The sequence below is a fragment of the Crocuta crocuta genome, unplaced genomic scaffold, assembly GCF_008692635.1.
Source record: "Crocuta crocuta isolate KB4526 unplaced genomic scaffold, BGI_CrCroc_1.0 scaffold462, whole genome shotgun sequence".
NCBI classification, from domain to species: Eukaryota; Metazoa; Chordata; class Mammalia; order Carnivora; family Hyaenidae; genus Crocuta; species Crocuta crocuta.
Window position 1 is genome coordinate 3,477,572 of NW_027527437.1, and position 72,089 is coordinate 3,549,660.

At 34.2% G+C, this 72,089-nt stretch overlaps 2 long non-coding RNA genes across 2 annotated transcripts; both read left to right on the forward strand.

Moving 5' to 3' along the window:
- Positions 1-18,429: 18,429 nt before the first annotated feature.
- On the forward strand, positions 18,430-24,911 carry LOC144228303 (uncharacterized). Its single transcript, XR_013334158.1, has 3 exons — positions 18,430-18,623; positions 19,882-19,940; positions 24,852-24,911. It is a non-coding gene; the product is annotated as an uncharacterized LOC144228303 (long non-coding RNA).
- A 4,968-nt stretch (positions 24,912-29,879) lies between these two features.
- On the forward strand, positions 29,880-38,688 carry LOC144228314 (uncharacterized). Its single transcript, XR_013334160.1, has 4 exons — positions 29,880-30,208; positions 30,863-30,993; positions 33,858-33,985; positions 38,630-38,688. It is a non-coding gene; the product is annotated as an uncharacterized LOC144228314 (long non-coding RNA).
- The last annotated feature ends 33,401 nt before the right edge of the window (positions 38,689-72,089 follow it).

Here is a 72,089-nt window from a genome sequence, read left to right on the forward strand (position 1 = left end):
TTTTTAAAAAAGAGAAAGACAAATAAATTAACCTCAAGCAGCTGAAATGATGAAAAAAAGTGAGTATTTTTTAGAGGGTAAAATGAAGGGGAAATCCTACATGGTAACACCACTTCTATGGACTTCTATATAGCACACTGTACAATTACTAAAATGAATCACACAATTGTTTAATATTTGGTAAGATAGCCTCCATGGTAACAGCTTATGTTCTTATTATTTACATTCTGTAAAGGACAGGAGGTTCAGTTTTATGTTACATCTCAAGAGCAGCTGATGAGTCTTAATTTTAATCAAAGTATCTCTTATGAAAAGAAATAAAAAGATTGGAGAGACTATCAAGAGAACAAATAATGGACAAAGAAAGCCCCAGGCAAACAATTTGCTATTGACAGAAGCATTTAACATATGATCTTTGGGTAGTATTTTCTTTAAGCGAATATTAATTCTACAGCACATTTTTTATTTTTATCTAAGTCAAGATTTAATGTTTTGAATCAAAACTTGAAGCCAATAAATACTGCTTGATGTCTTATTTTTTAAAAGCTAAAATGTTTGAGCCAGGTAATGTGCCATGCATGCTCTAGTCATTATGTATTGGATCCTCACATCAGCTCTATGAAGTTGTTATTATAATTATGTGTACCTTTTTGATGAAGATTGTGATGGCACAGAGAGGTTACTTAATGTACCCAAAGTAGCTTCCTGTTAAATTATAGGGTCAGATTATGAGTGTAGGCGGCCTCCAGAATCTCTTATTTCATCAAATATTCTATTATTGCTTAAAATATTAATTGATTCCCCAATCGTTTGAACTCAGGAATGGTCCTAAAACTTGCCTTGGTTAACAAACTTGATGAAAATGACATGTGCTATTTCCAATGAAAAGCTTTAAGAGCTAGTCCGTGGATAGTCATGGGTCTTCCTTCTTCCATGAAACTAGTAAAATGACAGATAAAGGACATTAGTCAGCCTGATCCCAACTTGAACACAGTGTGGAACACAATTAGTGCCAATCTGAGATTAACTCACAAGATAAAATTATTCATAGCTATAAGTAACTAAGAATTTGTACTGTTGATTACTACAGCATAACCTACTTATCTCAACTGATATAACTCATAACCATTATATAATCTGGCTTTCCAATACATAGAATGCATATACCTGGTGCCAAATCACATTCAATATTTTGTTAGTTGATATGTATACCAGATAAGGATGATGCTTGCTTACTTTCTGTATCTTAGAAAATAGCATAAATTGTTAGCCAATATGAATTAGGTAAACAGCCTTCTGCTTGAACTACTGATCAAAATTAGAGAAACTCAAATAAATATGCTAAGCCAAAAAAGAGAGAGAGAATTTCATGTTACATAATAAAACAAAGACTGTTTAAGTAACCCAAAGCAATCAGATCCTATTTTGTAGTTGAGTCTCAGAAATAAATAATTTATTCTTGGCTCTCATTATATATCAACCTGGTTCTCTCATGTCTGGACATATATTAATTGTATACATTAGGCTTTTATCATCAGAGAGACTGATTTGCTTTATCAGTGTTAATATGAAATATTCCTCAAAAATGTTCCTGCTTGATTTATATGCATAACTCTGGACCACTGAACTGCGCTACTGAGAATGAGGTGATCTAGGCAACCCATTTTAATAAAAGTCTTCCACCCTTCCAACACACATGGAAGAGCCCACTGTGCTCACTTAGGTGAGTCCACATGAAAATACTGCAGCCCTCACAGTAGTCATATAAATAGTGGTAAAGTTCCAGTTCCTGACTGAGGAGAAGGATTATTAAGCAAGTAATCTGCTAACATATAAACTCATCAAAGTAATTTAGAGATTTTTTCTCATTATAGTAAAGAATGATCATTTATAAGAGTATCTTGTCGGGGCGCCTGGGTGGCTCAGTCAGTTAAGCGTCTGACTTTGATTCAGGTCATGATCTCACACTTCGTGGATTTGAGCCCCGCGTCGGGCTCTGTGCTGACTGCCAGCTCAGAGCCTGGAGCCTGTCTCGGATTCTGTGTCTCCCTCTCTCTCTGACCCTCCCCTGTTCACGCTGTCTCTATCTCAGAAATAAATAACAAACACTTAAATAAAAAAAAGAGTATCTTGTCATTAATTATAACACTATGATTTTATTTTCTGCATAGAAAACCATGGCAGTTAAACTAGTCTTCGAGTAAATTGTAATTCTCCACTTCCCTCTTCCTGAAAAAAAAAAAAAAATTGTATTTCTGGCTTGTAATTTTTCTCCTTATTAATATTTTTCCAGATCCCACTGGCAACTAGAGGTGATATTGTGACACAGTTGTGGCCAAACTATGTAAGTATAACTAACTAGGAAGGACTTTGAAGAAAACATCTTAAATAGTATATTTCTGGCACAAATTCCTTGGGATTCTGGCAGTTTCATTTTATTGTTTTTCCTGGAATATGCATGCAAAACCTGGAGAAGTTGGGAGCCTCTTCATGCTTGAGAATGAGGATTTTGTAGTAGAATTCTAGTGAACACATAGACCATTCATGACAAACCTTAACTGAAGCACCAGTCTTGATTTGCTTACTCACCCACTTGGAAACTTCGAACAGCATGAGTCACATAAATGCCAGTATATTTAAGTCACTTTTAATTGGATTCTTTAACGTACAACCCAATGTAAATCCTAGCCAAAAGAGTAGTTTACAAATTATAATTGTGGCCATGGATCTTGCTTTTATATCTCAAACAAGCCTTATTTAAAATAGTTGGTTGTTTTATATGTGAAAATGCCATATTAAACTGAAAATGTGTTCATCTTTTTCACAAGATATTCTAAATTGAAGTCTATTTATTATATATAGATGATTATTTTTCTCACAATTCATATTTTCCAGATGACAGTTATATTTCCTTTAGTCTTATCATAATGCTAATTTAGGCTTTCCACACTACACGAAAAGAGGAATTACAGGACAGTCATAACAAACAACTCCATTTAAGGGAAAAAGGGCAATTTTTTTTCCAGAAAGTTGGCACTGAACATGGAGAAGGAAGCTCCTGTCCCTCCTGAAGCTGGAGCCAAAGCAAAGACTTTGAAGGCTAGGAAGGCAGTTCTTGAAGGCATCTACAACCAGAAGAAGGAGGAGGAGGAGGAGGAGAAGAAGGAGGAGGAAGAGGAGGAGATGTAAGGGAAGTAAAAGGGGAGGAGAAGAAAAGAATATTCACATTGCCCACCTTCTAGAAGCCCAAGACACTATTATTCTGAAGACAGCCCAAATATCGTTGGAAGAGCACCCCTAGAAAAAGTAAAGTTTGACCTCTTTATCATTGTCAAATTATTCCTGACCACTGAGTCACTATGAAGATAGAAGACAACAACACACTTGTGTTGTCAATACAGTGTGGATGTCAACACCAACAAGCACTAGTTCTAGGAGACTGTGAAGAAACTCTATGACATTGATGTGGCCAAGGTCAATACCCTGATCAGGCTGATGGATTGAAGAAAACACATGTTCCACTAGCTCCCGAGTATGATGTTTTAGATGTTACCAACAAAATTGGGATTATCTAAACTGAGGCTAATTCCAAATATAAACTTTTCATCATAAAAAAGAGAAAAAAGAAGAACAAAAAGGAAAGAACAGAGTGGCCAAAACTTCATAACATATACCACATTGTGCTAGAGTAAAATGCAGTCTTTCAGCTATGAAGTAAAGTGCTTTCACCAGAAATCTATCCACTCTTTATAATTCTCTCTGAGTATTTTTTTGTCATGCTCACAGCACCATGTTTTCTAAAAGGAGTATAGAGGAAGACTTCACTTCAGCTCTATACTATTAAGAGTGAGTCTTTTTTTTTTCCTAGTAACAAGAATTGGGTTGTATTCAAAGATGGATAAATCATAGATATCTGTTTGCCAGTATTCTCTGTCAATGATTTCTAAAGATCTTATTGGCTACACAGAATTCATTTCAAATAATTCAGAACTAGTAACTTCAATAACAATAGTTATCTAAGATGATATACATTGAGCCCTCAACATATTTTGAATATGGACCTTCTCACCCCCTTTGTTATCATCAGACATATCTTTTCCAAAGTGGTTAAAGAGTCAATAAGTGTTGTTTCCCTGATTCAGTCTGAGAACAAAACCTATAACATTTTAAAAAGAGGGCTATGTTATAGTAGAATGGACAGAGTATCAATTTACCATACAAAAATCAGGGAATTTTGACTCCCCTCTGTTTACTTTGATGCAGTCCATTCCTGACTTTATGGTTTGCCATTTGTAGTGACCCACTCTGAAATACAGTTTCTATATTATTAAAAACTTGGGTATTATGTATGTTATAAAAACATTTAAAGATAGTTTTGTCAATAATGGAATGTATGTCTATGTAACAGAATGTGATGAGAATGTCTACTCAGGTATGGCTAGATCTAGGAGCTCAAGTAATTTTATTAGAGTTCTACTTCCCCATTTTATGGTTGTCCTTGTTATTTCTTTCATTGAAAGATATATATATGTGCCTATATATTCTCTCCAATTTTAGCAAAAGATAGGTGCCATCAACTTTACATTCTTTTAAATACTGATTTTTTTTTTAAGAGAGAGAAAGAGATCAGTGATCAAGTATAAGCAAGGGAGGGGCAGAGGTAAAGAAAGTTAAGCAGGCTCCGTGCTCAGTATGGAGCCAGATGCAGGGCTTGATCACACAACTGTGAATACAACTGTTTGTATCTTTGTTTTATGTGGGGTTTTTTTCTGGTATTTTAACTATTTTTTCTTTTTTTTTTTTACTTTTACCAGCTTTGCTATGATATGAGTATATAAGAATACTAATTAGAGTGGGTGTAACAAATTTCCATAACCTAGTGTCTGAAAATGACACTAATTTATTGTGTTATAGGTCTTGAAGTCTTAAGTCTGAAATGAGTCTTATGGGGCTGAAATCAAGGTGTTGATGGGGCTGTGTTCCTTCTGGAGCATCTAGGGGAGAGTCTGTTTCCTTGCTTTTCCAATTTATAGTGGCCATCTGCATATCTTGGGTTTCTGGTTCTGCCTTTCATCTTAAAGGGACTCATTCCAGATCTACTTCTATTGTTATGTCTCCTTTTTCTTATTGGCCTTTCTATTTCCCTCTTATAAAGACCCTTAGGATTACATTGGACCCTTCTGGATAATATAATTTTCATATCTCAAAATTATTAATTCAAGTACTTCTGCAAAGTCCCTTCTGTCAAATAAGGTGATATAGTCATAGATTCTGGAAATTAGGACATGAAAATTGTAAGGGGTATTAGTCAGCCTACCAAATCTACTACATGGATGCATGAATCAGTGTTTTAAACAAATCTGAGAATTTTTAGCCATTATTATTTTGAGCAATGTTTCTACATCATTTTCCCCTCTCTTTTGCAACTATTTTCACAAATGTTGGAATAATTGAGATGTTTTAATAGATTTGTGAGGTTTAGTTCATTTTTTTCAATCTATATTTCTTTGTATTCCAGATTGAAAAATTAATCTATAGAAAAGTTAACTGCTGCTTTCTTTTGTAATCTCAGATTTCCTGTTGATTCTACCTGGTGAAATTTTCATTTCAATTATCATGCTTTTTACCTCTAGAATTTCCATTTTGTTGTTTCTGATAGTTTCCATTTTATGTTAACTTTATCTATTTGTTGACTTGATAATAGCATAATTTCCTATCCTTCTTTCAACACATTTATAAATATTTGAAGATTCTTCTCTGTTAAATTAACTGTCTGATCCCACTCACAATGAGCCTCTGATCACTGCTTTTATTCCTGAAAATTGGTTCCAATTCCTGTTTCTGTGCGTGTGTATGATTTTTTGTTGAAAACTGGAATTACAAATAAGTTGTTGTTTGGCTTGGATTGTAAAGTGTTCTTCTGAGGACTGTGAGTATTTATTTCAGTAGGCAATTATTTATGTCTTTGTTGCAATGTTCAGCCTTGGATACCTTTTTGTGGATTTTGTTTCTGTGGCTCCCTATGCTTCTCTTCTATATCTGCATAAAGTCACCCAATATCCATAAAGGAATTATATTTAAGTCTCAAAAATGTCCTCTTTATGCTACAGAAAGTGTTGCTTGAGAAATGCATTCAAAAGTACATCAAATTTGCAAACTCCCCACTTTTTCAGTTTTCATTTACATCCTCTGAGGTCCTTTGCCTATTTTTCTAGTTAAACAGTGACTGAGGGATGTGGGAAGAAGTAACACTTGCTGCGGCTGCTGTTCTTTTAAATCTAAGTCTTTCTATGGATCTCTCACTTCCAAAACCTCTCCATTAATAGTCCTTCTCTGTCACCTATTCTGGATCAAGACATCCACTCTTAGAAGTGTGGGAATAGTCTAAGACAAAAAGTCCTCAAATCAATCATTATTTGAAGCAATAGTTCTTCTTCATGAGGATACACTTCTCAAGCCTATCTTAGTCAGTTTCTAGTGTCATGTAATAGTTGTTTTTGATAATTTGTTCAGTTTTATACTTAGGTACTACTTACAGGAATCACCTACCATTATGTGAGTTCATGCCATCTTTACTGGAGGTATTGCCTGAGTTTCTTCCTTCCTTCCTTCTTTCATTCCTTCTTTCTTTTTCTTTCTTTCTTTCTTTCTTTCTTTCTTTCTTTCTTTCTTTCTTTCTCTCTCTCTCTTTCTTTCTCTTTCTTTTTTTCTTTTTCTTCATTTTGCTATATTAATGTTAGACATGAATTTTGACAAATTTAGTAATATTATAAGAATACAAAGTTGTAGCTTAAATATTTTTCATTTGTTTTTAGATGGAAATATATGACTTAATTAATTTGCAAAACTCGAGCTTCAGTCTATCAAAAAAACATAGTGTTTATGATTTTATATGTAATACCTCATATAATTTCTTACTTTTGATTAGGTGATCCCTTTTAGATTCCTGTTTATCCTTAACATCCCAGGAAATAGTATTCTGAACTATCAATATGCCTTAACATTGAAGTAAAACAAACAAATATTAGTTGATTTAGACTTTTTCATCTGAGAGAGAATTCCTATTCTTATGGGGGATAAAATGTTAATAGTCATAAAGCCTGCAATTATCAAGACCATAGTTAGAAGGTATAAAAATATGTAGGCAAAATCAAGATTACAGGATAATCATAGTAACTTGTATTATTCATTCACTATTATTTATTTCCTCTTATTCTTTGTCAGGCTTTTTTTTGCAGGCATAATATACTTTCCTAAACCATTGAATTGGTACTCCTGGACATTTGACATTCTTTGATTCACAAGGTACGAAACGATGTGATATTTGTTTTATCTGAGCAAAGGCCTTAATGTACTTTTCTTAAACTTCATTCTCCTGGTTTTCACCATAAAAACATGACCCAGATTGTCATTACCCCTTGAAACTGAGTTCCAGAAAGAGAAGATATGTACAGGTGAGTCCAGCGAAGCCCAGAGAAACCAGGAGAGACCAAAAGAGTTGAGTTGACCCATATTCCTCCATATTCCTTATGTAATATGAGCAAGGAAAAAATTTGCAGTTGTAATCCACTGAACTAGTTATCGGTGATTTGTGATGATAGCAAAAAATGGGGAAAAAAGACTAAAATAGCAATCTCCTGTAGCTCTTTGAATATTTAAAACAGAGTATATAATTCTTCCTACCCTAAGAGGTAAATAACAAGAATATTATTAGATTAAATGTCTAAGTAAGAATCTGGAATAGTGGCATATTTGAGTGCAGATATATCATCACTATAATGGAGGTAAAATTAGTAAAGATTTGTATCTTATTATTGGCTTATTATCCTCTTACATAATTTTGAGAAAAAGCATAATGATATTATCTAGATATTTATCCCATTTTTATGGCAGCTAATGATATAGCATATTTATATACTGTCATTAGGTATTTTATAATAAATCTAATAAAAATATGATAATTATCAGTCCCCTGCTCTTAGCAACAATAACTTATACTCAAGACATTTCTTAGTGGAATAGAACAAATAGTAAATTTGAAATAAGAATCATGGGGAAAATGACATCTGAAGTGAAATGTTTGCCTCAGAATATTTCAAACTAATCATTACTTAAACAGTATTAGCTCTAATTTTTGTTGTTGTTGTTGTAGTTCTTTGTTTATGATACTGAGAAATGCAGGCACAAACAATTGCATTATTTAAGAATGGGAAAAAAAAGCTGTACAATAGACATAACAGATTCTCAGGCAACATTCAGGGCAAATAATTTCTAACCATGGCTCTGTCACTGACAAGTTCACTTATCTGATTATGAACATATCTATTCTCCCCCATCTATTTTCTTTCAAAAATTACAAACCAACAGAAATGGTAAAATGTACACAATCACAACAAAAGATTATATATACTGTTCAACCTGATCCTATAATTGTTAACTAAATATTACTTTATTTGCACAATTTAAATTTACAACAATATTTGAATCACTGAGGAAAATGGTTACTATATATCATGTAAAATATAAAAAGTATATATTTTTGGCATTTGTGTAATAAGAAATGCCTATCTCATCTGATTCTCCGCGGATATTTTCCATACTAATAGAGGAAAGAAATCTTATGATCTATTTGTATGCAGTTCCACAGAAGATGTAATGTCGAATTCTCTAAACTGTGAGTACTTGGGGCGTTTTTCAGAGAGTCTCAGTCTTTGAGGGACTGTATCTGAGATAATTTTACTTGCACTGTATTATCTCTACAAATGAAGAGAAAGCAAGAAGCAACAGTATTGCACTTCCCTCTGTGGGGCGGCAAATACAATAGTAAGAAAATAAATTGCCTTCACTGTGCTCTGCTTTGATGTACTGCTTAACAGTAGGTGGCCCTCTTCTGATCATTGGTTGACTGCCTTTAGGAGCAGTTCATGCCAGCTCAGAGAGACACTTCTCAGAATTTTATAATTGGAGCAGAATACAAGGACTCTACAAAGCGTGATATCCCGAGGAAAATCTGAGAAGACTGGAATAGTCAGAGACTATTTATTATAGGCAAAAAAACAAAATGACAAAAAAACCCAAAAAACCTGAGAATTTAAGTAATCATCTTCTAGTGCATTTTTCCCCATACACTATATCATTATGGGTAAATGAACTTAACAGTTTTTTGTGCTCAAGCTATTATGATCTTCATTATGTACCTCAGTTATTGTATATGGAAAGCTACAAAAAAGTTTATTCATGGTTTATGCATACCTATTAGGCAATATTTGAATATTTTAATCTTTATTTACTTTACTCCAGGATAATTAATCAGAAATGATAAACATATATGTACATATTATATGTGTATATATATCATATATTATATACTTTTTACTCCTAAGTAGTAAAATATTTATATAATATATATATTTTGCTAGGCTCTTGCTAAGAAAATTAAATATGTTATTTTTCTCACTTTAAACCTCCTTTTCTAGTTTGAGAAAATTAGAGCAGAAGCAAGGTTGACCAGCATAACTGCCAAAGTCGGGATTTAAACCTTAATAAGTCTAACTATAAGATTCATACCATTGTCATAGTAAAGCAATTATTAACAGGATGCAATATTTTAAAACGCATCATTAAACTGGGAGTATGGATGGATATACATATGCAAACACACTTACTTGTAAATTATATTGTACCCATAGTAAAAATAATCTCAAATTTTCACTTTTTAAGAAAACAGATTTTGAATTGCTGATAATATAGTAAATATTAATAAATAACATAGATATTATCGACAGAAAATCTATATTAACTGATTGCTTTGCTCCTTGCTTTGTCTGAGAGGAAGCTCAGACCCATGATTATAACCTTAATTCAGCAATTTAAAAAGAATTATAGTGTGTTCCTTGTGTGGCCCTTTTTGGCGCAGAAAGCCTACAATTTAAAAAATTTTTCATACCTGTGTTTCTTTTCCTATATACTATTTCTGAATGTGATATAAGTTTATTTTGTTTGGGGCGCCGGGGTGGCTCAATCAGTTAAGTGTCCGACTTTGGCTCAGGTCATGATCTCACAGTCTGTGGGTTTGAGCCCCGCATCGGGCTCTGTGCTGACACCTCAGAACCTGGAGCCTGCTTCAGATTCTGTATCTCTGTCTCTCTCTGACCTTCCCCCGCTCACTTTCTGTCTGTCTCTCAAAAATAAAATAAAGACCTTAAAAAATTAAGTTTATTTTGTTTGATCTCATTTTAGAAAAAAACATATATATAGTACTATCTTTGGGATCTAGGGGTAGACTTAGAGTTGTTAGATGTGACACCAAAAGTATAATCTATAAAAGAAAGAACTGATATATTGTACTTCCAAACATTTACTCCATGAAAGACGGGGGAAGAGAACAAAAAGGAAAACAACACACTGGGAAAAAATATGTACAAACAACAGGTCCAACAAAAGACTAGTGTCAAAAATGAAAAATAAAAACAATCCACTTAGCAAATGGGTAAAGAATAAGGAGTGTTTCTCCAAAGATGGTATACCAATGGCAAATAAGCACAGGAAAAGATGCTCAACTTCATTAGCCAGTAAGAGAATGCAATTAAAAACACAATGAGATATCACTAACACACCTATTACAGTGGCTTAAAAAGTAGTGACAACACCAAACATTGATAAGAATGAACAGAAACCAGATTACTCATACAATGTAGGTAGCCATGTAAAACAGAGCCCTCTGGAAAACAGTTTAGCAGTTTCTTAAAAATAATTCATCATGGAACTACCATGTAATCTGGGAATTGCACTCTTGGCCATTTAGCCTAGAGAAATAAAAATACATGTCTACAGAAAAATTTGAACAGAAATGTTACTAGCTGTTTAATTTACAATAGTAAATAAACTGGACGTAACCCAGATGTCCTTCAATGGATGAAAAGTTAAACACATTGTCCTGTAAGACATGACTTCGGCAGCATAGCGGCATAAGGCCATCCTCCTTTGTGCTCCCTTCCTCACTCCTTCTTTAACAACTAAAGTTTGACCCTCAGCCACAAACAAAAGTACCTCTGTAGCAGTTGGGATCCAGCACCATCCACCAAAGGATGCAGGAGGTTTCTCACCTACCTGTGCGTTGAATAATAGGCAGACAGACCACGGTGTGAGTTGTGAAAGCTGCAAACCAGCCCGGCCTCTCTTAGCTGAAGTCAGGGAACACTGAGAGAGTGCTGACTTAGCCAGACACCCACAGATGATAGAGCCTTTGTAGAAGTCCAGGTTTCCTGAGGGGAGATTTCAGCACTTTATTAGAGGTGAGGAAATACAAGTTTGGATTTGCTAGAGAGAGTACAAGAAGCTGACAGCATCACCCCTTCCATAAACAGCTGATCATATATAGGATTAGGAGTTAATATCCAAAATATTTATAGAACTCATATAATGAAATAACAAGGAAAAACAATCTGTCTTAAAAATAGACAGGGGCGGGGCGCCTGGGTGGCTTAGTCGGTTGAGCGTCCGACTTTCGCTTAGGTCATGATCTCGCGGTTCGTGGGTTCGAGCCCCGCGTCGGGCTCTGTGCTGACTGCCAGCTCAGAGCCTGGAGCCTGTTTCAGTCTGTGACTCCCTCTCTCTCTGACCCTCCCCTGCTCACGCTGTCTCTCTCTCTCCTAGAAATAAATAAAAATATTTAAAAAAAAAAATAGACAGGGGCACTGAACATTTTTTTTTTTCCAAAGAAAACTTCCAAGTGGCCAACAGGTACATGAGAAGATACTTAACATCACTAATCATCTGGGAAATGCAAATCAAAACCACAGTGAGATATCACTTCACATCTGTTAGAATGTCTACCATCATGAAGACAAGAGATAACTAATATTGACACAGATGTGGATAAAAGCAAATTCTTGTGCACTCTTAGTGGGAATTTAAATGGTATAGCCACTATAGAAAACTTTTACTGTTTTAATAAAATTTTTAGTGTCCTAATAAAAATTAGAACTAGCATATGATCCAGAAATTCAGATCTTTTAGAGGTTAGATCTTAAATATTTTCACCACAAATACAAAATTATAATTGCTTGATGTAATAGTGGTGTTAGCTAATGCTACAGTGGTAATCAGATTACAATATACCAAATGTATCAAATCAACATGTTGCACCCTTGAGCAAACAATGTCTCATGTCAATTACATCTTAAAGGAAATAAAAGAGTACATCTAAAGCCCAAAACAATCTAGTATAGAAGGTCTGGATTCTAAAGGCTTGAGTGTTCTTTGATAATCATTAGTTTTATTACCTGTAAAATAGGTTAATAATGGCACCTACTTCATAGAAGTTACTGTGAGCATTGTTATATGCATACGAAATACTTAGCACAAAAACTAATCATAATATGTACCCAGTGACTATTAATTGTTATGATTTGCTTTCATAATTTTAAATGTAGTTACTGAAGTATATAAAATAAGAAGGGAATAATAGCAAACACATTTATTTATTGATGAAAATAAAATATGTTGTACAAATACCATATACATGCCTAGGGAATATGATATTGAAGTGTTTATAGTGAGAGGAAGTTAATAGGGTTTAATTATCTACAGGAAAGAATTTGGAACCAAGTCTTGATAGAGATTATTTATATAAATTGAAAAAAAAGAGAGAATTATTTTTAAAAAAAGAAAAAGAAAAAAATCAGTCCCACAGTAAGGGAGTGCTAATACACACTAATCACTAATAGGTACAAAACATGGATATATGCAACAATCTGGATGAAACTCCAGAGAAAATTGCTGAGTAAGAAATTCAGTCCCCAAAAGTCACATCCTGTATTATTCCACTATATAGCATTTGAAATGACAAAATTATAGAAATAAACATATTAGTGGTTGGCAGGGTTTAAGGAGAGGATGGAGGTCAGGTAACAAGTTAGAAAATATAAAAACTCAATATGAACAATCCTTGTAGTAATGTAAATGTTCTGTATTTTAACCAGATCAATAACAATATCTTGGTTGTGATATTGTCCTATAGTTTTGTAAGAGGTTATCATGAGTACATAGGTTCTCTGTATTATTTCTTACAACTGCCTATAAATCTACAATTATCTCAAAAGTAAAAGATAATTAATCAAAAACATATGAGCAAACCAAAATGAAAAGCATTGAATTCTTATTGGAGCTTTATGTAAAACATAACGGCTCCTAGCAGTCATGAGTCCATACATGTCTCTATACCATATCACAGTTATATACCCTACATGAAGTAATATTGGGCTGTTCTCATTAATATGAATGCTGACTTTGCATCAATGAAAATTTTCTCTACCTTCTTTTCTAAATACATGCTATCACTTTGGAAATGATGGGACAAAGGGCTTGAAAATAATATAACATAGAATATGAGTGAGCATCCATACAGTATAATTGATTACCTTCTTTTACAAATATATATCTACCTCTTTTACTGATAGAAAACAAGGGAACAAGATGGCGACATCAATGGTAGAATTAAGAATAAAATTGCAGGTGTCAGACTTTCTCTAAATTTAACAAAGATATTATGAAGCACAGTATCTAATGTAAATAAAGGAAAAGCATCTCCAAATGAGAGCTAAAATGATTTAAGATGATATTTTAACAAACTTCAGATAACTAGGACAAAACAACATTCATAATTTTAAATACTAATTTGTGATCTATAAATGGAGACATTTGGATATATTTATCTTTGGAAAATAACTTCAATGACCCGACTTGTAGTTAAAGATATGCATTACCATTAAAAATGTCAAATATTTATATCTTCAAACCATCAGTGTCATATCTTAAAAAAATGAAATACACGATATTAATTTGAGACTTATACCAATCTATGGACATTCTTTCAAAAGCGGTTGTTTCAGATGGGAAAATGATTTTATATTTTCTCATAATGCACCATTCTTACATGTTTTTTGAGTGTTAAGAGGATAATTTTGCTATAAAATATGCCCAGAAGAATATTTAGAATCCACATACTTAACTCTTTAATCATCAATTTATAAACCAAGTAAAATTTCCTTTTTAGCATACAGAAAATGCAACCTCATCTTGAGAACAAATGTATTTCCTGTTCTATATGAGGTTGTAAGGCACAACTCCATACTAACAAGGAAAATGTCGAATGAACAGATGAAAACAAATCAATTTTCCTAAGATCCGTCATAAGAGCAGTGAGGACACAAGACAAACGGTAGCCCCCAGGATTGAAGAGACAGACAGAAGAATGCAGGGGTTGGCTTACCAGAGCAGAGACTCAGTAGCAGAAATTGCTTCAGGAACCAAAGGCAGGAAACCCTGTGCTATAACTGAGGAAACGTGGGAGGCTCACTGTGAACAACTCTTTCTGAGAGTTAAAATCTCCAAGGATCCAGTCATAGAAAACCCCACGAATCTGTAAGATTTATGTAAAGGAGATCCACCAGGTTCCCATGTCATTATCTAGGAAAAGTCCTCTCAAGATTACTAGCAGCAAGTGGGAAAGAGGACCATTTTGAAATATGTGGGATCACTCTGTTCTTAATAGGCCTGTCTTCAGGAGGATCCAATTAACCAGAGCCTAACTGGCTGGGGGATTATCAAAGCCTAATTGACTTGGAGGAAGGGATGTACCCAACTGCAGCCCACCCTAGCCTTTCAAATGGGAGAAGGAAAATACTCAATTCTACTTAGCTCTAGACATCCTCTCCCACCTAACAGAGAAGAAAAATAAAACTGAGAAAACACTTGTGAAAATCACAATCTGGAGATATAGACTCACTAAAAGCCTGAGATCTAATCATAGGACTATTAAAAGCTTCCCCTCTTCCCACACCTCATCATCACATTACCAAAGGTCTATCCACAGCAGTTCCATTTACATGATTGCCAGCTATCAAGAGAAAATTACAAGACACACCAAAAGGCAAAAAACACAATTTGAAGAGATAGAGTAAGCATCAGAACCTGACATGGCAAGGATGTTGGAATTATCAGACCAAAAATTTAAAACAACTGTCATTAATATTCTGAGGATTCTAATGGATAGAGTAGACAGCATGCAAGAACAGATGGCAATGTAAGCAGAGAGATGGAAATCCTAAGAAAAAATGAGAAATCTCTGTACTTTTGTATCAATTTTGCTGTGTACCTAAAAGTGATCCAAAAAAATGGAATTACATAAAGGAAACAATCTTTTCCTCTCTAAAGACAGTTCTCTGCTAAATGTGGGGGAGAAAAGAGATTATCTCCATCTTCCCTTCTACAGTGAATGTTTTATGACTCTGTTTAGAAACCTGGAATACGTATAAGAAAGTAATTAAATTTTACATTTTAAGAATTAAGTGGTATAAACAATGAAAACCTTTTGGAATGCTATGATGCTAATTACTTTCAATTCTTAAACTGCAATATAGCCATATAAAATTTAGTATTTAATCTTCCCCTAGTGAATATGCATCTAAATTTATATCACAAGTAAATATGATAAATCTAATAATAAAAATATCTGCAGAATTGTGATATCTTCTCTACTACATAAATATATTTTCCTGGTAGTATTCATCTTTACTTAAGAAAAAATGTAAAGTTGAAAAGAATTTAATGTATCAGTTTATGACAAAATATTATTCCTAAAAGATTATAAGCACTGTGTTAAGTATTTGGAATATAATATTAATATTATCTATTGTCTGATATCATTAAACAGACAAATTAATGAAGGAAATAGACATATCAAAAACAACCATTATACAATCAGATGTGTATAATATAATAAAACTTACACATCTGATTCTACTTCTGTGAGTCATAGGAAAAGACACTCTAAGATGTTTACCAAGACTAAGTAGAATTTCAGTCAAAAAACAAGAGGAGACAGTTAAGGCCAAGAAAATATTTAAGCAGAGGTATCAGTATAAAGGAGCACTACATGTGTAAGAAATAATCTAAGTTCCTCGTGCAGCCAGAAAATATGTTCCATTAATTTAGTGATAGAACTAAAACAGTTGTCTACATTTTGAATTCTGAGATGTCCAAAATGAGCTGCATGTCCACAAAACAGTGCTCCTGAAAATCCATTATGGCTCGGGGAGAAAGCTCATATTTATTTTTATTCAAAAATAAAACAAATATTACTGGCAAGTTATACATGATTCTATACAAAAATATCAAGTTGTCTTGCACAAATACAGTATTCCAGAGGAGCCTGGGTATTCCACACTATCCAGAGGATTGGAAACTTAAGCCTCTCTTCATCTGTTAACTTTTCACACATTTCCTCAGTCTGCCTGTGCTGAATTAAGTGGACTTATATCTTAAATTATTAATTCTCAGTAAGAGTAAATGTCATTTCATTTTGGAGAGAATTTCAAAGATTTATTTAAAGAAATTAGAGAAATCCAAGGTAAATGTTTATAGATTAGAATGCCTGGTATAATTGAAAAGTTAATTTTTCCCATATACATATATGTAATAATTTTCAATTAAATGAATTATATTGGGATGTTTTGGCATAAACTAATTTTAATATACTTATAATTAAACCAAAGAGTAAAACTGGCCAAATGATAATTCAAAAGAACAAAAGTAGGCATAGGGATGTGCCTTATCATTTTTGAAAATATAATGAAAATCATATTTGTATAAATATTAAAAAATAATTAACAGGACAGACTGTAGAACAAATTGATTAATCATAAAGATTCATTGCCAATAAGTGTGAAAAAGATGGAGTGTCTGGGTGGCACAGTCGATCGATTCAGTGTCTGAATCTTGGATTTAGCTCGGGTCATTATCTCATGGTTTGAGAGATTGAGCTCCACATTGAGCTCAAGGAATGCCTGCTTGGAATTCTCTCACTTCTCTCTCTGCCCTTTTCCCACTCATTTTCTCTCTCTCTTAAAATAAATAAACTTTTAAAATGTGGAAAAAAATGAACATTACAACAAATTCTCTCGAACCCACCAATTTTCCATAAAAAGAAAAACTGAACCTTTATCAAACATAATGCATAAAAAATAATTTTAGGAAAGAATATAGAAAAATATGATCTCATGATAGGAGAATATTTCTTAAGTGACAGATAAAACACAGATATCATAAAGGAAATACTTGATTCTATAAAATACACTGATAGTGCAAAACTTCCTTGGGATTCTCTCTCTCCCTCTGTCTCTGCCCCTCTCTTGCTTGTGCATTCTCTCTCTCTCTCTCTCTAAATAAAATAAATAAATAAATAAATAAGCTTTAAAAAATGTTTTTAAAACATTCATACCCATGAATATTAATCTGTTGAGCCACATTTTCACAGGCTAATAAGTTGTTTGCAGGCTTCCATTCAATAAAGCACTGCCCATGACATTAGAGTGGTCAAACATTTTTGGTACTATCCCTGCTCAAACTGTACTTACCATACTGAAAGTCCATTCTCAGATGAATATCTGATAGAGTCCTGCACTCTTCTGAGACTATGAGCTGTTATAACAAAAAATCCATAGACTGGACAGCTTATAAACAACAGAAATTTCTTTCCTACAGCTCTAGAGGCTGGAAGTCCAATATCGGGGTGCCAATGTGCTCAGGTTCTGGTGAGTTTATGCTTTTTGGGTCATAGACAACACCTCCTGGTTATAACTTCACATGGTGCAAATCATGAGGGAATTCTTTCAGGACTCTTTTATAAGAGCACTAATCCCATTCATGACTCCCACATCATGACCCAATAAACCACATCTTAAAGATTCTGTTTCCTAATATTATTTCCTTAGGGGTTAGGATGTTTGGGTTGACACAAATATTCAGACTATAGCAAGTAGACATGTCCAAAAAAATAGCTGGGTATTTTTCTTTAATAAAAATATTGGAAACAAACAAAAGGATTGTCTAGAAAAGAACAAAAAATAAATTATTATATGCTTATATATTGCAATACTGTACAAAACAAACAAGTCACAGAAAACATATAAACAGTATGATATTTGTTATGAGCTATTATAGCATGGGACATAGCTTGACTCGTCTGTCATTTTACTATAAGTGATAGTGTTATCCATGATGTGATCTTTTTTACTACATTACAAACAACTTTTGGTAAAGATCCAAATCAAACAACATACAAACTTATTTCCAGGTGCCTTCCTGGAAAACTCAGTGACATTAAAACTGTGCAAAAAAAAACTTTGTTTTCATGAATTAAATGAAGTTAGGATTTAGATCAGATTTTTTTACCTACATGGAATATGAATTTCTATGACTCTCCTGAGCACTTCAGGAGAAGTGAATTCCTGGCCCTTGCAAACACATTATCAATAATGCTAATGACATCACAATAATGGGAGCCACAAAAGGTCACCTAAATCTTCCAACACGATCACAAGTGGTATTAACATCCTCACGGAGAGCCTCTGCACTAGTTACCAAATAAAATCTAGGTGATTTGGGATTTTTAATGAACCGAATATGGCAACTAGTGATGCAGCTAGAGACAAATATCAACAGACAAGAAAAGACCTATGGACACTCTAAACATTAGAGATCTTTCCTCAGGAAATTTTTATTTTGGGGTTGCCATGGAAATAAGACTGAAGAAGATATTTTAAAGTTTACAAAAAATATGTGTAAGTTTGCCCCTCTGAGACTAATTTATACTGGGCATTGGTTGATATCTCTAGTTTGGCAGGTGGAATTTAGGCAGTAATACATTCTGAGACTGTTTGAGCTGAATCATGTCTGTCTACCCTGTACTATCCTGAGCCCTTAAGTTGTCAGGGCTAATGACAGAATGAGTGCTACTTCTCGAAACACCCGGATTTTCCACCGAGATCCAGAAACACTGACCTAATTATTTATAGGAAATTATATATACTTTACTTAATAATATTAAAAATTAATAAGAATATATAGGCATGAAAATTATAAAAATGAAGACTTAAAAAAAAAAAAAACCTGTTATACCCTAGGGATGCCAGAATGGAAGGCTGGCAAGAGCATAAGTCTCTGGTGACTTATGTTCTACCAGCCCTGGATAGGTGACTTCTGAGTTTTTAAAATTTTTTAAAATGTATTTTTACTTATTTTTGAGAGATAGAGACAGCATGAGCAGGGGAGGGTCAGAGAGAGAGGGAGACACAGAATCCAAAGACAGGTTCCAGGCTCTGAGCTGTCAGCAGAGAACCCTGACACGGAGCATGAACCCACAAACCGTGAGATCATGACCTGAGCCGAAGACGGACGCTCAACCGACTGATCCACCCAGGTGCCCTGACTTCTGAGTTTTTAACTGAGAGACTTACACCTCACCAGTTTAAGCTTCTGTTATTTAGTTTTTTCATTCATAGTCACATTTAATTTTAATTAATATAGAATTCCATACCTAGACATGGGTTATTATGAATGACTGTATTCTACATATAAAATGCTGCACTTCAAAAAATATTGATGGCATTCACGAAGTAGGTAATAAGGACTTAAATATCATAAACTGAAAAATGATGTTTATTTTTACTTTAGAAAAATATTTGATCAATCAGGCACTGTGGTCTGAATGTTGGGAGCTTCTACTCCATTTTTATAAAAGTCTAGAACTAGTCAGTTTGTAAACAGAGATGAAAGGAACATATCTATGCAGGATAGGATGGTCACTGGTCTATGATCTGAGTGTTGGTGTTTTAAAATCATCTATATTCCAATTAGAAACAATAATAATCAATAGCTCAGAGGCACCCTTAGAAACTTTCTAAGCACCTTCATAAGAGTTCTACACTTGATCTTAGTCAAAAGGCTGAGAAGCGATGCACCTTCATAAGAGTTCTATACCAGACAGCAGGAGCGAGCATAGAAGCAAAGATCATTTTACTTTTTACTTTTTTACTTTAGATGGTCTCAAAAGAGCTACCAATCAGGTGGCAGTGGTAGTGGGCATGACACAGAGCGCAGTAAGTAAAAGACCATGTCTCAGTCTTTATGTCTGTCAGCCATTTGTGTTGGTTGCTTATTTATAAAACTGACTACAAGCAAATAAGTTGAAACCTATTAATTTTGTGGGAATTTATTGCCATTGAGACAACAAATCTAACCTAAAATATTCTGTAATTGTTCCATCCCTGATTTTTGAGATCTCAAAAATATACCAGGAAGATAAGTCATAAAAGTTCCATAGCCACAAAGGCAGATCACTCAATGCCCACCTCAAACTCAGACATGGAGTTACTGAGCAATAGAGACTTTCCCATAAATCAGAGTCATGGTCCCTGGAAGATATTTGTGAAGGGATTTCTTCTCAGCAAAAAAGCAGGCTGTGCCAGATGGGCTAAACAAATAACTTCTTCCATTGAGATAGAAAGGGATCTTTACTATTTCAGTTCAATGAGATTTGATAAGGTCCATGGACAACTAACTGCTCTGTGTTTCTTATATTCCTCTCTTCCAAACTGATCTTTGCAAATGCAGTTATTCTGTTTCTCTGTGTTAGGGACAAATGACATGTCTTTTATTATATATATCACAAGACCATACAGGAGTTATACCTTATGACAGTAAGCCAAATATAATCCTCAGATCATGAACTTTAAGTTGGACGTGGTAACTGGATGGGTATCTTCCTTGGGAAATTAAGAGCAGGGATTGATGGGTATCTAAATAGGCTGTGGCAGAGATAGCTAACTGTTCCATAATCTCTGTTCTCTTCTAAAATCCCAGAATTCTATCTGAGTACTGGCTGTCCCAAATCAAATCCATTCCTTAGCATTCTTAGAAGCTGGATGTAGTCCTGTGACAATGTTCTGACCAATTATTGGTAAGTAGAATTGATGTGAATAACTTGCAGGAAGCATTTTTTAAAGGAAGGGGTGTGCCTGACCTTCCTAAGGACTTGACTATGGACATGAAGCCTGGAGTTGCCACAGTCATTTGAAGTAGGAGAATAATTGCCAGAGCTTAACTATCACAAAGCAGAAAGGTAGACAGTTCTTGGTTCTTTGACACCCTGTATAACTGCAATAGGCAGCCACAGAAAAGTCATCTCTGGATACGAGAGAACTAAGATTTTAAAAAGGAAAAAGAAGAAGGAGAAGGAGGAGGAAGAAGAAAAGGAAGAAGAACAAGAACAAGAAGAAGAGAAAGAGGAGGAAGAGGAAGAGGAAGAGGAAGAAGAAGAAGAAGAAGAAGAAGAAGAAGAAGAAGAAGAAGAAAGATGGTTTTTTGCAATTTCCAACCAAACAGGGGATTTTATTTCTAGTTTCTCATGATTCAAATAGGCAAATAGACTGAGGAGAAAAACAAAACAAAACAAAACAACAAACAAACAAAAACAAACCAAACTCTTCTTTTAGAAATAGCAGCAGGAGACAGCTACTTAAGCAATTTTACATCAGTATAAATTTCAGTGTCATTTGCTTGGAGCATTAATTCAGGATATATAAATGAGGTGTGACAGAAACCCTATGGCTATTATTGATAAACAGTTTTGAAAGCTCATATTTTTATTCTGTTGTGCTAAATTACCAAAAACAGTGACAATCGCTAAGGTAATGTGTCATCCAAAATGGAAGCACAGTATTGAGCTTAAGAGGATTTGAATGTATATTTATCATATTCTCATTTTTAAAATAGTATAGTTGAATGTCTATTAATTTTATATGATAAATTCTCAAAACAGAATAGAAACATATACTAAGCAATGGTATTTTCATTAAAATATTTATCTACTTTCAGGGGTAAATAAATAAAGCTCAGAATAGTCTTTACTTTCTCCACTGTGCTTTTCAACTGTACCACATTTCTTCTTTTAGCCTGTTTATTATTTTTTATTTTTCTGATTGAGATTCTTACCCTAGCTTCAAGATCATAATGAATCTATGGCTCTATGAATAGTTCAAAAGGAACTGCCAATAGCAGTTATTATATTTAAAACCACTAGATGCAGTGAAATATAAAGTTTCATAAAAAACTCAAATGCTTCTCAACTTTTGATTTAGATAGCTCAACTTCAAATAGGATAGGGCAGAGCAGTTTAATGAGCAGCCTTTGGAACAAATATACTATATAATTCACTCTTTGGCTCACCAGAAAATTCATAGTGCTGGTATTAAAAGTTCTTCTGGTTTCCAAATTAAATTATTTTTTAAAGTTCAAGTAAGTCTTTTCACAACTCAGAGGGTTTACAATAATGATGAGAGAGTGAAGAGTGGGACAAGAAAAATATAGGTATACTATGGTCTTATTTCATTTAAATCTGCAAATACTGATTGGGTACATACACCTAGTTTATAAAAAAGGTCCTTCCCTGGAAATTTTTGGTAGCCGAATATGGGTGTGATTTATAATTTCTGAGATTTTCCTTGATATCATTTGTAAGGGGTACAGTAATGGGGTATGGAAGAAATTATGAAGTTACAGTTTTTAAAATGTTTAATGTTTATTTCTTTTTGAGAGGGGGGCACAGAGAGAGAGGTAGACGCCAAATCCAAAGCAAGCTCAGGGCTCCAACTGTTAGACAGAGACTGACTTGAGACCCAAACCCACCACTGGGAGATATGATCTAAGTCAAAGTTGGACGCCTAACCAACGGAGCCACCCAAGTGCCCCTGAAGCTACAGTTTTTAATTCAGATACACTTAATATTAAAATTGAAGCCAATAGTCACACAATTTTCAGTAGCAAATACCTTGAGAAAATGGGGACCTTAATTTTTTAAATTTAATTTAATTTATCATTATTATTAATTTAGACTGAGAGAACACATTACGGGGAGGAGGGGGGGGAGGATGGGGAGAGACAGAGACAGACAGAGAATCTAAAGCAGGCTCCATGCTCAGTGTAGAGCCTGATGTAAGGCTCAGTCCAATAACTGTGGTATTATGACCAGAGCAGAAATCAAGAGTCAAACACTCAGCTGACTGAGCCACTCAGGCACTATGGGGATCTTAGTGTTTTTAATACAAGTGATTTGATATATATAAATAAGAATAAAAGCTATTAAAGTAATTTACTTTAGAGACACTCTGATATGGACATTAGCCAAGGAGGGACAAAAATACTTCATTAGATTATTTGTACTTATTTTGGATCTTTATGCCACAATATTTAGTCCTGGCTACTTTTGTTAGTAATAATTTGTTCTCCAAGTCTCCATGTTGATTTTGTTGATTTTGTTGTTATGCCACACTTGTTCTTGAGACCATGACGCTTGTATGTGTACATCCTTGTAGGATCTTATATTTATTGTTTTAAATAGGAAATTTAATTTCTAAGTTTATTTATTTATTTTGAGAGAGAAAGAGAGAGCACAGGAGGAGCAGAGAGAGAAGAAGAGAGAGATTCTCAAGCAATCTCAGCACTCAGCACAGGGCCCAACACAGGGCTTTATCCCATGACCCTGGGATCATGACCTGAACCAAAATCAAGAGTGGGATGCTTAGCCGACTGAGCCAACCAGGCACCCCTGGAAATTTAATTTGAGTTTACTCATTAATGTTGTAATTTTTAACCCCTGATAATTCTCATATCTTATGATAATTAAATCAGCCAATAAAATATTGTTTCTATTATCCTGGTGTTGGGAAAAATGCCCACTGCTCTTCCATCTAGTATCAACTGCAGTGAACATTTTTTAAAATTATGGTTATTGAAGATATGTTTAAAAAATACTGTACGACCTTCCATGTTTGCTTGTTGATAAGGAGGGGGATGGAGTTCTCTGCAATTGCAGGCTCTCCTTAAAGGTACAGAGTACTATTTCCTAAACTTTAGATTAACCTGGAGAACATAACAGAATGAAGATTCTCAGGCAGCAACCATATTAACTGATTGAAACTTTTAATTCATGGGCCTGAAATCTGCATTTGTACAAACTCTGTTTCATCAAGTCTACTGAATTTGAAAACTAATTATTAAAATGCAAACATCTTTTGATGTTGCTTTTTTTTCCATCTTCTTGTAATTTTATCCTTACACTTACACTTCAGCACTGTAATTTCCTCCAGAACAGATCACCCCATGCAATTTACTACTCATATGCCATGTGTTTATGCCTCATGTTTGTTTTTCCTATTCTTCATTCCCTCCCCTTACCTAATTATGCATTTATTAACAATGCACCCAAATGGGATCTAACTTGACTGTGGCTGGTGGAAATGTCTTCTGGTTTTAGGGGAATGAGTAGACTCTCAAAGGAAAGGTTTATTTGGAAGGGAAAGCTCCATAAGTATATATAGTGTTTCATAACTTACTTACCTATTCTTATTATATTACCTGTACATATAGTCATCAAATTTATTTTTATAAAATAATCACAAGTTGGCATAAAACTCTTAAACTTATGTCTTTGTTTTTAAGTTTACTTTATTTTGAGAGAGAGACAGAGAAACAGAGAGCACAAACAGGGGAGGGAAAGAGAGAATATCCTAAGCAAGGTCCTCATTGTCAGCGCAAAGCGCAATGTGGTGCTCTAACTCATGAACTGCAAGATCATGACCTGAGTTGAAACTAAGAGTCAGACACTTAACCGACTGAGCCACCCAAGTGCCCCTAAACTTATGTCTTTTAACATGAATTTTTCAATACTGATATTTCATGTTTTATCTGATTGTTAAGTTCTTTAAGTTCTTAAATTAATCTTAAATCTCATACTGATATTCCTATTTTTTAATTAAACTTTAATTCTTATCAGAAGACTAACGCTTTTATAATAAATGCCATTTTAATTTTTAAAGATTTTTTCTTTCTACTTTTTTCTATAATTTTGTCAACTTTCTAAGCCTCATTTATAATATAAAAATAATTTCCCATCTCTTATTTTTCCTTTTATTTTTACACACTGATTTTTCTGTTCTTGTTTTGTATTTTAGTTTTGTTTTTAACAAAAGATGACAAGAAGCAAGACCAGGGTGCTAGTAGCAGAGGAAGTGGCTGACATCATGAATTAGAAAGCCTTCATTCTCTCAGGTTCTCTCAGCACACAGCTCCTTTACTTTTTCTTAACGGTTTTGCAAGAACATAATAATTGTTTTTTTAAATCATTATGGCTCTAGAGACTCATCATTTATCACCTCCCCGACTGTATTCTTGTTGGGATTGAGAAAACTGTTAATAAAGTGACTTTTTCCAAACCCTTCAGCCTGTCTAATCATTGCAAATACAGCATGAGAGTCAAATTCCTTTCTCTTTAACAAGTGCAGTTAAGATTATAAAAGGTGACAAAATATCTCCAAAAAAGGTCTTACATGCAAAGTATTTTAAGGACATGTTTTATCATTTAATCAATGACATTGTGATGTTATTTAAATTATTCGACATCTTGAGAGGGAGGAGAGACAATCAAGATAATTTTGGTTGTTCATTTTTAGTAGCTTATTAGAGAAATGGTTCAGCAGATTTGAGGAGAATCAAGAGAAGATGAGGCTGTTTCCAGTTTCTGAGCTCAGGAGAATGCTTGTTACTCATGAGGTTACTCCTTGGAACAAGAACTTCCATTACTATGATTTCAAATATTTTCTTCTCCCCTCAGTACATTCATGTAGATTATTATGGAGCAGAGTCTCTCTCAGTTGGAATACTTCCGAGACCTTGTCTCTACAGGTCACCTATAGCATTATGAAAATGTGGGAGTTTGTGTGCTCTACCAATTTATTACTAGTAACATTTTCTTCAAATAAACCCATTTTATATATGCATTGTGTAGTGCTAGTGGTGCATTTAAGCACTGACTCATGTGTAAAGGAGATAAAAAGATGAACTTTTCTGAGACTGATCTGCTAAGCTAGCCTCTCAGAGCACAGTTTATTACCCTCCCTCATGAGATCAGTCAGGACCTGAAACCCACAACATTTAGGCTCTATTGACTGTCAAGCATTTTTATAGACTATTGGGTGGTCTAGCAGGATTGGAGACTGAGGGTCTAACATACCATAGAGTGGCAGTTCCTAGCCAAGGACCCTAGCCCCTGATATATTAAAGCCCCTGAGTAACTGGAGCTGCCTTAATCAAGTGGATTGAAAACCTGACAACCTGAGGTTACTCAGAACGCAAGGGCATATGTGTTACCACTGCTGCTCCTGACCCTATAAAAGCTTCTCCCAATAAAAGCTACATGTGGAATATATGCCACATGATAACTTACTGTAGTGTGTTTGACAAGATGTCTAAAATTTATATACCAACATAGTGGTTCAATCAGTGTTTGTAGCCGTCAAAAACTGAAATCAATGTCTGACAATAAAAGGCTAATAAAATAAATAACTATACATTCATTCTCTAAGATGCTATGAAGCCATTAAGATAATGTTAGTGACACATACCTAATTGTATTTTAAGTATGATCAAATTCTACAGGTAAAAGTATTAGATGGAAAACTAGATTGTGTTTCATGAATCCATATATGCAGAGTGACTATGCAATTATGTGCCAAAACATTAACAGTTCGCTACATGCAGATTTCCATTTTATCTACATCATCTAACATTTTACAGTAAAAGCATGAATACTAGCAGAAATTGGTGGTATCTGTCTTTAATGATAATTTAACTAATATTTGTTTTTTAGAACATTCACCTTCTTGGTTGGCCTATGATCATTTCTATTTTAGCACTGAAAGTCTCAAGAAATCTCATCAGTGTCAAGCAAACCAGGTGGCTCATTACTCTATATTCACAGGAGAGTTGATAAGCATCCCGAGTACTAGAAGTCACTTAATAAGTATTTGTTGAGTTACTTATGTCAAATTAATGAATTAATCATTCCTGGAAACTGATGTAACAAGATAGGAAGTAGATTCAGTAAACTCTATTTAAGATCAGAAATTACTGGGGCGCCTGGGTGGCTCAGTCAGTTAAGCATCCGACTTTGGCTCAGGTCATGATCTCACAGTTCGTGGGTTCCAGCCCCGTGTCGGCTCTGTGCTGACAGCTAGCTCAGAGCCTAGATCCTGCTTCAGAATTGTATCTCCCTCTCTCTCTGACCCTCCCCTGCTCATGCTGTCTCTCTCTCTCAGAAATAAATAAAAAACATTTTAAAAAAATAAAAGAAAGAAATTACTGTAATATGTCACCTAGACTACTAAGTGCTCACAAGATCTCTTTCCACTTTCTTTTCCAGACACATAGACACTTTGCTATTACATTTGCAAGCCTACTTTGCTAAGTTTTGGGCTATAAAATGTGAATGTACCCTTTGCTGGAGCATGGCACATACAAACCGTCTGTAATTTCTGACATGTTCCATTGCCTTATCTTTTGGCCAATGCAGTGTGTCTAGCCTTAGCAGAGGGCTCTGAAATTCCAGGTGATAGCAAAGCCCCAGTTGGAGGGAATAGCAAAGCCCCAGGGTCACTGATTGACCGTGTAAAATGCCACAAGCAAATCAAGAACAACACATTATACTTTTGCATGAGGAAAAATGAACTTTAATTATATTAGTCACTGACTTTTAGGCTTGGTTAGTTAAGAAACTAAAGTTATGTAAGTTATGTACTTACAGAATCATTGGAATTTGCCATCTTAAGAACAAACAAGCCTTCCTAATTATGATGGATAATTTATTTTTAATTGAAATATTTATGATTATGTGATCTAGAAGAATAGTTTACAAGTAATAAGAGTCAACATTTCTCTTTTCTGCTTTCACTTTTCACAACGTGTAAAAATAATTGGTCCTGCATTCTTATTTCTATATGTCTATGAAACTGACCTTTGTAAACATATTTTTATTAAACAATGAGAAAATTAATTCAGTTTATCTTCAGAGATGCTCTGTCTACAGGGTATTAGTAGAACTGTTTACACCTGATCTGTCCCAATTAGATGAAAGTAGACAGACTGGATAATTTGTGCAATTTTTATCTAATAATAAATGGAAATCCATGGACTCTCAGCTCTTGAAATGTTTATAACATGGCCCATTTGAAAAGAGCAGTGATAGCATTAAGGTCATGACGAATTAAATGAGACAATTTAAAATGTTTTGAGTGCCCCACCTTGCTATTCATATATCTGAATATTGGTGCCGAATGACTCTTCTTTTTCTGTGTTGTTTGAATTTAATTTTAAGACTTGATTTCCATAAAGCCTAGCCATTTTGCCCTTTGTCAAGCTCTCTAGTCAAAAGGTTGTCTGCCTCATTTCCATTAATAAAAAGAACGTGTCTTTAAAGTTTAACTAGATTATCTTAAGGGCAAAAAATGAATGTAACTGTACTGTGTTTTTCAAGTAGCTAGGTTTCCAACTCAAAATGATTGATTGTTCAACAAATATAAGTGTTTTTATATTATTTTTGGTTTTTAAGTATTGAAATCAAAAAAATGTGTAAGTAGTGATTCCAAAATCCGGGTTCTAATCAAATATTTAAATAATCAAAATCTATCACAATGATAACATGAATAACTTTATAAGTAATTATTTTTATGGTTAATGTTATGTAAATATACGTATTTTCGTTTGCCAGTAGGAAAAGTGAGTTGAATTGTATTCTATAATAATAAAATCTAATTTAGAGAAAACTTAAAAATTCTAGACCAAGAGGGTAATTCCCATAGAGGGTAACTTCATAAAATATATGAGTTCTTAACCATTTCTTTATTACAAATAGATTTAATCTTATAACATGTTTTTATTTGTAGGTATATATTATAAATGCATATTTTTAAATGATTAACAAGTATATCACCTATATTGGTTGTCCTGGTGCTTACAATATACTTCTTTAACATCGTATTTACCATATTACATTTGGGACCCCAGTTTAGGTACATAATCTTTATACATGGATATGAGTGTTCCTATCAGGTTGTTTTGGTGATGGTTGAGTCAATATAATCAGACGCTGAGCTTTTTTTTTTTTAATGCTTATTTATTTTGAGAGAGAGCGCAAGTGGGGGAAGGAGCAGAGAGGAGAGAGAGAGAATCCCAAGCAGATTTTGTATGGTCGGTACAGAGCCTGATGTGGGACTTGATCCCACAAACTGTGAGATCATGACCTGAGCCGAAATCAAGAGTTGGATGCTTAACAAACTGAACCACCCAGGTGCCTCTGAGTTGGGTTTATATTGTGTTGTTGCTATCGTTACCTTCAGTGCAGCACATATTCCAATGCCATCTATTAGCTATTTATTTCCTTGTCTTTAGAGTGGGGACTGGGGTCCTGAGGTTAACTCTCCGTTTAGTTTGGCTGCTTTGGCTTTCAGCTGTTACTGCTCACTGATTCCATACATGGAGTTGCTCTTCATGCAGTTGGCCCTCCTCCAGGTGTAGATAACTGTTGTTGATTACTTGACGCAAAACTTGTGGTAAGGGCCGGAGCATTCTCTGTTGTCATGGTACAGCTACAATCTTAGGTAGAGTCCAAATTCCTTCCTGGCAATATTTATACTCCTCCCCTTCCTCCAGTCCATGGTAGTCAAACTATTGTGTTTCTATTTGATCCTGGGCAAGAGATTCCTGTTCCTCTTATAGTAATAGAAGACCCCTGTCTGGTTTAGGTATAGGATGTTTTGCCTAAGATCCTTTGCTGTCTCTTCCCCAGAATAAACATTTTATTTTCTTTCTTCCTCCAAGCTTCAAAAGAAGTTTGATTTTACCCTGGGTGCCAGAGAGTTGCCCTTCTATAAAAAATTGACCACCTTTGTTTTACCCATCTTCTAGGATAAATTGATTTTTTCCCCTCTCTTCCGAGTTCTGAAAGACAATTTGCAGCTTCTTCCACAACAGTTTAAGAATTTTACTTCTTAGGAGAAAAGGTCACAATGATATGTGTGAGGCTTTGTGCTCATTTCCTAGCAACAGCCAATCACCTACTGAGGTGAACATTTGTGTCATTGAGGGAGGGTCTCCATGGACTCCTGCACTAACTACTTTGTTTTTCATGAATCCCAAGAAAAGAGCTTGTGTGACTGTTTGGGATCCTCATCTTGTACTTGGTACCCAAGGTTTTTGCTGATTCTCATGGCAACTGAACCTTGGCATTAACATGGCCTTTAATATTTTTATTGATATTTTCCAATTTGCTTGTAAGATGGCTGCTTGCTACTTTCTCCCTTACCTTGGCAAATGTGAAGAGTACATCTCCTTCTCTGGAAGTCAGGGATTTTGGTTGTCTTCTGATCCACTGTCAGCTGAATATATATATTAGTTCTGGGTTTTTTTCCCCTCTGATTTTATTAATTTGATTATGGTGTACCTTCATGTGGTTTTCTTCATGTTCCTTCTGCCTGAGGTATGTTAAATGTATTGAATCTATACCTGTGATTGGTTGAATAATGGGCTCCCGAGATGTCCAAGTCCAAATCCACAGAAAATATTAATATGTTATGTTACATGCAAAAGGGGAGTTAAGGTTGAAGATGGAATTAAGTTTGCTAATAATCTAACTTTAACAGAGGGAGATCACCAGAGATAATCCAGGAGGGCCCAATGCAATGTTAAATTAACTATGAAATGGAGTTTGGACTTGAGAATTCTCCAGGCAGACAAAATGATTTAAGCAAAAGTAAATCTAGCTTATTTTATAAACACAAGCTTATTTTGTGAAACTTTACTTAGTTTCATAAGGTTATTTCTTATAAATACCTCTGATAATCGTAAAAGAAACTTGTCATTTTCCTACAAATGGTATAAAATAATCACTTTTGACCAATCCCCTGGCATCTGGGAATCCCCACTGGAATAATCAACCATGTAGTGATCAAACAACTTTCTCATTTTCACTTTTTAAGCCATCCTGTAAATTCATGTCTCTGAGCTTCATAACAGTTTTTATCTTTTGAAAGCTGCCATTTTGAAGAATGTTCTTATATGCAAAATAAATTCTTACTAAGTGGTATTTATTAATTTGGTGGTTTAACATTTGCTACTTCTGGATTTTTGACAGTACTTAGAATGGTTCTTAAAAGTGGAAGCTGGAAACAGAAAAGTCAGTGTCAGGGTGATGCAGGGTAGAAAAGACTGGACTGAACATCGCTGGCTTTCAAGCTGAAAGGGACCACCAGCCAAGGAATGCAGGTAACTTTTAGAAGGTGGAAAAGACCAGAAAAGTGATTTTCCCCTACAGCCTCCAGAAAGGAGTGTGATACTTCTGACACCATGATATTAGGCACAGCCCCACATCAGATTTCAGATCCCTGAAAATTGTAGATAACAAATTTATATCATTTTAAGCCACTGGGTTCATGATACTTTGTTACAGTAGCAATGTGAAACTAACTAAGTGGGTTAACTAAGTGGGTTTTTACCAGAAATATATCAATTTTTCTTCAAGCAATATAGCCATTATCAATTCAAATAGCTTTTCCTCTCTCCTCTCCCCTCATCTTCTGGGATTATAATTATGGTGATGCTAACACACAGCTCATTGCTGTTCTGCTCACTTTTCCCTTTTCTTGTTTGTAGTTTATTACATCCCTGTGATTTATTTGGCCGGGTTATTTTCTACTATCCTTTAATCTTTTCTTCTGTGTGTTTAATCTGCTGCTATTCCCATTCAGTGTATTTTTCATTTGAGATATTGTATTTTTCACTACTATAGTACTTTTCTTCTGTTCATATATGTTTTCTTTTATTTTTTTTAAACATCTGGGCCATACTTACAATAGGTTTATTGTATCTGTGTCTGTCATTTCTACTATCTGGGCTTTTTCTATGTCAGTTTCTGCTGATTGATTTTAATCATGGTTATGGGTCTATTTTGTTGCTTCTTTGGATGACTGGTTACTTTTTATTAGATGCCATACATTGTAAATTTTACTTTGGTTGATGCTAAATTTTGTTATATTTCTGAAAACATCATTGGATCTTATTAACTATAGTTAGTTTACTTTTAATCCATTTGATTCTTTACAGATCTCTTTTTAAGCTTTGTTAGGGAAGTTCCAGAGCAGTATTTAGTTGGAGCCTGATTCTATACCAGTAGTAAAACCAAACCACTTTGTACATTCTTTGAGGCATCATGTGTTTTAGGTTTTTCCATCTGGCTGACTGTAGCATGAACTAGTCACCAAGTTGTGTGAGTTTTCAGGGTTATCCTGCTTATTTATCTTCTGTGGTTTCTTCCCTGGCTGAGGTTAAATTTTTCCCATCCATGCATAGTTCAGAAGTCTGCTCAGGACTCAGGGGACAGTTACACAGATCTCCTGAGTTTTCTCTCTTGTGGTAGCCTCTTACTCTCCACTATTGTGCCCTCTAAATCCTGAGCTCCTGAGCTTCTCATCATAAAATAATTTCCCATCTAAGCTTCAATGACTTCCATCTCCTTAACTCAGCTAGCCTGCCAAACTCTGTTTGAGATTCCCCATTCATTGTTTTTCATAATATGGAAATTTTCTCCATGCATCACCTGTACCAGTTGAGAGCTCACCTACTTCATTTCTCTTCTTTCATGTAACAGTTTCCTGTGCTTCTTGTTCAGTTCTAGTATTTAAAACCATTTGTTGTGTATTTTATTGACTATTTAAAGGAGAAGGGATATGCCAATCCCAATTATCATATGGTGGTCAGCAGCACAAGCTCTCAAATGTGAAATAGTTTTATTTTCTTTCCTTAGAAAGAAAAAAAAAGAAACTCTTTTCCTCTGTTTATCCAGGGAATATAAAGTAGTTTAAACAGCCTAAATAGAATGAAATTAAATTAACAAATCTCTAAATGTTACCAAAAATCTTAATATATTTCAAAAGCACATAATGATTCCATTTATTTTTATAAAAGTCTCGATTAGAAACTGGAGAAATGTGCTATGTAGTGTAACATATATATGTTAATTTATTTCACAGAATATACTATATTAATAACCCCAAGAGTGCCTCTCTCCCTCGAAGAACAGAAATGATGCACAGTGACACTAAACAAAACTTATTGATGAATGTCAAAAAGTTCACTAATTTTCCTAATAGTTTGAACCATGTATATGTAAATTGAGAAATCTTGTTAATATTGCTTATCATCTAAAATATTATCTGAACCTAGTGAGATATATTAGCAAAAGTATTATACAGTTTTAATAGGCATAATGTGTGAAATAAAGCTATTGTATCATAATAGCTTTATTACATTATAATAATAGCTATATTGAGTAAAATAAACACTGATCATAAAAACACTGTGTTCAAAAATATTCTCATTTATAAGGCCATTTCTCTTACAAGAAAATGGGGCAAAATAACTACTTAGGTGATATCATTGACAAAGTTAATGATTATTAAGACAAAAACTAAGTTTTACTTTTCCTAAGTTGTATTAGATTCAATCATTACACAATATTGACATAGGTAATGATCTCACTGAGGAAATGTTACAAAAATTACATACAAGTTTTGTAAAGATAACGTCTATTTTTATCTGACTTGAATAATTAAAAGGTTTATCAAAAATTACTAAATTCAGAAATTAGCAGTGCAGACAGAAAATACAATTGTCTATGAGACATTCCTGTATGAATATTAATAAATAAATTGTTTATAAAGGAAAACCTCCTTAATTTGAATTTTTCTGAACCTGCAATTTCAGTATGACTATATATGAACCAAAACACAGATATATCAAATTAACCCACTGGAATTTTGAAAGGAATACTACTTTCTAGTCATTGGACCTAAACTATAGCTAGCTGATTGACTCTTTTTCTATTAAGGGAACATAGAGTCATGATATCTAATGGTAATAGCCAAATAACATAAATACTTTGCTCTCTCTGGAAAGTCTTCTACTGTTTTAGCAATGTCTAAACCTTTGTAAAATATTTATTGGTGCTATAAATCTAAACACTTATCTGAACAAGAAGAGGGAATAATTTATTCTTACCATAGATCCTAATGATGGGTATGCCTTTTTTTCCCTTTCCTGTTCCTTTTTTCATGAAAATATATATTTTCTAGTGAATTCTGAATGTATTTGCTGAATGCAAATTTTGTGTCTTCAGTCAATTTAAAATGAAATTAGTATACGTATTTTGGAAATCCTGGGGGAGAAGATGGGAGAGAGTAAGGAGAAACACATCCAAATGGTAAGTAATGTTTTCAAGCCCGAATATTCTGTCAAGGATCAGATATGTCAATTCTTTGCAGACACATAATTTGTGAGAGATTCTTTTATGAATACTTTCGCTTCAGGAAAATGTTATCTTCAGCTCCAGATAAAATTTGCATTTTTATGGCATTATTTGAAGGAAGTTGGTAAAGCTTTCATGAATAAAATATATATCATTCTTGGTGGGTCTTCATGGTAAGAACTTGACATCTCCAGTTGACACCAGAAAGGATGTAAGCCCTGCTGAAAACCACATCAATCAGCTGAGGAGAGTCTCCAGTTGACAGCAGTTAGCTCATGGCATGGATAGATTTCCACCTCATGAGACTCTGAACCACCATCACCATATGACTTTCAGAAACTGTGAGAATCTGGATGTTTATTGTTTTAAGCTACTGAATTTTGGGATACCTTTCATGTGTCAACAGATAATTAATACAACTCATAATTAATTTGTAAATTGAGACAGAGAAGAATTAAGTGACTTCTAAAAGTTATTCAAGCATTCAACGACTATGTTATGCACTCTTATGTAGCTAAAAATATCCATTTCCCCTACCATATCCCTTAGTGATATAAATCCGATTAAGCTGTGATTCAGAGAAACATGAGCAAACCAAGGCAGTGAATCTTGATTTACCTAAATCAATCATGGTAATTTCTCTAGCTACACTGGTTGAAAGTTTACAGAAAAAGATGTGGCAAAATACTGGCTAACAAGGGAAATTATATGAAGGACATCTGAGTAAGGGTTTCTCTGATAAAAAGAGATGCTAAGGGGAGCCTGAGTGGCTGAGTGGTTAAGTGTCCAGCACTTGATTTCCACTCAGGTCATTTTCTCACATTTCATGAGTTTAAGCCCTGCTTCGAACCCGGTTTGGGATTCTCTCTCTTTCTCTCCCTTTCTATCTGTCCCTTCTTCTGCTTGTGTACTCTCTCTCTCTTTCAAAATAAATAAGCATTGAAAAAGGGAGAGAGATGCTAATGTAGAAAAGTTTCTTTTACTTCTACTTGACAATGTTATATATGCTCTTAAAGCCAGAAATTAATGGCAGACATTGAGAAGTAGTAGTTTTATTATGGACAGAATGTTATCTCCCAACACTTGTTGAAGCCCTACTCATGAGTGTGATGGTATTTGGATGTAGGCACTTTGGGAGATTAATTCAGTTTAAATGTGAAAGGTGGGGCTCCTTAATGAGATTTGTATCCTCATAAGAAAAGGAAGAACCCAGCACTAGTTCTCTCTCTCTCCACTGTCTTACACTGAGGAAAAGTTGTGTGTGGACATATTGAGGAGGTAGACATTTGCTGGCCAGGAAGAGAACTCTCATCAGGAACTGAATCAGCTGGCATTTTGGACTTCCCAGTTTCTGGTGCTTTGAAAAATAAAAAATTTTAATTCGTTTTTAATGTTTATTTATTTTTTGAGAGAGAGAGACAGAGCACAAGTGGGGGAAGGGCATAGAGAGAGGGAGACACAGAATTCACAGCAGGCTCCAGGTTCCAAGCTATCAGAGCCTGACACAGGGCTTGAGCCCACATACGGTGAAATCATGAACTAAGCTGAAGTAGGTAACTAAGCCGACTGAGAACCCCAGAGACGCCAGAAATAAGTGTTGTTTTTTTTAAGCCACATAGCCTATGGTATTTTATTATGGTAGCCTGAGCTAAGACAGAGCTTAATAAAGTCAGAGTGAAAAAAAAAGAATTTAGGATTTGCTGATATTGGAGATGTGAAATGATCTAATAGTGGAATGACTCAAAATCTATCAGATAATAACTTGGCACGTTGGTTAAGCCATTTCTGTTTGTGTCTTTTGTTACTCAACTAAACATATCTTCATGGATAAAGATGTTAGAGTCAAGACAAAAAATAACTACTAATTTGACTACGTTTTTCTTATTCAACCACTTTTCCTATAGTCCAGCATTCTGTTGTAGCAAACAAATGACAATTTTCCACAAAATGCAGACATTACAAGCAAAAACAAATATATACAGGCATATTAAGTGTTATAGACTCATCAGCTAGCTTTGTAAAAATTGCCCAGGATAACTGGCATACCCTTCTACTATCCTGCTTGTGAGACCCAGGCATCCCTGAGCAAGCCAAAGTACTCATGCTGACCCAAGGGAGAGCCAGAGTCCCTCCGAGGAGTCCATGAGCAGTGGCCACAGCCCCCAGCCCTTCTCCAGCGCATCTGTGAATGCTCAAGTACAAGCACAAACACTAGAGGATGCAAGATGACCAGAGACAGGGGGAATCACAGGCACCCTTTCATGACCATGCAGAATGGAACAGTGTGGTCGTCATAAAGCCTTGGTGCTAAGAGCTATGGCCGACCCCCCACCCCCACCCCGTGACCTGTGCTTTCACTCCCTTCCTCACCTGCAAGGAATCAAATTTGTCATCGAAAATGACGACCTCTATATTTTCTTTTGTATTTTGATAAACACTGAAGAATCTGGAGCTGTTGAACTTTGTCTTGGGGAAATCTTCAGAACTGGTTTATTTCCTGTCAGGAACCTGTTAACTGCTTTCTGCACACATTTAGTCATCAACTGTTTTGTATACCTGTTTTCAGTTTTCATTTCAGCAAACAAGCACTGTAACTGTAGCTACTAGAATAAACTCTCTAGGGGCACCTGGGTGGCTCAGTCCGCTGAGCCTCTGATTTCGGCTCTGGTCATGATCTTGCCATCGTGAGTCTGAGCCCCATGTTGGGCTCTGTGCTGACACCTCAGAGCCTGGAGCCTGCTTTGGATTCTGTTTCTTCCCCTCCCCTGCTCACGCTCTGTCTCTGTCTCTCAAAAAATAAATAAATGTTAAGAAAAAATTTAGAATAAAAACTCAACTATTTAAAAAATAAAATAAATTTAAAAAACTCAACTATTTAAAAAATAAAATAAATTAAAGATAATCTATTATCTTTCCAACAGTTAATATCTTGCATATATGTTTACCCTTGTCTTTTTGTGGTTTTGTTCTTACCTACTGAGTCTATTTTCTTTGTGTTTGGCTATATACTAGTCATTGAGTTAGACATTATATATTTAAGTTTGGTTTTCTTTACTGCTGTTGTTGTTTTTAACCTTACTAGAAATTAAATACTTGGATGTGTAAGCCAATGTTTTCAACAAATTTGAGGGAAAAAAATGCCTTTGTTTTTCTTTTTCACAAGAAGTCAAGATCTTTTATCCACTTTCCTGAAATGTCAACTGTAATTCTGATATGAATTTAAATTCTGCTATTTTTTCTGTTTGATTTTTTATGATCAAACACATACCTCATTACCTAGATGTACATCCAAAAGGAGCCACAGAAACAGAAGACAGTTAAATGAGATAGAAAAAATGTTTGATGTATTAATAGCTAAAACTATCCTCTGGGCATATATCTCAATGTATCATCTTTACATGTTTTTCAAAAATGTCTGCTCCTGTTAAATAAATATACTGATGAATTTTAATCCTGACAGAGTGATCTCAACTTTTTCTTATTAATTCTGATAGTAAATCTTATCTCAAAACTAGAAAAGTACTCATCATCTTCAATACACAGCTTTCTTTCTCTTCTATTTTGTAATCCATTGTTCATTTCAGTAAATGTTATTCTATTTTAATTTTACCTCAGTATTTGGAATAGGACATCTCTACTCAAGGTCAGTTTTGATATGAAACATGGTATTTTTTCCTTGAACTAATGGCATAATTCACTGCCATGCTAGGAAAATCCTTTCTTTCTGAAATAAACATTAGTGATGGTTTCAGCAAAAAACATATATGTGTATATATAAGTACATATATGTATACATATATATAGAATGTCACAATTACTGACTAGCATTGCTCTGTACAAATTGAAAGGTACAGTTAAGGTGTGTTAGAAGATATATCCTTTAAGTGAAGCAGTGATTAGATCCTCCTCGAAGACCAGATGTACAAGTAACCACCCCTGCTATACCCCATTCCTGCAACACCTCTTCCCCTAACCATTCTCAATGTAATATTTCAGCATATATTTGTTTAATATCAGCCCATTTTAACTCAGTATAAATTATAATATGGAGAATGTTTGTTTCTAGTATTACTGAATTGGAAGGTGCTGTTTAACTTTCATGGGTGCCCTATTCAATTTAAGATGCTATAGCAGAAGACCATAGTCTGGGTGGTTTATAAATAATAGAAATGTTTTCTCAAATTCTGGAAGTCTGAGATCAAGGTGCCAGCAGATTCCATTACTGGTGAGGTCTGAGTCTTTATTGCACTCTGCCAACCTCCCGTTCTATCTTCATATGGTGGAAAGAGAAAGGAGGGGTCCTTTTATAAGGATCCATTCATTAGAGCTCAGCCCCCAAGACCTTATCACCCACCGAAAGCCACACTTCCTAATTCCACTACGTTGCAGGGTGGGATCTCAACACAGTAATTTTGAGGGGACACAAATATTCAATCCATTGCATTGGGTATTTTTCTGAGATACAAAGGGAGGAAATTGGGATAGTAAACTATTATCTAAACACATACATTTTCTGCTGATTATTTTCAGCAGCATTTCAACAGACACTTCTATGTGGCCATAAATGACCATAAATAATTGTTATTGTTTTTTTTACAGTGCTGAAGTGAAACCTCTGAGAGAAAAGGCAATTCTTAATAAAAGATGAGAAAACTGTTTCTGGAGTCTTCTGCAAGGACTCCTTGTATGCAAGTCTCAGGTCCATCGTGTTATTAATCGGATGATATGGTGCAAGATAACAATCCTGAAATTCAGATTTCTTGTCTGTAGCGTTGGAATCATACTTGAATTTTAAATCTGGGGCTGCCGTGAGGCAACTTGTATTCTATGATCATGAAAACAAGGTTGGCCTTTAATATCAGTAGCTATTATTTTTTATTATTTAGTAAGTCTTATCAGCCTCCAGGGAAGGATGGTCTTTTGGTGAGAAATAGATTTCTCATTCCATGGCTAAGCAAAAGCAAACATCTCTTCAGATCTTATTAGCCGATCAGGGTCAGTAATTGATCCTGAGTTATATGTAACAAGGCCGTAGAAATAGCAAAAGGAAGAGTCAATTCAAACCCTGGTCTTGTCACTCTAAAGTTCACTGTATTTCCTCTGGATCATTGCATCTTTTTTTTTTCTTAATGTTTACTGTTTTGAGAGACAGACGGGGGGCAGAAAGAGAAAAACTGACAGTTTTTCAGTCAGTTTAAAACTTAACTGCTTAACCATTTAATTTTTTAAGTTGTGTGTGTGTGTGTGTGTGTGTGTGTGTGTATTACAGGGGAGTTTTAGGAAGCCTAGAGATCCACAGTAGAAATAATTGTACAACATCATGTTGCCTTCCTACCAGAAAAGTATTAAATTTTATAAAATATTTAAGATATACTTAAGTGAATGTTACAAAGGTGTCTTTAAGCTTTCACTAGTATGTCTCAACATAAACATTCTAAACCTCTGCATAATAATATAATTAACTGAATAGTTCTTCAAATTTGATATAATATTTTAATAAATGATACTATTAGAAGAAATAGGCCATATTGATTTAGAAATAGATGGGGAGTTATTTCAAATTATGCAGGCATATCTTTCCTAAGTGGCATATTCTGTCACTATAATGATAGGATACAATTATGTATGTGGTCCATACACACCCATAATTAGACATACTAGTAGCAAAAGAAAGAAATGAAAAACAGGACTTAAATTTACTTTATCCATAGTATCATGTAAAACTTATAAACTAAAGCATAATATATACCTTGGAATTGGTAAAGGATTGTTATTTTTCTAAGAAAATAACATTATTTTTTCACTGTTTTTTGTTCTACCTGTAAAAATTTTTATCACAAAAATGACATAAAAATTAATATACCAATCCACATTTTTTAGAAAATTGCCTTTGTATGGAGAAACAGCTTTTTAATTATTTAAACTGTTTGCTTTATAATCATAAATTCAATTCACCTATATAGAATTTCAGAATACCATATTAATAGTTGATTCTTTTAGTTGGTTAAAACAGAATTAAAACCATTATTCTCTTAACTCATAAGAAATACTTTTTATGAATCTGTTGTCAAGTGGTGATATAAACAAATCTTTCCAACTGGGCAAGTATTTTCTTATTAGGAATATAAACTCATACAATAATGACCCACTATATTATTCAATAAATGGATGAAATTTGCTGCAAAAAATACCAAGGCAAGGTTTAGATTTTTTCCCCTGAAACCAACAAAGTAGAAAGTAGAATTAGTTAAGTTAATGCATAAAATATTTCTAGTTACATTTAAATATTTTGCTGATGGTAAGCATTTTTGAACTCACTGTAGCTAACAAAAAGCCATCTTTCATAGAAACTCGAGAGGGATATTTTTCTGTTGCCTCCAAGAATTTATCCATTCTTTGCTTCATCTCACAAATAACTACCATTACTTTGTCCGACGAATATTTGTTGAATGCATACTGCTCATGGCAAGCACTGTTACAGACAGTGGGTATACTGTAATAATATGCTTTAATCTTTGAACTCCTGGAGTTTCCAATTTAATGGAGGAGAAATAAAATATACAAATAAGCATATAAATTTCAAGTTCCAAGTGCAACGAAGTAAAATGAAAAAGGGTAAGATGATAATGAATGCCAGAGAAGGAAATTACTATTTATATCAGGTGATGAGAACAAGTTTTTCATAAGTGACTATTAATCATAGGGCTAAAAGAAGAAAAGAAAGGTATATTAAGGAGTTTTTTGGGAGAAGAGTATTCCAAATGAAGTAACAGAAGGTGAAAATAATGCTACAGTATTCTAGGTCAAAGGGTAAACCTTAGCAACTCAAGTGTAAAATATTACCAGATGTTACTTTTAGTATCTGGGGTACCTCTTGGAAAGGACTGGTATTGTGAAACTGATACATTCATAGGAGATCATTCATAGGAGTGGTACAATGAGAATGTGCAGGCATGGAAAATGTCATGGGATCAGGGCCTGATAGCATGATCAAGCGAAGAAAAATTACCTGCTTGGTCATCAAGCATGGTAAGTAAAGCAAGTTGATAACTAAAAATGGTCCACAATACTTGGGTTCCTCATGCAACTTTCAGACTCAAAGCTTGCTATGTGAAATAAGATTGTTTAATAATTAAAATTCTAAATTCCATTCCATACCAGAACTGCAAAGCTCTCTGTTCTAGATATAGCCAAGTATCAAAAGTGCACTGGCAAAAGTCACTATCTGGAGCCTTCATAGCATACCTGTTAAATATTCTTTATAGGGGATGGTCCCAAAGCTGAGTATTTGAACTACTAAAAATTTTTAACTATCATATTTATACATATTTTAATTATTTTATGCTATCAAAGTAAATGTACAAGTACCCAGTCGCTTGCAAAGCAAACATATTCTCTTTAACCATTAGATTGATTTTAATGCCTTCAACTTGAGAATATGAATGAAAATAACTCATGAAAATGTGGACAATTTTCTCTCATGGCTTTATTTGTCATATTCCTGTCACTGCAGCACAACCTGTCTTGAAGTAATTGCCTCTTTAATGAATAAAAAGCTAACTTAATTCCCTGTGATTAAAGGATTTTAGCAGGACTGCAAAAACTTTATTAGGCAGAAAGTCACCAGACTGTTCTAGCTAAACCTTTTATGAAATTTTATGGTTTTTAGAATCTAGATTAACATTTGGGGTTTGACCTTTCTGTTTTGGGTTATTTGGTGCTATTTTTATTGACATTAAAATTTAAAGCCAATATACCTTAGTTATAAATTATCAGGCACTCTTCTCTTATTTGTTCACCATTTACTATGTGGGCATTCCTAAATTTTGGCAAGAATACTATATAGTATTATGTCCTGTGGCATCTATTTAAAAGAAGATATTCAACCTCTCCTTGCCAATGAACATATTATGAAAACAGGCTCAGTACATTTTCAGTGTTCTTCCATAATTTTCTAATATTTAAAAATATCCATGGTATGTAATTATATAATCTGAAATCAACTTTACACAAACATTGTAATCAGCCCAACACTTTTTTTTAAAGGTGAGCTATTACTTACTTACTTATTAGTTATTAACTAAGCTCTAAGCCCAACATGGGGCTTGAACTCACAACCCTAAGATCAAGAGTCACATACTCCATTGACTGAGCCAGCCAGGCAAGACTAGATCAATACTTTTTTTTAGTCTGTGTCTTCCACATTCTGTAACTGTGATTATCCCACAAATAATATTGGCCTAAGATCAGAGAAATTGCTTTCTAGTCTCAAGTCCACCATTTATTAGCATTATTAGCTTAGATTTCTCCAAGTCTCTTCTATACAATGAGCTGATAATAACTAACATGTAGAAACAAATGAGAGGTGCCTTGGTGCCTTAGTTGGTTTAGAGTCCGACTTTAGCTCAGGTCATGATCTCACAATTCGTGTTTTCGAGCCCTGTGTTGAGCTCTTTGCTGACAGCTGGGAGCCTGGAGCCTGCTTTGGATTCTGTGTCTCCCTCTCTCTCTCTGCCCCTTCCTGATCACACTCTGTCTCTCTCAAAAAATAAACGAACATTAAAAAATGTAAAATCAAAAAAGAAACAAATGAGATATCATTCATTAGAAATCATTACATAGTAGATGATAAACAAATGGTACTTTTCTTTTCACCTTCAACATTGAATAATTATTCTGTGAAATGTTTTCCTTTACTAATTTCAATTTCTGTACCTGTACAATATATCTTACTAAATGTCTCTTATAAATACTCAAGAAAGATAAATCCCTCTGCTCTTTACACATTGCTTTCAGAACTTTGATCACCTCTTCCTAAAGTTATTTTTTTAGTAATCTACTGACTTTGAAGATATTGGTCTTTGGAAAGTAAACTGGGTTATTACAGATTGGATCCTGAATTAGAGCAAATCACTTCACTTTTATGAAATTTCAATTTATCACTTGTTAGTCTTGCTAACAATGTTTACCCATTTATGGCTTGATTCCATTTTAAAACTGAGCCTCTTTCTTAGAGTTGAAGGTTTCTTTAAAGTCTAGTTGATACCAGGTACTAGAGATGTTTGCAAAACAATCATTGTTCTTCCAATGTTGGGAGTATTGGGAGGAATCGTATTTGAGAAAAGAAAAAGCAGAGCATAAATGTTTTAAATGATGATATTCTAATTATTAGCATTTTATATAATTAAAATAACAATTCACAGTAACATTTTATTGGCATTGTAAATCTTTACAGGTTAGCCAACATTATATTAAGTATTTATTATTAAACATGAAATATCTAAGCAAAGTAACACTGAAAATTAAATATAAATCATAATTTCAGTAAAGACTTACTTTGCATAATTTGCATTCTTTCATTTAACACATGGCTAATGTGCTTCAAAAGCACATATAACTGTTTAAAGGAAGATGCTATTGAATTTGGTAAGCTTTTCTCCAAAATCAATGCTTTGCGAAGTTTTTAGTTATTTGATGAGCTTCACCTCATATATGATGATAAAATGAGGATATAATAAAATAATTATTGATACATTACTAAAAGTGTAGAAACTGTTGTTTCAAAAAAAAGTAAGAGAACTTATACAATAAAAATTCATTTCTCATTATGGAGGAATTCAGTGTAAGAATTAGTAGTCAAGCAGCTGTAAGAGAGGCTCTGCTACCACTTTGAATTCCTAAACCCCTGTGGGTTCTAGCTGATCAGACTATAGAAAAGAACAGCCTCATTAAACTGTTCTGGACAAGTAGTTTTTCCAAAACTCAGGCACTAAGCCTCAAATAATTGTGCAAAAAATATAAAAAAGGTAAGTTAATTGTATGTCCAGGATGAAGAGAAGAAGACAGATATCGACAGTAGAGCTACCTCTGCCATACAAATAAAAATATGTCTAAAAGTTCATTTGCTGCAATATTAATGACTATTTTCCCAGATGTTGGGCTGACAGGTGCTTTACATTTTATTTTTATGCATTTTGGTATTCTCCACATCTTCCACAGTTAATGCTTATAATATTATTACTAAGTACAAATGCATCTCTCTTTTCTTTCCTCCCTCTCCCCCTTTTCTACACCTAGTTTTTTCTCCTCCTTGCTGAATTCACCCTTCTTGTGCTTCTCTTCCTCCTCCCCTCCCCTTCTTCTCCAACCCTCTCACTCTTTCTCCTTCTCTGCAGAAGAGACAGATTTCTTTCATAATTCATTTTAAGTTAATAGCATTTTTATTTTGTGTTATTTTTGGAATCCTTTTCATCCTTACAGTTGAAACTGCAACATTTTTTGACATTTCAGGAAGTGATAGGGAAAAGAGACTCTTCATTCACAATTAGCTGATGAACTGAACCATCTTGCACTTGAAGTTGCTAATTGACACCCAGACATATTGGACTTACCATCATTGAACTTGTTCTCAATCCAGTTCTCTCTGTCAGCTCAATTTACTCCCTACTCTATAAATTTTCTGTTGGGACTTAACTTACTCAATACATGTACTACTAGATCATGAGTTCCTTCAAGATAAATAAATAAATATATATGTGTGTGTGTATATATATATATATATATATAATTTTTTAATTGGGTATATACTTAGTGCCTAAGTCAGGCACTGCTGTAAAACACACACGCACACGCACACACACACACACACAGTTATTGAACAGTAGGCTACATAGCAGCCATTTCATAAATATTTGAGAAGTGAATAAATAGGACACATACCTCTGTGACTTAAATCATCCCTACATATGAAAATAATCTCTATATTTTATTTTATTTTATTATTTTTAAATCACTGTATTTTAAATGATAAGCTAAACATTCCAAAAACCTTAGAAACAGCTAAAAGTTTTATATCGGTTTTTTGGTCACATCTGAGTTTCTTGCAAAATTGCTACAAATATGCCCTCGTATATTAATCATGAAAGCTTCATACATCACGGTGAGTTGTCCTCACAACTAAAGTCTTAAGAATTTATAGTTTTCTGTTTTTTATCTGACTGTAAAATTTACTCTCTTAAGAAATACTTTAATATAGTCGTTGAGACTCTATTATTTTTTTCCAACTAATTAAAGATGTGATGAGTCAAATAACAGCCTATGAGTCAAAAAGTGTCTCTGCTTTCTACACAGATGTAGTTAGTATTCTGGTGCTTTTAATATCCGTTTTTGTTTTTTTTTTTGACTNAAAATGCTGCTAATGAAGAAAAATGTTGAAAATACACAAGGTGTTAAACTTGATATCATTGATGATATTGATATTGATATTGATAATAGTTATTTTACTGAATTTTTATTTTCTAAAATAATAATTTTTTGTTTTTGTTTTTTGATGAGTTATGCAAAACTCTCAAATAAGAATTCTAATAAAAGTTGGGAGGTCTGAGTGGCTCAGTTGGTTAAGCAATGAACTCTTGGTTTCAGCTCAGGTCATGGTCTCATAGTTCATGAGTTTGAGCCCTGCATGGGACTCCAAGCTGACAGTGCAGAGCCCGCTTCGGATTCTCTCTCTCCCTCTCTCTCTTCTCCACCCCCACTCACTTTCTCTGTCTCTCTTGAATAAGCTTAAAAAATTTTTTTTGAAAGAATTCTGATAAAGGCATGATGAAAATAATATTTACTAGCAATAATGAATAAAAAGATGAAAGAACAAACATCTCTAATTTATTACTTGCCTTTTCATTTTGGATATTAATTCCAACTTTCATATTAAGATAAATAACTAATATGTGTCACTCATAATATATTTCAGTTATTATACAATTATCTATGTGCTTATGATCATTTCATTTTTTCCTGAATGGAAATAACATTTTATGTTTAATGTAGAAAATAAATTCAGCATTTTGTCACTATGCTGACACTGCCCCATCACTTTTGAATGCTGTTAATTATTTATCTAATTTTATTTGTCTATTAAATAAAAGTATTCTCTTTTGTGTTATAAAATACCCTATGGGTTGTATCTTTAGTATAAAGAAGTAACATATCATATCTATCATATGGACTCAAAATAAATAACATAGATACAAAAGTTCTCAATAAAATAGTAACAAATTGAATTTGACAGCACATCAAAAAGATTTTGCACCAAGACCAAGTGGGGTTTATCCCAGGGATGAAAGATTGTTTTAACATATGCAAACCATTCAATAGGATATACCACATTAACAGAATAAAAGATTAAAATGTCATCTTAACAAAAGCAGAAAAAGCATTTGAAAAGTCCAGTATACATATATATGTATGTATATGCATATATATGATAAAAACTCAAGAAAATAGCTATAAAAGGAAACCTCCTCAACACAATGAGATCATTTATTTTAAAAATCCTCAGCTAACATCATAATTAATGGAAAAACAGTGAAAGCTTTTCCTCTAAAATTTTGTATAAGGCAAGATGCTCACCCTCCCCACTTCAACGTAAAATGGTACTGAAAGTACTAAGATGAGCAAGCAGATGAGAAAAAAGAAAAAGAAATAGAAGGCATTCAAATCGGAAAGTGAGAAGTAAAAGTACCTGTTTGCAAATGACACAATCCAATATGTAGAAAACTCTAAACACTCCAAAAAAAAAAACCCCACTTAAAATTAATAAAGAAATTCAGCAAAGGTAGAGGAAACAGAATTAACATATAAAACTCAGTTGCATTTTTTTACACCAAGAAAAGAACATCAAGAAAACAATTCTAACTGATCCAAGTGCAGTGGTGTTTACAATTAATTAATCATAATCCATTACAGATATATTTCTTCTTGACTCTCAGTGCTTCATTTGACCAGCCTTAGAAAAATAAAAGCAATCCCATTTATGAACAAATGAAAAAAATAAAATAAGAATAAACTTATCCAAGAAGGTGAAAGATGTACACCGAAAACTGTAAGCTATTGATGAAAGAAATTGAAGAAGATACAAATAAATGGAAGGATATCCTGTGTTCACAGATTTGAAGAGTATTGTTAAAATGTCATACTACCCAAAGTGATCAATTCAACTTAATTCCTATCAAAATTCCAATGGCATTTTTCACAGAAATAGAAAAGCCAATTTTGAAATTTATATGGAACCACAAAAGATCCTAAATAGCCAAAGAATCTTGAGAAAGACTAAAGTTAAAGCCATCACACATCCACTTACTACTAATTTTATAACAATGTCCTGAATATTGATAATAGTGGGCATGCTAATTGCAAGAGGGTTGGCTTTGGTGTTAGAGCCACATTACTTCCCAAAGGAACCCTCTGCACATATCTCACCCCTCGCCACCACTGTCTTGACAGATCTTTTTATTCATTTTCTCTTTTGACTTCTGTTTTCTCAAACCTCTGTTTATTGGAGAAAATTAACTGTGGGCAATTACAATTTTTCTGCACTTTCTTGTGTTTTTTTCTGCCTATAGTGGATTTCAGAAAGGGTCCAACTATGTAGTTTATTTGGGCCACGTTTTTGTGTGATGGCTTTCCATATTTGGTGATATTCATAAGATTTTATGCAAAGTAAGATCCAAACATGCATACAATCTGTTCCTGGGAAGAATTTCTGCCATGATTACCTTTCTCTTTTTTCAATACTACAGCATTTACCGAAAGCCTTAGAAACTTGAATGTTCTTTTATTCCTATCACTTCAGTTTAGATTTCAAGGCAATCTTACAAGCTCTAATTTCTTTTTTCCATTGAAAAGGGCTAATCACTGCCTCAACCTCTCTTTCTCTATCATCTATCTGTCTATCTATCTATCTATCATCTATCATCTATCATCCATCTATCCAAATTGAGGTAGGTAACTTATTTGGTTAAAAATAAAAAATATACTTTATTAAATATTATTTTATTTTATTTTGTAAGCAATCTCCACACTCAATGTGGGGCCCAAACTCACCACCTTGACATCAAGAGTCACGTGCTTTCCCGACTGAGGCAGCTGGGCTCCCCAGTAATGCAATATTCTCATTCAGTTAAGCACTTCTTACATATATTCTATTTTTGAAGAAAAAATTTGAATGCACAAGCAGCTCAGAGAAGGGATCACAATACAGTGAAATTAATTAATGTTTCCGGGAGGCTTGTGAACTATTTCAATAAATTACTCATTTAATTTAAATAATGCCATAATAATCATAAGCTAGCCAATATCCAACTGAGTAGAAACCTGTAAATAACTGTTAGAATACCAAAAGGGTATTTTTAAGCCCTCAAACAAGAGAGAAATTTAACTTTGTTAAGTGTAAAAACCCACTTTGCCAATTTCAAAAGACACAGTTTTAATGCCCTGTGGACACTGTGAGGGCATTACCTACTAGAAAAGAAAACAAAACTTTCATTGAGAACAAATGTCAACAGAGAAACAATTTACTCATGTGCTTATCTCAGTGGGCAAATGTCAGCAAAGTTACTCACAATAAATATGCTTATCTCAAAACACTCTGGCTGCTTTCTCAGTGAATGTAATAAAAGCATTTTGGTTAAGAAAATGTTTTATTATACAGAAATATCCTGCACAGAATAGGACATTTAGTATCTGATTGAGTTGAAGAAACTAACACTTGCTATTATTACAATCAACCACCTCCCCAGCACTACCCTGATTCTAAACATTGTCAATTCTCTCCCTGTTTCTTGCATTTCTCGTCTGATTTTCTTCTCTTCACAAAATTTGTTAAAATCTGTGCTTCAACAGTGACAACCTAGACTCCCATCTTCTGATCTGTTTTGCAAACCATTATATTTTATTTCAGTGTTAAGAAACTAATATATGTTAAGTTCCTACTCTACTAGGTTCAATCAGAACTTTTTATAAAGGATGGACTTTAAAATCAATAAGGAGCAAGGGCCACCTGGGTGGTTCAATCAGTTGAGCATCGGACTTAGGCTCAAGTCAGGATCTCACAGCTCCTGAGTTTGAGCCCCATATTGGGCTAGTGGCTGTCAGCACAGAATCTGCTTGGGATCTTCTGTCCCGGCTCTGCTTCTTCCCCACTTCTCTCTCTCTCAAAAATAAATAAATCCTTTAAAAATTAATAAACACAACATTTATTACCATAATAACAATTTAATGTAATATTTTCTTCCTTATCCTTATTATATGTGTGTGAGTCTGCTTGGCAGAACATAGCTTTGCCAAGTATGAAAGCATCTTGCTTCCCCTCCATCTCCAGCAGTTAGACGTGTTTCTTAAAACTTTGTAAACAGTTATAATGAAGTATAACATGCATAGAAAAAAGTACATAATTTAGAAAAAAACTACATAGAAAAAAGCACAGTCAGTTAAGCATCCGACGTTGACTCAGGTCATGATCTCATGCTTTGTGAGTTTAAGACCCAAGTAAGACTTTTTCCTGACAGCTTGGAGCCTGCAGCTGCTTCAGATTTTGTCTCCCCTCTCTGCCCCTCCCTTTGTTTCTGTCTCTGTCTTAAAAATAAAAACATTTTTAAAAAGTGTTTAATTTATAATTTTACAGTTTGAAGAACTATTACAGAGTGAATATGACCAGGTAAATGCTACTACAAAAGGTATAACTGCAACATAACTGCAGAATTCTCTCTTACCCTCTCCTATTATAGGTATTCCATCTATCCTGCCCCAATTTAACTACTGCCTTGATATCAAACTCCATTCTTTAGTTCTGATTTTTTTAACCTTATATACATGGGAGCATGCAATATCTACTCTTTTTTTCATGGGTTTTTTTTTTCACTCAGCATCATGTTTGTAAGTTTTATTCAGTTTGTTGAATATGTATGAAGACTTTTCATTTTCATTGCTGCCTTGTGTTATTAGGTTATGGAGTATGCCTGCTTTCGGCAGGAACTGATACTACAAAATATGGCTTACACTGTGAAAGGCAGGGTTTTGTTTTGTTTTCTTTGATTCTAGTTTTATCTCAGAAAGTCATGAATCCTAAAGTCAAAATTTATAAAACATTAAAAGGATATTTAAACAGTATTGGGTAGTCAAAGACCTAATGTCTATTGTAGTTATCTTACTAAATTCCAAAGTAAAAGTGTTATTTTTCATTGTAAGAATTAATTTTTCAAAGATCATGATATTGAATTATTTTTAACAAAAGTGTTTCTACTTTTATAAAAAAGAAAGGATACATACAAAAACATATATGCACACACAAGTGTAAAGCATCTTTCATTTTATATGCAATAATTCAAATAATTCATTATAAACAAAATTTTACCTTTTAATAGAAGATGAAAGATATAAGAAGATAATTGTTTTTTTAAGAAATTTTATTTGTTTATTTTTTAATGTGTATTTATTTTGAGAGAGAGAGAGTGAGAGCACAAACATGTGTGCCCATGGTTAAGGGGCAGAAAGAAAGGGAAAGAGAATCTCAAGCAGGCTTCACACTGTCAGCACAGAGCCAATGTTGGGCTCGATCCCACAAACCATGAGATCATGACCTGAGCCGAAATCTAGAATTGAATGTTTAACCAGCCAAACGAGCCACCCAGGTGCTCCAGAGATTAGAAAGATATTTGTAATCAAGTAAAATTTTTATTTTACTTATTAAATAATCCCTTTACTAAATATAGTGTTTCCAGAGACTATCATCTTTTAAGTATAATCTAAAGGTATACTTATTAATATTGCTCATTTATTAATATTTACAAAAAATAATCTTTTTCTATTACTTGACTACATTTAATAAGTACATTGACTCTTTTCATATAAGATTTATAATCAACTAATATAATAATCTAATAAACTAACTTAACTTCTTTTTTTCAGCAGTATCCATGCTAAACCAAATAATTTTTTCCGAGCAAAATTTTAAATACTAAGAATACTGATCTCAGTTTCTATAATATATGTAAGATGTCTGTTAAAGATTTTCAGAAGCAGATGTGGTTTATCTATACAATGGAATACTACATGGCAATGAGCAAGAATGAAATCTGGCCATTTGTAGCAACATGGATGGAACTTGAGGGTACTATGCTGAGTGACATAAGTCAGGCAGAGAAGGACAGATACCATATGTTTGCACATATAGGTGGATTAGGAGGAACTTAATGGAGGACCATGGGGGAGAAGAAGGGGGGAAATGGTGGGGGAGAGGGAGGGAGGCAAACCATGAGAGACTCTTGAATGCTGAGAACAAACTGAGGGCTTATGGGGGTGGGGGAGAGGCAAAAAGGGGTGATGGACATGGAGAAGGGCAATTGTTGGGATGAGCTCTGGGTGTTATATGAAAACCAACTTGACAATAAACTATTCATTAAAAAAAGAAAAAAATTTTTAAAAATAAAGTAAAAAAAAAAGATTTTCAGAAGCAACTTGAGACTCTTGTCCTTCCTTTTTCCTGGAATTCTAGTCAAGAATAACATTAACATGACCAAGAAAACTCTTAGAGGAACCAGGTAAATTAAAGGCAAGGTGAGGAAGTAGAGATTGTAGCCTGGGGGACACAAGAGACTATAAAACAGGTTTGACAAATACATCACTTTGTGTGTTCTAGTTATACAATAAAACCATCCTGAGTCTTTATCTTGGGATTTTAACAAAGGAACTTTTCAATGCTTCTAAAGAGTAAGTCAACAAGAGTAATATTAAGTTATTTGGGGGTCTAAGCATTTGTACGGATTAGCATTTTCATGTCACCTGCAAGGTGAAATTATTGGGTAGTAAAGTATCTTATGTTTATCTTTATAGGAAACCATCAACCTATTTTCCGAAGGGGCTCTACATTTGTTCTTTCTTACCAACTCCACATCTTCACTAGTATCAATTGTTTTAATGTTAGCCTCTGGAATGGTGTGTAATGGTATGATGTAGTGATTTTCATTTTCACTTCTCTAGTGACTAATGATTTTGAGCATTTTTTATGTGTCTGTTGGACAACTGTGTATTTCCTTTGTAACATGTAAGAGATGCAGGCATTCATTATATATTCTAGTTACAGGTCTTTTATCAAACATAAGTGTGTAGATATTTTCTTCTCATTGCAAAAGTATACTATTGTAAGGCCTTTCCTTTTGGAAACTTTTTCGTTGGTTTGGTTTGGTTTGTTTGTTTTTTCTGTCCTAATACTTTATTAGTCACTTCTAGGCCTGTGCCTAGCTAGGTGGGCTCCAGGGACGGGCTCACCATTGACCAGCTACCAGCTGGGAATATGAAACAGCCTTGGTCAAATCCTCCAGGGTCACTGCCTGTGGAGTCTGAAGAGGCAGGTCTGACATTTCCTGGGTCAGCATGGGGTATTCTGGAAGGGGAAGAGGTGCAGGCCAACATCCCACGCTTTCCAGTTTTGTGCCAGCCTGGCTGTGTTTGGAGAAGTATTCCTTGCTGTTGTCCACGTTGGGCTTGATTGTGTTGCTTCCTGGCTTCCAGCCAGCAGCACGGACATCCCCCTGCTCATCGCTGTACTGGACGGACTTATCCAAGCTCATTCCTGTGCTGGAAGGCCTGGACCAGGTGCAGGAATGTCCTCGACTGAGTGTACCACAGGCAAATCATTGACAGTGATCTGGTGAAGGACACTCCTGTCATCAGTGATAATGAGGCCCCTGTACCAATGCCTTCAATCCTCCTTCAGCACACCATAATCTTGGGACAAGCTTCTGGATACATCTGTCAGCAGAGGACTGTTCAGACGGCCCCAGATGCCTTCCTTCCTGGGCATGTTGATCCCTCCCAAGTGGATCAACTGAGAGTCGACAAAGACACCCATCACCTCACAGCCCCACTTGCATAAATCCTCAGCATGTTTGCTGAAAGCGATGACCACGTAGTCAGAAAACTTCATTTCCTTGAAGGCATCATCCACCATGGTGGTGGCCTGGGAACTCAGGGCAGGNTCAGGGCAGGCTTTTTTATGTGTTGCCAGAGGTCAGCACTGAAAGCCCCGTGGGCAAAAACAAGGACACACAGACTGGAAGACGCACAAACATGCCTTCTCAGAGCCCCCTTCTTGGAATTATTTTAATGCTATTACAGTTTCTACTTTCTTTATAGACATTATTTAAAATAGTTTAAATTTAAACTTAAACCTAAATTCCAAATCAATTACTATGTGTGTGTAAAAATGACTGTCTTTTTAGATAATTTAATTAGTTTTGTGTTGTATGCTATTAAAATCCACTGTGTTGAGATTTTTCACTGATACATACATACATACATACATACATACACAAGGTTATTCTCAGCTACTTTGTTGCAAACCTGAATTTATCTCTAGACATGCCTGAACCATGATGCTGATTCATGGCCAATAAAAGATGACAGGTGCTGCTTTGTGATTAAAATAGTTCTGTAGCCAAGTTTGAAACATATCACGAGCCAGGCTGTATCTAACTTACATATACACACATATATGTAATATATTATATAATTTTTACATATTAATATAATACACATGTATGTATTATATCTGTAATATAAATTTCAATCTTAAAGTATCCATTATCTTTTAGTTGTTTGAGCTAACTTTTAGTTTTAGATTTTGTGTTATTGAGCCAGATCATGTAGCCAAGTTTGGACTGTAAAACCAGATAGCATACAAAATACCCATTCTCAGATGAGACTGTAGCTTCTGAGGCCCTGATATCTATCTTGGTGGTTTATGGCCCATAGATAAAGTGTGTTCTGTGCCAATGAGGTGACAATTTGAAAGCTGTTTTTGAATGTCTCACTCTTGCCTGATAATTGCCTGTGCTTTTCTCCTCCTAGAACAAATATCCTTCAGATTGATGTATAGTCTGAGAGTGTTTAAATCCCTCCAATAATTCAAAAAGGTGTAATTATTATACCTGGCATAGCCTATTGCCATATTTTTGTGTATTTGGTGCATAATATTTGTTGAACAAGACAATTCCAAATGAGGTTGGTATGAAATTGAAACTTAGGTTATACTTGATAACAGATTTCTAATCAGAGAAAATTATTAAATATGCCATTTTATATGGTTTTTCTCATTTGTTTTGCAGGTCCAATAATATTCTATGAAAATAAATGTTAAAAGTATTTTAATCCTACATATTTTACTTTGATTTTAAATATTGATTATATCAAGAATACATATTTATAAATATGAACAACAGTTAAATGATAGTCAATTAATAATCTTTTCGATAATTTTCTAGAAGTTGTGTGTTTTTGTTTTTGTTTTCTAGAGAGAGAGAGATAGTGTGAGCAAGGGAGAAGAGTAGAGGGAGAGAGAATCTCAAGCAGGCACCATGCTCAGCATGAAGCCCAATCAAGGACTCAGTCCCACGATCCTGGGAACAAGACCTGAGCCAAAATGAAGAGTCAACACTGACTGAGCCACCCAGGCACCCATAGTACAGGTATTTTTTTTAAGAAAAATAATACATTTATTCAGAAATCAAATGTATCATGGCTTCCATCTTCACATGATTGCTGTTTTTCCTCTCATTCCATTCACCTCTTTTCCCTTAATTTTACTGTGTTTGCAAACTAAATATTCTGAACTAGTTACCATTCAGAAAAAACAAACAAAGGAAATCACCTTAAAAGTTGGTTTAATTAAAAAGATTTAGAGTGTTTAGGGTCCCAAATTTATCAACCATTGTCCACAGAATATAGTAGGTGAGTGGATTTTGAAGACATGAAGTCTGTGCTTGAACCCAGTCTGCAGGTGGTGACAAGTTCTGTGACTTTGAACAAATTATCAAACCATCTAAATCCAGTGTTCTCAATTATAAGATGGTAATAATTTTATTTTAGAGGATTAGATGATATAATATATATATATATTGCTTTGTTATTTTCTGGTGCACAGTAAACAATTACAAAGTATTAGCTATTTTCTTATTATACTAATTTTCCAGGCCTCACTGTGCTTTCTGGAAAAATAAAATTCTGTTCTAAGACTCTTTTCTTGCCTATCTCATTATTTATTCTTTTGTCCAAATTTTTCACTGTTCATTTTTTAAGTTTGATTATTTATTTTGCAAGAGAGAGAGTGAGAGAGAAAATATGTGTGCAGGTGGGGGGAAAGCAGAGAGAGAAGGAGAGGGAGAGAATCCCAAGTAGGCTCCATACTGTCAGCACAAAGCACACCACTGGGCTCACTCCCATGAACTGTGAGATCATGACTTGAGCCGAGATCAAGAGTTGGTCACTTAACCAAATGAGCTGTCCAGCAATCCCAATTTTTCACCATTCTTAATAGAATGGCTTCTATGCATGTATACTCGATTCTGAATAAGCTAATTGTTAAATTCTGAGGTCTTTCCCTTTCTTTCTAACTAACATTTGTAGGCTGTTATTGAAAATAATCATGCCTTTTATTGTTTTCTTTAGGGCATTGCTATTATCCATTTTGCTGTGGCTTTTCTAACTAGACACCTAGGGCCAGCATAACTTGCAATTGGGCTTTAATTTTGTTGTGTGCAATTGAACCAAAACAATAGGCTACCAATATCATAGAGCAGAGGCTATTTTTATTTTCTTCTATTCCCCAATATTTATCAGTATCCTAACACAGTGCTTGGAACATAGTAACTGTAAAATACTTGTTAAACATATGGATGAAACTAGCATACCTAGAACACTAATTTTTAAAGGATCTGTAAAAAAAATGTTTCTGGTTTTTCAAAGTTATTCTTTTAGGCTTCTTTGAATATATTATAGAAACTTTTATAGATATAGATATAGGTAAATTTGCCAATGTAAATTACCTAATCAATTTGAATAAATATTTTAATTTTTAAAAATATACAATGAAATATTGTTAATAATTTGAAGTTGATATTAACTTAGTTATTTACTGTGTGCAGTGAACTATCTTGTTTTACTTAATTAGTTCACATAATACTTAAAATGATATCATGATCCAGTTTATATTAAGCTCATTTTACAACAATGCATAGTTGTTTATCAAAGTTTATACGGTTAGAACTGTGATTTAAACTTAATTTCCTATGACTTCAAATTGCTCAAAACCTTAGTCACTTTACTACAGATTTCTTTAATTGCCTCTAAAAATGAATTCATTTGGATCATCTCATCCAAATATTTTGAATCTGTACACACTCATCAATAGCTAGAAAAAAAGGTATTTTTGCTAAAGCTGCATTGTTATTTTTTTAAATGCATTATTATTTTTAATATGAAGGTAAATGTCCTTTTAGTCTGTAGGTTTTTGTTGGTCTTAGTTTTTGTGACATTGTTTTTAATCAAAGAAAAAATATCTTTTGTACCAAAGTGGAAAGCATAGCACTATTTAGTGAATTATAAATGCTAGGATGATGCATTTCTTTCTTACTTTTTTTTAAACCACTTATTATTTTTTAATATTCTATTTATTTCTGAGAGAGAGAGAGAGAGAGCATGAGCAGGGGAGGGTCAGAGAGAGAGGGAGACACAATCTGAAGCAGGCTCCAGCTCTGAGCTAGCTGTCAGCACAGAGCCTGACATGAGGCTCGAACCTATGAACTGTGAGATCATGACCTCATTCAAACTTGGACTCTAAACCAGCTGAGTCACCCAGGAGCCCCTCTTTCTTACTTTTTAAACCAGAACATAGTATTTATAAGTATTAAAGTACATAATTATTTTGCAGCACTATTTAATAGGAGTTTCTCTTTACTGACCCAGATTATTTTAGAGAACTTTTCATTTATCTTTAAAAAAAATTTCATCTTGACCTAAATGGGACAGAACATTTTACATAGCACAGCGCCCTGCTTCCATTATTAGAGTGGCAATATACCAAACTCCACATCAGAGAAGCTAAATGCATTTTAAACCAGGAAGCAAGCTGGATTTCCATTAGTAATTATAAAAATGATGACCAACTTGAATGAGGAAAGTAAAAGGTGGATCTCTATCATATTTTCTGATTCTCTCATAATTTAAAGCAACTGTACATTAATTTTACATAATTTTTCCATTTCTCATACCTAACCTTTGTCTCAGTTTACTAGTCTCTTAAAGCAATAATAATAATGTCATCCAGTGTTGTAAGAAACATACTAAGTGCTTCAGTAGTAGCAGCCATGGTAATAATAGCAGAAATAGGAGCAGTGGTGGGCAGTACTGGTAGTTATTCAGCAGGAAAGGAAACAAACTACTTTATATCCAATGCTCAGGGAGCGGCACTTAAAAATATTTACAAAACAATCTTTGTGGTGTTGCATCACAATGGAGTATAGGGTTTGGGAGAGAGGGAGTCCTTTCTCACCCAGTTTTTTGCCTTTAATGTAGGGAACTTTGGGAAGAGAGGGAGTTCCTTGCACTAAAAATAAGTCTTCCTTTAAAAAATGCGTGCTGCATAAATAGCGTAAGAGGATTCACTGGGCTTCTTCGGAGCTGTTATGAATATTCTTGAGGTTCATTAGGCTCCCAACATGCTGTTAAAGTGCTGTAGAACCCAGGGACTGTGGTGCTTACTTGGCTCAAAGCGCGGGTGTAGAAGGACCACTCAATTTTCTCATGAAGTGAAACAAAACTGCTCAGACTCAACAGTCTGATTATGAGCTTAAAAAAAAAAAAAAAAAGGAAAAAAGGAAAAGAAACTACCCCATCCTAAGAAGATACTACTTTAATTTTATTTGACCCTATTGTTACAAGTTTTGTAAATTGTAAGCTGGAAGCAAAACTATCCTTGGAACAATATCCTAGACATTCTACACTTGTAATACATGGCAAATATGTTTTAGTTTGACTCTTCTTAAGTGAGAGTCAATAGATCAGAAATTTAAAGTGAGAGATTGAATAAAGATTAAATAATTTTAGCCTATAAGTATAAAAGTTTAGGAACTAAAGATGTCATGGCTAGATGATATATAGTATACAATATAGGACTCGAGACTTGCTACTCGAGACCAGACTGTTATCAGCTCAGTAAAATAAAGAAAAAGAAAAACAGAAAACTGTGTGGGACATTACTTGGCAAAAAGTACTTGCTTTTCTTTTTATTTGCCTTTCAGAAATTTAAAGTTAGTTTTCAATGACATATGCTTTTAGGAAAAGAATTTTAGTTTAGATCACAATGGTACTCACAGAACATTCTTTTAATCCTGGTAAAATCACGGTATTCTTTTTTTTTTTTTTTGGAGGAAATACTGAGGGTCATGTAGTCCAATTCACCCCAGGGCTAGCTTCTCTTCTACATCCCCAAGGAATTGTTAGTCAGCTACTATGTGACAACTTACATACTGCCCTACCTTATATCATAGCATATTCCATAGTTATTCTTTTTAGAAAATAAAATTAAGAAAGGAACAATGTTGGGTCATAAGATAGCTCTATTGTTAATTTTTTGAGGAACCTCCACACTGTTTTCCACAGTAGTTGCACCAGTTTGCATTCCCACCAACAGCGCAAGAGGGTTCCCCTGTCTCCACATCCTCGCCAACATCTGTTGTTGTCTGAGTTCTTAATTTTAGCTATTCTGACCAGGGTGAGGTGGTATCTCAGTGTGGTTTTGATTTGTATTTCCCTACTCATGAGTGATGTTAAACATCTTCTCTGTTGGAGATGTGTCTGTTGGCCATCTGGATGTCTTCTTTGGAAAAGTGTCTATTTATGTCTTCTGCTCATTTCTTCCCTGGATTATTTGTTTTTTGGGTGTTGAGTTTAATAAGTTCTTTATAGATTTTGAATACTAACTCTTTATCTGGTATGTCATTTGCAAATATCTTCTCCCATTCCATTGGTTGCCTTTTAGTTTTGTTGATTTTGTTTTCCCTTCACTATGCAGAGCTTTTTACCTTAATGAAGTCCCAACAGTTCGTTTTGGCTTTTGTTTCCCTTGCCTCCAGAGACATGTCTAATAAGAAGTTGGTGTGGCCGAGGTCAGAGAGATTGATGCCTATTTTCTCCTGTAGGATTTTGATGGTTTCCTACCCTCTGACCAAGCAATTGCACTGCCAGCTATATATCCAAAAGATACAAAAATGCTGATTTGAAGGAGCACATGCACCCCAAGGTTTATAGCAGCACTATCAATAATAACCAAATTACTGGAAGAGCCCAATGTCTACCAACTGATGAATGGATAAAGAAGATGTAGTACATATATACAATGAACTATTACTCAGTGATCAAAAAGAATGAAGTCTCGCCATTTGCAACAATGTGGATGGAACTACAGTGTATTATGCTAAGTGAAAGAGTCAGTCAGAGAAAGACAAATATACGATTTCACTCATATGTAGAATTTAAGAAACACAACAAATGACCATACGGAAAGGAAAGGAAAAATAAGATAAAAACAGAGAGGAAGGCAAACCATAAGAGACTCTTTAATGCAGAGAATGAACTGAAGGTTGCTGGAGGAGAAGTGGGTGTGGGGATGGGCTAAATGAGAGATGGGCATTAAGGAGGGCACTCATTGTCATTGTGATAAGCACTGAGTGTTATATGTAAGTAATGAATCATTAAATTCTACCCTTGAAACCAATTCTATACTGTATATAAACTAAACTGAATTTTTTAAAAGGTAAAAAATAAGGAACAATGCAAGAATGTATAACAATGTTAATAATTGACCATAATATATTTCAACTTTCATCACACCATCTTGATGCAAACAACTACATCTATCTTTCCATTTATGTCATTTTTGCTTTATAATTTTTAATAAAATTTCATAATTTTCTTATATATATACCCTGTGCTTTTTGATTGAATCTATTTCTGTTTAGGGTTTGTTTTGATTTTTACCTGCTACGAACAAGGTTTGTTTTTTTTTTTAAATTTCTACTAGCAATAAAAATAAGCATTTCCTTTATTTTAAATGTTCATAATATATTTTCACAATCCAGTTTAGCAAACATTTATCAGGAACCTTGAATATGTCAATGTTGTCTGTCTGGATGCAGCGTTTGTATTTCACCTAGCATGTGGAAAATAAATGTACTCACTCCACAAATAAATTATTTTAAGTAACTCTGAAATATAAGGCACTGTGCTAGACAATAGCAAGGATAAAAAGAAATAACAGATATGTTTACTCATTCTAGGAGTAATTTGCTACTAGTGGGATTAAAAAATACAGAAAACAGTAGAAAAATAAGCTAAAAAAATATGCTACAGACCACATGGCTGGAACAGCTACTTTATAATATAAAATTTGGGAAATTTGGGGACTTGAATTTGGGGGTTGAATCAGCAACAAAAATATATTATGTATCTAACATGTATTAAGATTGAAATACAGGGGCGCCTGGGTGGCTCAGTTGGTTGAACATCCCACTTCAGCTCAGGTCATGATCTCAAGGTTCGTGGGTTCGAGCCCCACGTTGGGGTCTGTGCTGACAGCTCAGAGCCTGGAGCCTATCTTCGGATTCTGTGTCTCCCTCTTTCTCTGACCTTCCCCTACTCATGCTCTCTCTCTCTCCCTCTCTCTCAAAAATAAATAAAACATTAAAAAAATTTTAAATAAATTTCTTAAAAATAAGATTGAAATACATTTATATCTCTGAGTCTAACAATAACCTGCTAAATAGATATCACTACTTATAAACCTAGAAACTTAGGTTGCCTGGGCAACATAACCTCATGGCCAGATTGTGATTCGGGTTGCATAAAGTAATGTAGGAAAGTTTCATGGTGAAATTAACCTTACCTAATAAACAGGAGTAAGGTATATACAGAGAGAATTTCAGAGCATATTATTTAACTTGCGAATAAAATATTTTCTGATGAATCATTTAATTATTTACTAATATAATCATAATTTTACTGAATCTTTCATATATATGTTACACATATATGTTCATTATATATGTGTACATTTTATATATGTATATATATATAATGGTTCTAATTCTGCTAAAGGTTGATCCTGTAAATGGGAGGTGAAGGGTGGGAGCAGAAATAGTCTATAAGATTGTCATTCCCAAGGGCTTGTCTTATTCATCTTCAAATACCTTAATCCTGTCAAAGGGCATTCTTATTAATTATTTGCTGATTAAATGCCTGAACTCACATGACTAAGTGAGACAGATACAGAAACAAATTTAATAGGATGTTAGGGGCAGAATGTGCAGGTTGTAGTGAGGTCACAAAGGAAGAATTATATAATTTGAAGAGTTTAGTAAAGGTAAAAAATGAGTTGAATGTTGATGGATGAGTAGTTGCTGGCCAGTAAATAAAGTCATTTTGGACATTAAGAATAATCCTGCAAAGGTGCCTGAGCCATTAAAGAAGGTGGTGCCCTACAGAACTGCAGATATTTTGATAAGGTTGGATTAGAAAACTCTGGAGTGGAGTAAAGTAAAGAAAGCCCAGCTGGGCACTGGGAGTATCCCCATCACAGAAGCCCTGGTATAATGTACGAAGAAGCTTGGGTTTCATCCTCTAGGGAACTATAATCCACTGAAGATTTTTCAGCAAGGGGGTAATATGGTAATCTTGCATTTTAGAAAAAGCACTCTGGCAACCATGGAAAAAGTAAATGGAGAAAAGCAAGTTAGGAGGCAGAGGGACAATCTTAGAGAATATGACAATACTTGAGAAAACAACAAAATGGGAGTCTGAACTAAGGCATCAGCTGTGGAGCTGAAAGTGAAACCATGAACAAAAGGTGATGCTTGTAGCAACTTGGATAAAAGCATACTAAAAGTGAAAAGCTAGTTCCCAAGTTTATTTCCTAACTGATTGAGATGGAGTAAATATAATCAGTAAAAGAAAAAGAGAGTAGGGAGCTATGTATGGCATTTTTATTGGCGTTGTCAAGGAAGCATTAGGTTACAGAGGACAAAAACTTTTGAAGATGCAATGGGCAAAGTAAATAATCTTTAAAACCTCCTCAAAAAGGTGGTATTTGAAACATGGAGGAAAACAAGTAAAAAAAGTGAAGAGTGCATTAGAACAGGACAAGGAAAGGTCTTAGGGGAGAATAGGGAGTACAGTAATACATAAAAGAAGGAAGCAAAGAAAGAACGTCCACTGAGTGAGACTGAAAATTAATAATAAGAGAGAAAGTAGGAGATAAGGCAGAATATGCTGTACTGGAAGCCAAACAACGGCATTACCGTGGGATTACGATTTTAAAATCTCACAAGGCATCTACTGACCAAAACTTAGGCGGTAATAATACGTATGATTAAGACATCTGAAAGTGAAATTCTGTGTGCCGAGAATACTTGAAATCTCCTTTTTTCAGGCTAAAATCCACTAACATATCATTGATTTGCTAAATCCTCTGAGATTAAATGGGATCCCTTTGATCATTACTAAAATAGCATAAAAATAGAAGAGACTCCACCATCTCAGATGCCTAATATCATCTCATTAAGTAATGGGATTATCAGTTGCTTACAGAAAAGTAAGAACAATAGAATATGATTAAATGGCAAAATATGTTAGACAAGTAAGTGCTGTAGAAATCCCAGGGCCCGAGAAGTCCATTTCAAATGCATCACCTTGAACAAAAACAAAAAATGAATGCCATGGCTTCCTTGGGAGTAGTGTTCAGTGGAATTACTGGGTAGATCTCTGGTACTTGTGGGTGGAATAAGCGAGCTAAGCAGAAAAACACAGTGGAAGACAGTGAAAGTATAGGAAAGCATAGTTCTGAGTAATGACTTTTAGTTCCAAATATACCAACAACTTCTTATCTCCATTAAAATCAGCACACCATGTATGAAAGGAGGATAAATCTGCATGGATTCTTGAAACTTGATACATTTTGCACAGTATACACAAACAAGATTAAAAATATAATGCCAAGGCTGGCAATGTGCTCTTCTAATAAAGAGCGATACCTCAGAAAATAATGGGAAAACCTTTGTAAGAATTCCACTAATATGCAGGTTTGATGGGTATAGTTAGATGGTGAGAACAGCCAAAATACAGGCAAATGTGGGAATAAGATTTGAATTCTTTAATACTGCAAAACAGACACACACCATGAATGGTCCTGGATGAAGTAGAGTTTGCCTGGTGATGTCACCAAATAGGAGGTAGGCAGAGGGTAGTAGGGAAGATGTTCTTTTTTCATTTTTTTAACTTTTTTTTTATTTTGAAAGAGAGAGAGGGAGCAGGGTAGAGGCAGAGAGAGAGGGAAAGCAGGCTCCATGCTGTCAGCACGGAGCCTGACAGGGGCTCAAACTCACATGATCATGAGATCATGACCTGAGCTGAAACCAAGAGTTGGATGTTTAACAGACTGAGCCACCTAGGTGCCCATAAAATGTTTTTTTTTAAAGAATGGGGGAATAAACCCATAGGAAAACTAGATTTTTGTATAATTAAGACATGGTAGGGAAAATAGTTTAAAGGAAAGCTTTATGTGAAAGGAAAGAAGGAAGGAAGGAAGGAAGGAAGGAAGGAAGGAAGGAAGGAAGGAAGGAAGGAAAGGAAGGAACAAAGGAATAGAAAGCTATATGCAGAAATTGGTCCCAGCACAGAGTTCACAGAAGACAAAAAGAAAAAAAAAAAGTGTAATGAAGATAAATGTATCCAAAATTTTCAAACTGATGTACCCTCCAATTTTTTCCCCAGGTACTTAAACCTTTGTCAGACAAACAAAAATTAACAAATCTCTTATTCAGAAACCGTGGTGTTATTCTTAAGCCTTACTGTCTTATAAACCCCAGAAGTGAGTTTCATGACCCAAATCCAAGACTCAGCCATCCAGCAACTTTAATACAGATTCAATTTCATAAATTCTTTTTCCAGTCTTATGGTCTTACAATGCATTAACCATAAAAAAAAAAAAAAACAAAGTTTCTTTAAGCATAGGGATATTATTTTTCTGCTCAAAATTCAATGATTTTCTTATGCTCTCAGGGTTAAGTCCAGACTGCTTAACATTATCTGCAAAGTCCTCCTTGAATTTGCCCGAGTGTCTACACAACCTCATTTTTAGTAACTCTGCACTTCGCATTTTATCCTCTAACCCGTATGCAGGTCTCCTTATAGATCAGTAAGAAGCTATGTTCTTGGCTGACTTCATGCCTTTGCACATCCTCTCTTTACTTCCTTGGCCACTCTCTTCATGCTCTACACATCCTAAGCTATATGAATACCTATTATTTGAGGGTAATACACAAGTGCTGGGAGCCGCACTGGCCTCGCTGGATGACAGTCACAGTGAGGAAATGGTAGCGTTTGCACAGCTCCTGACGTGAGAAACGAAAACTGGTATCTCCTTCTGTTACTACTGGCTCCTGTTGGAAATGAGGCTGCTGGTATTGACCAGGCCTCACAATATTCCATATCAGACCAATATTGTCCACACAGATTACTCATAAGGAAAAGCATATTCCTGCCTTTTCCAAGAGACTTCAGATGAAAGCTCTGTGGATGATTGTCGAAAGGCTCTTCCTACCGGCCTTGCAGATCCAAGACTTACATAATTAAGGGGGCTAAGAACACAAGAGTTACAATTGAGCCTGGCCCTGAGACAAAGAGCCTAATTTAGAGTTAAGGACAGATATCCACCCCCACCCAATTGTTTCTGCTTGGAGCACCGGCCCCCCAAGGCATTTGTGAGTAACTTATTCTGGCCTTGAATATGCTGATTGCTCCCTGTGAAGGAACCTATTGAGGAAATTCTTCTTTTGTGATTATGGGAGCAAAGGTGTTTCCTGAAAGACCTGTTTTTCTTAATACTCCTTAAACAAGCTATTGACTCCTGCTCACAAAGAAGTAACTTCACCCTTTTTATGCTAAAAACATTGTCTGGTATGCTAAAGATACCTTCCTTCTCATAGGATAAGTATCTAAATCAACTATCTCAATCACTATTGATAAAGGTTATGCAGAAGTCTTCTACAAATCTTTGTTCTGGGAAATTCTTACATATCAATGAAGTTTGTTACCAGAAATCATTGTCTAAGGCAAATGCCACTTCTGTGCCATCCCCCAAACACTTAATTAAAAATAAAGTTGAGCCCCAGTCAGAGCAGAGATGCCTGTCTGGTAATCAGAAAGACTCTCAGGGTTCTCTCACTCTCTCTCTCGCCGACACTGTCCATCCTTCAGGGACCCCTGGACCCTGGCCGGAGCTGGTCTCTGACACATAGGTATTAAAAAGTGAAAGCTTTTGGAACAGTCGCATCTGGTCTCAATTTCTAGGTTTTTCATTTGCTGGATACAGCACCAACCCATGTTTTCTTCTGAAGATTAAAATAGATTGAATTAGATAATGAGCCATTGTATCTGGCACAAAGCAAGCCCTCAGGAATGTGGTAGCAGCAGTAGTAGCATTAAGAATAATTGCTTCTGTGAAAAGTGCTGATACTTATTGGACTGCAAAGCAGAGTTTGACCTTAATAATGTATTTCATGTTCATCTGGGTTGTTTGATTTATTAAGGAAGTTGAAGGAACGTATGTAATATAAACTAAGCGTTTCTATAAAAAATAATTTGTAAATTCATGTACTACTCTCTGTGATTTGAAACATGAGAAAGTTAAAAACTCTCACTTATTGTCAATCAGTGAAAATCAGTTATTACCAACTCTATGAGGACAAGGTTGAGGTCAAGGTTGATACAATAAGCTATGAGAGTATACTTAACTCAGGGATGAACTGTTTGTGACTTTTTAAATCATTGTCATGAGCATAAGTAAAGGAAATAAAAGCACCACTCACTGGACAGAAAAATAAGAGAAATGTCTTTTCTAAATCCATTAATAACAATATTTATATTAAACTGTCCTCTCTGCAAAGGAAAATTTTTATATAGTAGATTTCTCCCTTGTTGATTGTCCCAGGTGAGCTGTTCTAGTTCTGGAAAAATAGAAATGTGTTTGTGTGAACCATAATGACAGCTTGTTTAGCGGAGAAGAAATAATGATGAGACCAGACAGTCCAGTGCAGCTGGTCTAAATTGCTACCTCAAAAACTATCATTATTAAGTGATTATCAAACGGTTCACAATTAGCCTGCCACCACCAATCAGGAGACACTTGCTCAAACCACATTCCCTTAGACAGACACTAAAAAGTAATTATTTTCTTTAATAAAAAAACTACATCAATTTCACCACAATAAAAGTTACAAATATGAAGGAGGGGAACTTTATTTTTCCTAAATGTGCAATTGTTATTAGTCTGCAAATACAGATAAATATGATGCAAGAAAACACCAAATCTCTAATATTAATAATGGCTAACCTGTACTACTACTACTACTACTACTACTACTACTACACCTTTTCACACACACACAGAAAGAACACTAAACTGAAATAGTAATTTATGGGTATTTTTTCCTGAATGTACTTTTTTATATACAGTAATTAACTCAAAGAGACAAAGTAAAATAATTTAATAATCACATTTGCAATGGTTAAAGTAGGATCGAGAATAAACAAATCTAAAATATATGAAATACAAATAACTATTTTAAGAAATAATTATAATATTAGTTTGTTTAAATCAGTTATTTTCAATAGGAGGCATTTTTGTCCCTAAAAGACATTTAAATATCTCTGAGGGAAATCTGAAAATCATTGCAAAATAATTGTTGCCTACTACTGGCATTTAGTGGACAGAAGATCCAGACACTAGACATTGTCCAATGCATAAAACCATTTTACACAATGAAGAATCATCCACATGATTTGGCAATGCCCTCATCTACCAAGATGGATCGTATTCTAGATCACAAAACAAACCATATTAAATTTAAAGAATCAAAGTTACTCAAACTATGTTCTCTGACAGAAGAGAATTAAACATTATATAAATAGCAGAAGGGTATATGATGGATCTAAAAATATTTAAAAGCAAACAACATGCTACTGAATAACCTGCAGATCAAAACAGGCATCTCAAGGGAAAATAGGAAATGTTATACACTTAGGAATAGCAATTCACTTAAGATTAGAGAAAAATATATAAATGCTCTTTGGAAAAAATGAAGATCTCACATCAATAATGTAAGACTCCACCTCAAGAAACTACTAAAAAATAACAGAAAATTAAACCAAAACAAATGGAAAGAATGGATTAATAAATAAGGAATCAGAAATCAATAAAACTGAAAATGAAGCAAGAGTTCAGAAAATCCAAGAAACCAAAAGCTTCTTGTTTGACAAAAATCTATACAATTGATTAAATGTCTACTTAGTTTGAGTATGAAAAAAAGAGAGAAGACACAAATCACTTACAACAAGAATGACATAAAATAGGAATCTGTAGATTCCACAGACATATAAAGGATAATGAAGGAATACTGCAAAGAACCCCAATGACAAAATTTGACAACTTAGTTGAAATAGATGAACTCCTTGAAACATACAAACTGCAAATCCTCATCCAAGAAAAAATAGATGACCTCAGCTTTATTAAATTTGTAGCTAAAGTCTTTCTGGAAAAACAAATTAGGCCTAGATTGGCCTCACTGGTGAATTATACCAAGCATTTGAAAAAGAATTAGTGCCAGATCTTAAAAATGGGTTCCAGAATATGAAGAGAAAACACTTCTCTTCTCACTATATGAGACAACATATCCTGACACATCAGAGATAATTTTTAAAAACTAATATTATTAATAAAAATAAATATAAAAATTCTCAAGAAAATACAAGCAAATTGAAATAATACATAAAAAAGTAACACATCAAAATCAAGAGAGTTTATACTAAGAAGGCAAAGCCAAGTTCAACATTTGAAAATCAATGCGACCCATCACAATGACCTAATTTTATAATAATTTTATAATAATAATAAGAATTACTGTTGTAATAGTAATAATTATTACTATTATTNATATTATTACTATAATATAAATACTTTAAAGAATTAATAATTATTACTACTACTATTTTATTATTACTCAAGACCCCAGAAACAATATTGCACAGAATAAATATTTATAGTTTACAGGAATATATCTTAAATTTGAATGATAGTCCCAACACCTATTCTATCTGAATCTTGCATTCTGCATCTGTAAAAGAGAGACTAATTAGCCCAAAGTATTGTTAAAAGAAAGGGAATGCTTTGTACATAGTAATAATAAGTTACAAAAAAAAATGAAGTTCTTTTCATATGAAAATTATAAGAACTCCTAAATTCAATGCAATATTTTTTCTGTCCACTGGAAAAGTCATGATAGAAAAGAAAATTAATTACAAGTTTTCAGCAAACATTGATTGGACTGATTCCATTGACAATTAAAATGAAAGAGAATTAATTTTCATAGTGGTACAGTAAGAGATATGTCAGTTAAAAGGAAGAAAGGTAAAGATTGAGAGGAAAAAATTATCTTGCTTATGTCAGAGGTTTCAACTCACTGTTTTATATATATAAAAGATATAAATATTCTGAGGCTATCAAGTATAAATATACAAAATATAATAAAGTAAATGAGTATTTGTGTTATTGAGGTTTTCTTTTTTTATTCAAATTGATCACATGAGTCCTTATTTAGGGAAAGAAAGATCCTGAATCACTTAAAGCTTTAAGCATGATAACAAAAATAATTTCAATTAAATGCTCTTCAGTGCTTAGAGTTTTCTCTTGGGAAATAAAATTCTATCACTTTAATAAGAAACCCAGCTAGTCTCACAGTTGTATTTTTGTAGTAATCTAATTAAAACCTTAGAACAAAATTGTTACATCATTCATCAATTTCACATTAACAAATTTTCAACAGAAACTGTCAGAGTTCTAATTTTATAGACTATATGTGCTGTTAAATCAGGAAGTCCAAATATAATATTCTATAATGTATTGTTTTACATTAAATATATTTCAAAGTATGATATTTTTAAAAGTATCAAATGTATTTATCTTAGCATACAAGACAATGTGAGACAATATTCAGGATCAATCTATGAAACTGAGGAGCAGGTACACAACATAGAGGATTATTGTTTCTTTATAGGCTCTTCTGGGGAAAAAAATCGTAAGGCCACTATACATCTCACCTTAGTGCTGTCACTTCTCAATGATTTATTATATGTGACTTTCTTCCTTATACTTTTTAATTTTTATGCTACAACTTGAGGGTGATTTATGCCCTATGACTTAATAAAAAGTATTAGGCAATTTTTGGAGAAGAGTGATAACTCAAATTTAAGAACTTCTAGATTAAAATGGCCATTTCTAATTTGATCATTCCTCTTCAATGCTGATCAAATCAACTAAAGATTTCAATTATATATGAGGAATTAATAAACCATTAAATTTATGATGATCATTAAAATGATTACCAAAGTTTTGAGGTAAAGCTTTACACTGTGAAATTTTTCCCAAATATTCAACCTAATATAATGTTCAATAATAAACTTCATCATATTCTATTATATTTGTAATTCAATTTGAGTGGAGACATTTACTTAGAAATTAATAATATCATTAAGTGGCATATTGTTATATTCACAGATTATTGTCAGTTTGTTAGATACAGGAGAATACAAGAAATAATCAGTGAATAATTTTCTTTCATAACCATCCCCAATTCAAATTTACTAAAGAAAATTCCAGTTGTTTTGTTTGTAAAACATAGTATAAAAAGTAATAGTGTGTCTGAGTTTGAGACTTCATTATTTTCTTGCTACAGCATGAGGTATTACACATATCATTAACACATTTACTCTTGGGAGAAACCTGGAAGGAAGTGGTGCAAAATTCTCACTGGTTTTAGGAGGTGAAAATTGTGACAATCTGAATAAATAAATAGTGTTAATTGCATTTTTAAACATTGGCATGCTACATTTTACTTCTGAAAGAAAGGGGTTTGTTGAAGGGCGGGGAGGACTTTAAAATACCTCTTATGCATGATTTATTCATTTTTATTATGAACTATTTCTCAACAAAAGAAGGGATGAGCAATTACAGGATTAGAAAGAAGATAACTTTGGAAAAGTATTATTCAAACAATCCATAAACATGGAAACACATATTCCATTTTATATGCTTTAATACAGCATAAAGGAAAATTCTGAGTATGTTGGGCATTTGCATTTGTTTAATCCTGAAATAAGACCAACCCTTTGAATCTACAGGGGTGGCTAAAGTATAAGATGAAGGCCTACATACCATGTGTCTAACTATTTAAGATACATAAATCTAGTCATTAAAATGTTACATATAATATATTCTATCCTCCCACCTTGAAAATGATACTTCTGTAACAATCTGGAAGGTTAAGTTAGAATTTAGAATTCTTGGGCCCTCAGAGTTCTGTAACAGAATTGGAGACACAAAGCAAACCCATCCAGGGTAGACGTTATCTCTTCAACCCTAGCTTCTTCCTCTATGAATAGGAGTGCTGGTGGAGGGACAGAGAGAACCCCTTTAAATGAAAGAGTACTGCCAAAAACCTTGGAGCTATTTATCATAGTAACTTATTAGAGAACAACAAGGGACAGAACTAATTATATTTCATGAGGGTTTGATACTGGACTTGAAAGCAATGTATCTTTTATACCTTTGGTAACACAGTGCTTGATTTATATGCTTTCCTCCCTTGACCACCTAGCTAAAGAGCCCAAGAAATTTTTGATGGATTATTATCAACTTTGTTTAAAGCCTACTGTGAATGGCACTATGAACAATGAAGATTAATACCTCAAGAAATTGGGATAAATGAACAATTCAACACTGATGTGGGTAAATCTAAATTATAATAAATTAAGTAATATGAATGAAAGGCATAAATTGCAGATCTAATCAGACTGCTAAAGTCAAGCCAAATAATGGCAAAGCTATTAAAAGAAAAGTTTAACTTGACTCCAGTATTAAGGGAAAATGAGGGAATGTTTGTCCTTAATTAAGTTCCTTAAAATACTCACTGAAAATTTGTACTTAGTTGGGAGCAAATGTGCATCCTCCTGAGGTTACTTATGTGTCGATTATTAATTCAAGAATGTTCCTAAATTTTAAAAAGTGGTTATTAAGATTTTTTTTTAGAAGTAATAACATGTAATTTGTGACCAGCACTAAAATGGCAGCAGATGCATACCCCTTAAAGGGCAATTCCACCAGCATGAGGTTTATGTTGGGAGCCTCTAGACTCCTTAACTTTCCTGTGTTAGTGTAATCCTCACTTCCATTAGCTCTTGTCTCAAGGTCAAACACACCCTATTTGGTGACAGTGATGTTGGGAACCATATTTACGTGCAGGGGACGTCCATGATGATGTTTGGTGCCACTGCTGAAACGCTGCTGCCCTGTGGTGCAAAATTTCTGAAAATTTTACTGGGTAAGACTAATGAGAGCTTAAAGAACAACAGGCAACTGAAAGCCACTCCAGTGATCTAGCTACTCCCTCATTGCCTAGAAGAAAAACCTTAAGAAAGTATCCCTACTCACGTAAGAAACACGGCATCATCAATGCTCCCGATGGCACAAAAGATGGTATCCATAGCGAGGTGTCAGAATCAGCCATCAGAAGGTGATTCCAAAGAGATGGACTTTGTGTGTGAATTTCAGAAATGCTTAATTTATATCATGTATACTTTCTATTCGTTTTTACAGAAAACCCTGAGTAACTCAAAAGGCTACATTTGATGTGTATCAAATAAAGAAAATGTATAACTAGTTACAGAACATTGTTACATAGTTTAATTTGTGGCTAGGTTCCTTCTATAATGTACATGAAATAATGATACATCTTATAATTTGCAGTGTTTTAGAGTTAATGAGGCATAATATATTCAACTGAGAAGCACTACTTGAATACATTTCTCCTTGTAGAGTATGATTATTAGTAAGGAGTTGATTATCAGTTCTTCCAGAAAGACTTAGGTAAATATATAACCTGTTTGTACAAATATGCCCTGAGTTTCAGCATTGCACTCTGTAGCTGTCTGTGTCATTTTTCTTTTTCGTGCTCTGTCAGTACTGACACCTTTTATTTTGCTTTTTTTAGAGGTGGGGGGTACAAGTGAGGGGCAGCAAGAGGGGGAGAGAAAGAGAAGAAAGGCTCATCCAAAGGGCAGCTCAAACTCACCCAATGCGGGACTTGAAGTCACAAACCATGAGATCATGACCTGAACTGAAGTCAGATGCTTAACCAACTGAGCTACGGAGGCACCCAGTCGTGGCACATTTTAGATTCACTGTACAGAGAAGCTTGAATCAGCCAGGTTCATGGAAATACTGACTACATTTGTATACAAAGAACAATAGCTGCACATGGAGTTTACGTCACCATATGAAAAAGAG